Here is a 72,089-nt window from a genome sequence, read left to right as displayed (position 1 = left end):
ATATTTTATATGTATTATATTTAGTTATCATGATGATCTTTTAAAAAGATATCTTGTTTTCTACATGGGGAAACTTAAGTTTGAAAGAGCTGAAATCATCTTTTCCAAAGTCACACATTTAGTAAACGGTGTGGCTCTGAACACAAGTAATCTTATTCTAGAGCCCATTCTCTTGCCTACTAGTGAAGGACTTTAAGCTTGTGATGAACATGGAAATGTGCTACTTTGTTTCCTCTTTAAAGCATCTCCTTAAAGGAAAGTCTTCTACCCCAGTTGCTGAGTGTGCTGTACGTAAGCCACCTTCAACATCAGGCTTTCAGAAATTACCTTAGCTAAAGTGAGCAGCTTCACCCAAGGATGTGCCCTCTTTGGGTAAATCTACTCTACGACAGATGGAAGCAGGGTTATGAAGACCTAGCTATTTCTTCCCCAAAGAGGAAAACTGATGAGCTCTTTTATCTCTAAAGTATGATGCAGGGCCTGCATTACAGCTCAAACTGCCACTCTGCCCAATCAATCCTGCTTCCCCCACCTCACTTCCTGCCACAGGGGCTGATTCTCCTCAATAAACACCCTACATGCTAAGTACCAGCTATGATTCTGCTTCCTGAAGAACCCAATCTTCTGTAAGGCAATATGCTTAATCTCTCTGAAAAAGTAGCTCAGGATTGGCAATAAAGAAATTATTTTTCTACAGTAATAATCAGTGGCTGTTTTCTATGGTTCTCAAGTCAAACTATATAATTATCTGGGAGCTTCTGAACAATATAATTATTTGCAAGCTTTTAAGATATTGATGGCAGGGCCCCATTTCAGATTATTTGAATCATACTCTCTGGTGGAATCACTGAATTCCTTGAAACGTCTACATGCACTTATGCAATATTCAAAAGTACTGTAGCCCATAGTAGAGACAGCTAACTGTGCATTAAAAATTCATGTTTTCAGGACCGGGCGCGGTGGCTCACGCCTGTAATCCCGGCACTTTGGGAGGCCGAGGCAGGCGGATCACGATGTCAGGTGATCGAGACCATCCTGGCTAACACAGTGAAACCCCGTCTCTACTAAAAATACAAAAAACATTAGCCGGGCGTGGTAGCAGGCCCCTGTAGTCCCAGCTACCTGGGAGGCTGAGGCAGAATGGCGTGAACCCAGGAGGTGGAGCTTGCAGTGAGCCGAAATCGCGTCACAGCACTCCAGCCTGGGCGACAGAGTGAGACTCCCTCTCAAAAAAAAAAAAAAAAAAAAAAAAAATCATGTGCTCCTGTCATGCAAAATAACTGCCCAGCCAGTAACTACATTTCTCAGATTTGGTTGTATCTAAATAGGCCATGAGACGAATGATCATCAATGGAATGGGAGCAGAAGTGATGTATGTGTCTTCTGGTTGAAGGTGATTAAGGTGTCAATGTGCCTTTTCCATTCATTCTTCCTTCAGGATGGTTAGATGAAGAAGCACCTAAACCTCTAAAGCAGCGATCACTAACCCCAGATCACAAACCGCTACCAGTCCATGGCCTGTTAGGAACTGGCCTGCACAGCAGGAGGTGAGCTGTGGGTGCATGAGAGAAGCTTCATCTGTATTTACAGCCTGTTTCTATCACTCTCATTACCACCTGAGCTCCACCTCCTGTCAGATCAGTGACGGGCATTATATTCTCATAGGAATGCAAACTGTATTGTGAACTGTATGTGAGGGATTTAGGTTGTGTGCTTCTTACGAGAATCTAATGCCTGATGATCTGTCACTGTGTCCCATCACCCCCAGATGGGACCATTTAGTTGCAGGAAAACAAGCGAAGGGCTCCCACTGATTCTACACTCCCACTGATTCTACATTATGGTGAGTTGTATAATTATTTCATTATATATTACAATGTAATAATAATAGAAATAAAGTGCACAATAAATGTAATGTGCTTGAATCATCCCGAAACCATCCCTTGCCCCTGGTCCATGGAAAAATTGTCTTCCACGAAACCAGTCCCTGGTGCCAAAAAGCTCAGGGACTGCTGCTCTAGAGGATGGAAAAGGGATAAGATAGAGCTCCAATTCCTGAAGCACTGCATGAGGGAAAGTGAATTCCCATCCAAAATACTTTCACTGGACAGATATATGGGGGAGAAATCACTTCTATTATGTTAAGCCACTTTACTTCAGGGAATTAGGTTATAGGAACTAGCATTACTCTAACACATGAAGCACCAAGTTTTGATCCCAGTATTAAGTTGCCTCTTGGCACCTAGGCTACTACAAGTATATACTGTCAGTCTTGAAAATGATATGGAATCTCAAGTATGTTCTATGTAACATTATTTCTGCAAATGTTTTGAGAAAAAAGGGAATTCTATATACAAATAAATTTGGGCAACGTTGTATAACCACAGTAGTATATTAACCTGTCTGAGAAACTGCAGTTTAATTTTGTTTAATATGGAATTCCCATAGAACAGATCTACTTTATAAAATTCCAAATTAGACTTTCAAACTTTTAGACTTTCAAGCCAGATTTTTTTCCAGTGATGGCCACATAACGGTTTCCTGCAAAATCTGCCAAGATTTGCTTTTCCATCAGAATAATATAGGAAATCAAATTTTTATTCTATGTTGACTAATTTCCAATTACTTTTAACTTTATATATTTAAAATATTGTTTACTATAAAGAATACCAAATAGATAAAATACTGAAGTGTACAATATAATAAGCTCTAGTTTCTACAATTGCAACTCTTGGGCAATCTCATTTTATGTATTTCTCTACCTATTTTATCCAAACCATCAGGTTATCCTGAAGAAAATATCAAATATTATTTTACTTGTAAAAGTTTTAGCAAGAATCTCTAAAATTCTTATAAATCTGTAAGACTGTTTTAGTCAGATTTATTGATGTATAATTCACATGCTGTAAAATTTGCCCTTTTGATGTTCAGTTCCATCTTTTGAGCCATGTATACATCATGTAAACATCATTCAAATTAGGACATACAACATTTCCATCATCCCCAAAAAATTCCCTTATGCCCCTTAGTACTCAATCTTCCTCCTGCTCCAGGACAACTCATCTGTTTTCTCTTCCAGTAGTTTGGCCTTTCTAGAATGCCACGTGAATAGAATCATACAGTAGTCTTTTGAATCTGGCTTCTTTCACCTAGCACAATGCTTTTGAGCTTCATTCATGCTGTTGCATCTATCAATAGCTTATCCGTTTTAATTGTTGTGTGGGAATACAGTTTTATGGATGTGTCACAGTTTGGATATTTATCAGTTGAAGAACTGGATTGTTTTTAGTTTTTGGTAATTACAAAAAAGACCCATTATAAACATTTGTATTTGATGTTTTGTATGAACATAATTTTCAATGATCTTGGGTAAATACCAAAGAGCGGGATTGACAGGTCTTACGATAAGTGTGTGTTTAACTTTCTAAGGAACTAACTAACTCTTTTCTGAAGTGGACGGATCGTTTTTTTGCCTTCAACTAGTAATGTAAGAGAGCTCCAGGACAGTTTTTAAAGACAAGACCACAAAGTCATTATTACATATAAAATTAATTTATGATATTTAATTATTTGTTTATTCGTGCTCATGTTTTTCTGTTTTCCTTTGCTTTTTTTTTTTTTTTTTTGACATTTTCTCTGCTTTCTTTGAGCTTAATCTTTTATCTATCTGATTTGGATGTTTAATTCATGTATTGGCATTTCTCATCTTTGTAAGTATTTAAGGGTTTGAGTTTTCTGTAACCACTTCTTTTATCATGTATAATAACCTTATAGGGGTGCTGGGTCATTTTGTTATTGGTGTCTTTGTTTATGTTGGATTTTCCTAGACCAGCAGTAATGTCAGAGATTGGCTATTATACTTAATGTCTTGGTTTAAGAGTGCCTTCTTCTATGGCTGCAGTGATGCTCAGTTTCTTTAAGAATTTGTCTGTGTGTGTGTGTGTTTTTCTGAATCACTGTTTTGTTTTGTTTTTTCATAGGATATCGTGGCTCTTATCTTCAGCAGCTTTCTTTCCCTTTACTTCCAAGCCACACAGAGACATTTCCATGTTCCATGATACATTCTTTTCCCCCAGAAATGATGCCTTCCCATGAGAGCCACCACAGTTGCTGCTCACTTTCTAAACCTCTTTCCTCAGACTCACCAGTTGCCAGGGCTCTTATCTGCCAGGTTACTGAAACTCCACATCATATTTACCTACTCAGGGAGGGACTCAGTCCTTTTGGGGATGAACTTCGATTGATAAAATCAGTGTCACACTGACACTAAGACTCCACTGCCCTCTCTTCAGTTCCACCCAATTTCCTGATTCTAAGCTCTTCTTAAATTCTTGAGCAGAATCCATCTACATGTAAATTAAGTTTTTGGTAAGTTTTCTCCTACTAAAGTTGAAATTATGAGCTATGAGAAATTTTATTCCTTTTTTGTATCCTATATTCATTTTAGAAAGACAGGTGCAAATTTAGGCAGTCTATATTACCCTCTACAAAGCCTAGAAGTCTCTTTCCAGCTTGTGTTTAACCCCATGAACCCCATGCAAGGACTGTGCTTGCTTTATTCACTAAAATATGCTCTGTGCCTAGCACCATGCTTAGCTTATGGTCGTTGTAGTAGAAATAATGCAACATAGATAAGAAAAATTGAGAAGATCAAATTGATTTAGCCCAATACACACAGTTGCTAAATAACTGAAATTCAAATGCAGGCACAATTCCTCCCCTAGGCTGGCAATATTATTTGTTGAATTAATGAATGAATGAGTGATACCTTTTAAACTGAGAAGACATTTCTTGTAATACTATCTGGTAGTAAAGTTATTCAGTGTGTGTCCTGGTGCATTTGAAATCCTAGAAGCCAAAATCTTTAAGACATGCTCTCCTAAACATCAAAATAGGCCAGGATTGAAGAAGGGCAATAGTCCAAAAAGAATCCTCAACGTGTGAAAGCCACATATGACCTTGGAGATATTTGCTTAACATTGTGACATTTGGAAACCTAGCTACACCAACAGTAGGTAGAAAAATACCTATACTGAAACCACTCATAGGAGCTCAACTAACTGCTTGGACCACAGTCTCTACCAATTTCTTCTCGGCTTCACACCAGGATAGGTAATCATGAAAAGCAGCACCTCCATGGGAGAATTCTGAGAAAACATTCCTAGGTCTTAGAACAGTAATCTGTGAAAAAATATTGGAAAATGACTGAAGTAGAAACGATGTAAATTGTGGTTCTAAACACAAATTTCTATGAAGTGCCAATTATTTCTTAGATTTCACTTTACACAGAAATTCAGCCACAGTTCAGTACCTCTCTGACAGTTCCAAAGTTGTTTTGGATGAAACATTTTACATGCAGACAGAAGGACTTAAAAATAAAATTCTGAAACTATGTCATTTTTTAAGAAACAACCAACAGATTACTAAGTATATTTGCTAAAAGTTGAAAAGTCTGTACCTATGCCTCACCTCATGAAGAGTTGGCTACTACTAAGCTTGAGAGTCCATCCAAAAGGGAGATTTTAATTATAGTCAGTGGACAATTCAGTTATAAGAAAATATGAGAGGGTAAAAAGATAGCCACATATTCAGCTGAAGATGAGTTAAGGAGAACTGGGCAGCCACCTACTATTTCTCCTGATAATAAATAATAAGATATGTTAAGAAGATTATATATCTAGTATTGTTAAGATAAAAAATATTCATGGAAATCAATAAGACAAATATTAAATTGGCAACTGACATAAGGAGATAATTCAAAAATCATGCACTATCATGAGTAATCTCAGATTTTTAGGCAAATTTCCATATCACGAATAAACGCAAAATCAAATAAAGTGATGAATGTATATATTTACTAATAAATATGTAGTTAGATATTCTATATTAACAGAGAATATTTTAAAGGTTTTTTAAATTAGCAATATACAAAGATAAATCCCATAATAGGCCATGTGGAACCATCATTTTCAGGTATTGCTGGGGATAGCAATTTGGCAATGTAGTATACTATTTCTTATAAACATCTTTTCTATTTGTCCTAGTAATTCCAATTCTGTGGATTTGTCCCAACAAAATAAATCAAAGGATGTAAAAATATGTAACAGAGAAGTTAACAGGGTCATTATTTACAACAGCAAAAAAGCTAATGTCATGAAAGAAATAAATAAGTAAACTATGGTACATTCACATAATTAAATAATTTACAGTCCTTGAAAATAATATTTATGAAGTAATTTAAATATAACATTAGAAAATCCAATTATGTTAAATAAACAAATAAAACATATATAGAAAAAAAGAGTGAATATAAATACAGAAAAATTATTAGTTGTTTGTTGGATTAGAACAATGTATGTTTTTCTTTCTGTCCAAATTTCTGTACTTCTAACTTTCTATAAAAAACTCTACTACTATTATGATTGGGAAAAAGCAAAATTAATTTTTAATGCTGCATCTATTATCGCTCTAAAATTGCTTAAAGAGAAATACAAACGCAACATAAAGGCAAAATCGTATACATTGTTTTTCCAAATCCTGAACTCTTGCTTGTCTTTTTTGCTTGTCTCCAGCGGCAGAATCACTGCTGATACTCAGATAATTGGCCATCATCTGATCACTGCCTTTGTGGTTGGAGACCACTCTATTAGTAGCTGGGCTGTGACTGGTTAGTTCCATCAATCTGATCAAAACCACAGTTGGATCTCCACATAAGCTTATCTATTTGGTTCTTTTCCCTAATGACCAGTTCTGCAGCTCTAATGAGGGATCAGGCAGAAGATTATCAGCTACCATTACTGCCACCACTACCCCATACATTACCTTGTGGATCGGATGCCATTTCATAAAGAAATTAAAGTGTAAAGATATTAAATAATCTTCTTAACATACATAGTAGCATATCTGAGACATGAACTATATCCATTGATTCTGAAGACCTTATTCTTAATCTCTAGATGAATGTAATCAATCTTAAACTGTAATCGTTGTCATATATTGAGTCCATATTATGGAAGACAGTGCTCTGTGCTTTATCTAAATTATCTCAATTAATCTTTGCAACAACCCTGGAGATATTCTGTATCCTCTTCCTTAGATGAATGTTGGCCAGTAATGAAGAAACAAACAAATCCTAAAATTTCAAGGCCTTAACACAAACCAGGTTTGTTATCTCACAGTCTAGTGTCGGTCCCAATTGGGTCAAGTGACTCTCCTGTGCCACTCTTCTACAGAGGGTGATTCAGGGATCTCTACTTCTGCCATCTAGCACCCCCAGTTCTGCAGGAGAGAAGACAATGAGCTGAAGATCTCAGGGCAGATTTTAGGAGCCATTAAGTGTTCATATCCCATTAGTCAGAACTTCTCACACAGCCTCTCCCTAATCGTAAGTGGGGTGAGTGAATATGGAGATGCATGTAAATGTTTCTTGGATATTTGGTGAGCAGAAAACAAATGCTGCCACAAAAACTGAGATTCAGAGAAATGATGTGACTCACTAGGTCGCAAAGCTAATAAACAGTAGAGCCCATATCTCTAGCCATCACCATCTGAGATCTAGGTGATCTGAGGTCCTTAGCCTCCAGCCACACAGCCTGAATAGATACTGGGCTAGATATAAATTTCAGAATGTTAGCCCACAAAGGCCGTTGTTTTCAAACTAACTCCAGATCCCTGCCAAGTATCTCAGTTTGACTGTGTCCTCTCTCTTTCTCCATTCAAATACTATGGTACCTTGTTTCCAAATATCCATCCCCTTCCACATAAGAAGTATATAACACTAACCCCCCTGAACATGAGTTGCAGAGCTTCTGTGTTAGTGGCTAAAATTTTCTCAGACTAGTAGAAGACTTGGTCATGTTAAAAGAGCAACTTTGGCCAAATTAAATTTAAGAGTTTAATTGTGCAAAGAATGATTCACCAATTGGGCAGCCTCCCAAGCCAGAGTAGGCTCAGAGGCTCCAGGGCAACCACATGGTGGAACAAGATTTATGGACAGAAAGATGAAAGTGATATATAGAAAATAGAAGTGAGGTACAGAAAACAGAAGTGAGGTACAGAAATAGCCAGATTGGTTACAGCTTGGTATTTGCCTTATTTGAACATGGTTTGAACGGTTGGCCCCTTTGGTGAAAACTCAATGATTGGCACAAGAGTAGGCTACAATCTGTTTACACTTCCATTTGGGCTATAGTTCACGATGTACAGAGGAACCTTTAGGCTGAATTTGAAAATATGTAAGGAGGCAGCTTTGCATTAAACTTGATTTAACAGTCATATGACTTGCTTTGGTCAATGGAATGTAAGCAGTTGTGACATATGCCATACCTGAGGAGAATATTTAAAGATGGTTTTGCGTTTACATACTGCCTCTTGTATATCCTTTCCCACAAGAATGCTTTGTTCCAAATAGGGGCTTCTTAGGCTTGGATCTTGAAGTACAGACCTGTTGAAGCAGAGCTGTAGTTCACTGGCAGCTCACATGAAATGTGCAGGAGAAATAATTTTTATGGTTGGAAACCACTGAGATTTGGAGGTCATTAGTTACCACGGCAAATTACTTCTCATTTTTCCACAGCTGATAGCTCTTTCTCAGGCATCTCAACCAGCATTTGAGCCTCGGGCTATACTCTTGAGAATTTGAAATACCAATTATTTGCCAATTCTTTAGGAGGATGATTTATTGGATGATGATGACGTCAGCCAGATTTGATTATTCCTTAACAAACCTGAAATCCTGTTGATTACATCTTAATTAAATACTTTCCCTGTATATAATTGCTTGATTAAATTCTCAGAGTTGTATCATGGCTTACTATATTTATCTTGCAATTTCTCAAGATTTGATCATCTATTGAAGTATCATCCCCCATTCCTTGTTCATATACTCTGCCATTCTCATATTAGAAATTTTGATTCCAAGAATATCTTCCACAATGCATCCTCACTTGTAGTTCAAGGCATGCAAGTAAGCAAAATCTTATGTTCATTTTATAAAGGGAAGCCAGGTAATTTTAGCCCAGCCAGCTCTGCATTTGCACAATCTGCATTTTACTTTTATGAAAAGAAAATAAGTGAGCAGGAAACATGTTAATAGTGGGTATTAATTTTATAAAGCATCTTCTAGGGCACAAACTCAGGTAACTAAAGAATCAATGTAAATAGTTTATCTACTATCTTTTTTATAGTGCCTAGGGAAAGCTGTTATTTAAACTGATTAGGTTCTATGCATTTTGATGTCAATAAAAATAGTACATTCATTTGTTTATTAAAAAATGTTTAGAATGACTTCTATATCACTGTGCTAGACATTAGGGCTATAACAGAGAGGAAGACTTACACACCACCATGAAGGCCCTTACAGATTTTGGAATATAGATTGGGAAACAGAAAATTCAAGGCCAAAATGTACGTGCTGGGATAAGTAGCGTATAGGCTGCTATAGGATCACGAAGGAGATGTATCAGTTGAGTTGGAGCTCAGAGAGGTGTGAGAAAGGAAGGAAGTGTTCCTGGACGACCCCATCGTGGTACTGCAACCTGAAGCATGATCATGAATTAGTTGTGTAGATAGAAAGTGTAGAACAGAAAAACAATGACCCCATAAGGGGCAGCAAGTGCAGAGGCTTGGAGGCAAGGAAGTACATAGATTCTTCTGGGATCTGAAAGTCATTATTCTAATTAGAGAGCAGACTGAAGGTGAAAAGACGGGTATGTGGATGATGGGGTGGAAACATAGAGGGGACAAATTATATATGACACTGAAAATTAAGAATGGTCCAGACCATACTTAATGAATTTTGAACTTTATCCTGCAAGAAATAGAAAAGCATTGGTATGTTTTAAGCAGAGAAATAAATATATGAGATGAGATTTTATTTTCAATAATCACTCAGATTTCAGAAGGAAGAATGAATTAGAGACAATCCTGGTGACTGGGTAGAAAAATGATGCATTAAGCTAGTCAAGAGACAAGAGTGACTGAAACCACAGTAATGACATCAGGGATGGAGAGAAGCAGGGCTGATTCCACATATATTCCAAAGATAAATTTTTACAGGCCTTGGTACCCAAATAATCAATAAGGTACTAGATGGAGTTTGAGCTATGTGAAGATTCTGAATTTCATTGTGCCTGTAAAAGAAAAGGTTAAATTATGTTTATTTTATTTTATTTTATTTTAAGTTCTGGGATACATTTGCAGGACATGCAGGTTTGTTACATAGGTAAATGTGGTGGTATGCTGAACCTATCAATCCGTCACCTAGGTATTAAGTCCTACATATATTAGCTATTCATCCTGATGGTCTCCCTGCCTGTCCCCCACCACACACAGGCCCCATTGTGTGTTGTTCCCCTCTCTATGTCTATGTGTTCTCATTGTTCAGCTCCTACTTATAAGTGAGAACATGCAGTGTTTGGTTTCCTGTTCCTGTGTTAGTTTGCTGAGGATAATGGCTTCCAGCTCCATCCATGTCCCTGCAAAGGACATGATCCCATTCCTTCCTATGGCTGCATAGTATTCCATGGTGTATATTTACCACATTTTCTTTATCCAGTCTATCACTGATGGGCATTTGTGTTGATTCCATGTCTTTGCTATAGTGAATAGTTTTCTATATAGTGTTTTATATAGTGCTTGTGATTTTACTTAATTTCTGGAAGTGGATAATGTAATTTTCAGTTAACTAGATGGTCAAATAACCAGTAGTGTTAATTCCTTCACTACTGTGACTCAATGAGAGTTCACTGTATATGTGTGAGCTGAACAGTAATATTTGCAATAAATGGAAATTCATGAGGTAAAATTGTTCTGGAAGATCATTTGCAAATAAATTAACTTAAAAGATCTATTTACATTCTAATACCACTGATTAACAAGAAATATTTATCATAGGAGAAAGAGGAGAGAAGAAAAATTTCTGCTAATTAAGCCAACTGAACATTTATTCCCAATAATTAATGGAATAGAATCCATGGACTAAGTTCACAAACACAAACCTGAAAATATGCAAAGCGCATTGTAAGTGCTCAATAGATGTGACATTAAAATAAGCCTGGTTAATATTCTACATGGATTTGTATGTTTCTAAAGCTGTGCAAATACAACCAGCCTAAATCAGCACTTTTCAAACTTTAATGATCACACTTTGAGTAGCAAGGACCTAAAGAACATGTTAGTAAATGAATCTCCCTTAAACACATCCGTAGGTAGAAAAATTGATATTAATAATATCTTTTTCTGTTCACCTTACATTACTGGACTGTAAGTTAGCAGCAAGGCTGAAAGAGTCTACTTTGTTTTATGCTTGAAGTTCACTGCACAAATCCGGCCTCATTTAACAGATTGGGAAAATGATTTTAGAAATTAAAGGCGATTTTCATGCTATTCATTTTTAGCTTTTTCCGCATGTATGCAGTTACGCCTATGCAGGAGTAATCACTGTTCACTCAATTGTATTTTGAAGATGGTAATAAGCAAAATTCATTGCCAGGATAAGAATAAAATATCAATTGCTTTCTTTGTTCATTCTCTAACAGCGTCATCTGGTAGACAGAATTACAGGCCTAATACAACACTCAGAAACTGAAGAAGATGAAATTCATGCATCCTTGAATTGATCTTGATCATTTCTGCACAATTCATCAATCAAGGAAAGGACAAAAAGATGGCTGGCTTTGTGGGCCTGCAATTTGCTAGTTGTTTAGGATGCCTGATTTTCACATTCAAATTGCTGCTATATTTTCAATCTTAAAAAAAAAAGGCTTTTTTTAAATAAATAATGCCTCTGGCCTGCATTGTATGGTAGAGGGTTTTTTTTTTTTTTTTTTTTTTTTTTTTTTTTTGCACTGTTTAGGATAACAAAATTATACTGAGGCTTATAAGTGTATTCAAGGAAGTAAATAGTTTTTGTTCCTTGAATGTTAGTCATGCACGGAGTTACTCTTTACATCCCCTTTAGAGGTAAATCAAAAATTCTAAACAGTAGTTTTGGCCATCTAGTAGATTATTTCTTTAAGATTCAAATATTTTAAGTCATAGGCGTGACGATTAACATATAGGACACTGTCAGTCTTTGAGTTGTGTGTCAGAAAATTCATCAAAATTAAGGACACCTCCCTTACCACGCACCTGCTTTGATTCCTATAATGACTAAGTGAAAAGTTTTCCTAACTCTATATTTCCTAGTCAAGACATTGCAATGAAGCATTGAAATGCTCACGCTTCTTCCAAGACTCAATAATTGCTTGATTTTTATTTTTCTAAGGTCTGTCCAGTCCTGGATTCTTGACTACAATGTTTCACTTAGCATTAGGAACAAACTGAGGGATTTGCCCATTCCTCAAAGCCAAACTTCATTAAGCAAGACTGGCTAACTCTTTCTAACAGGGAAGGTGCTCTGTCTCCTTTGATTAACCCCAAATTGGGCAGAATTTGTGTTTCAAACCCAGAAACTTCTGAAAATAAGAGGGATGGGGGAAGAAGCTACTAACAATTACACCAGAACAACAGGCAGGAACCAGGCTCTCTTGGGGCAAACTGGAACATTTAAACACCTCCATCTGAATCAACAACCAGTCATCAACTCTTGTATCATTTGTGACACCAAAGGATAAGTTCTCCTCACTATTCTCTAACTAAATGGAGGATACAACGAGTGTTAAAATACATGATATTCCTATATAAATGTAAGGGCAAATTTATTGTGATTGCTTCTTATAATTTCCTTCATTTCAAGCACAGTGAAGAAAAAATAGGCTATCGATCACAAAGGCAATCTTCTATTAATTTTGTGTAATTGGGCTTTGGGTAAAAACTCAGGCATTAGATAATTAGAAAAATGTTCAAAGTACAGGTATTCTGTGTTGTCAATTCTGGACTGTTTCTTTCTCTTTAAAAATCAGTTGGCGATAAAAAGAAAGAGGTTGATGTCTTCTAAAAATTAAGGTGCTCAACCAAAGCTTCTGTTTGTGTGTAGGCCAGTCCACCTTCATAGGTTGGTAGGAGTTATTCACACAGAATTATTATTTAGTTCAGTAAAGAGTTTTAAGTTAGCACCAACAGAAAATAAATGACTATTCAAGGCTCACAGTTCCAAAGCCAGAGTATGTTCACAATGATGATTACAGCCCATGCAATTTTAAAATAAGAATCACCAATCTCCCTTAGATTCATTATAGAAAAAGCTTATTGATGAACACACAAGACTATGTAATTTAGAGAGATATGGCTTTCCAGTAAATACTCTGAAATAATTGCATTGTAAAATATACTAAATGGCCCAGGCCTAGAGAGTTGGTAGCATAACTCAATGACATCTGCAAGGATATCTGACAGAAATAGTGATTTCAGATTTGAGTAATTGACCTCAGGCAATTCTTTCTGTTGGCCTTCTTTAGGGAATAGGGTAGAATTATTTGTTTAATTTCTGACAATAAAAATATATTATTAATATAAAGGAAACCAAATGTTTCTCTTCATATTATGGGATTATCAATTTTCATTATCCCCAAGTGGCTTCAAATTATTAAGAAATAGTTAAAATGAAGAGAGGCCTGAAAAATACCTATCTCCCTTTTCTCAAAATTATTAGCTGATCTGTCGGGGGATAGTTTCTGATTGTTTTTCTTAAGACCACATTAAGATTCACCCAAAACAAATGACCTCATCTAGATCAGCTGTCAGCTCTGCATTTACTTGCATTATCTCCAGAACACAAGCTGTTACTTGGTGTATTCACTCAAACAATGAATTATTTCAGGAAGGAAAGAAAATCAGTCAATCTGGTTAAGGAAAATGAATAATTGTTTGAAATGACCAGGAAACAGAGTGGTAACAAATAATCCAGAAGTTCCACGTGCAAAGGTCTTCTGTATTTAATAGCTCCATGAATAAAAGTGCCTCATTGCTATAAATACCAGGAAACAATGATTTAATATAGCTGCAATTCTGTTTGTAAATAGCCAGAAACTTGTTTTTGTAACATAAATATTTCACTTGAGTTTGAGAGGCCATACTTTTTTTTTACTTTTAAGGAATGTTTACCATTATACATTCTCATACCTCCACATCATATAAAACTGTGATGTTAGTGTGTGTATGTGGTTAGGAGAATGAGAGTAACATAGAACTTGGTGGAACCATCCCTAGAGGGTAGCATTCAGAAACTAGGCAAAATATGGGCCATAGTAAAAAAAAAAAAAAAACTGTCGGTTGTTACTCAATAAGAGGTGTAAAATCAATTTATAGAGTAAATATAACCATTTAAAAAAATTGAATACAGTAGAAAATATCCATTTCACATGTAGTAAGAACAGTAAAGGTAAGTGATTTTTTTTTCAGCTTATGTAAATGAATAGGTTATGGACACTGGTTATAACATCAAATATTATTCTTTCTGTGGGACACATTAATAAATGTTTGAGCTCCCTGATTTAGAGAAGCATATGTTCATATGATATGATAGATATAGAGATGAAGAGTGTGATAAAGTCTTTCCCCCTAAATCTTTTGTTATATGTGTGGTTCAGATAACCGTTAAAGTGACTTTTGCCAATAAAATCTCAAGTGCAAATAAAGAGTAAAATTCTAATAAGATATGATGTAATAGAAAGTGGGGGGTGTCACATTAGAGAAATAAGAAGTCTGGATGTGTGACACTATAGATGGATGAATGCTGATAGTAAATTGATTATGAATTGGTTCATTCTTCTCATTTATCAAAGATGTGATGCAGCTACTTACTGGAACTTACATGCTATATTAGTTTTCTAGGGCTGGAACTTACATGCTATATTAGTTTCCTAAGATTCCCAGTTTGTACCATAAACTGGGAGGCTTGAAGCAATGTAAAATAATTGCCCCACAGTTCTGGAGGCAAGAAGTCCAAAATCAAGTTGTGGGCAGGGAGGAGCTCCCTGTGAAACCTGCAGTGGAGAATCTCTTCTCTTGCAGCATCTGGGGTTTAGTGGCAATCCTTTGAGTTTCTTGGCTTGTAAATGCATTATTACAATCTCTGCCTTCATCTTCACCAGCCACTTTCCCTCTGCATGACTCTGTCTTCACATGGCATTCTCCTCTCTTATGAGCACATGAGTCATATTAGAGTCTATGCTACTCATATATGACCTCATCTTAGCTAATTATATCAGCAATGACCCTATTTCCAAATAGGTAAAATTCTGTGGTACTGAGGGACAGGGCTTCAACATATCTTTTAAGAGGACACAATTCAACCCATAATACATGTCAATACTAAAGATGTTGGGTCACTAGCAATTATCTGTTCCTCTTCCCTTCCTTTTTTCCTAGGAAACCCCAAATACTAGAACACAAGATAGCTGCTCTGATTTGCTCTCCCCCAAAATAAACTATTTTTAAATTAAATGGTCTGTTACTCTTAGATATAAATGGTTGTTGCTGATATTGACTATCAGGTTACCATTCATCCAGATGATCATTCTAACCACACTTCATCTGCTTACAAATGTTAACCTGGGAAGAGAAGCTGGGACTTACTCTGTGGCAGTATTCCTCAAGTATGGTCTGTGGGCCAGTGGTGGGACTGGTTCCCCTGGCCGCAAATTCTACTGATAGAAAATTAATTCCCCTGGTAGAATGTTAGATGATTTGTTTCTTCACAAGCTCCATGTTCTCTCTCCACTAGGTAATAGGAATGCGTGGAGACGTTATTCCACAGGAGCTCTTCTTTTACCTAAATGTGTTGCGGTGTTGTCGGTTCGATGTAAGAGGTAAAAGTTTCTTGGTTAGGCTTGAGTCTAAGCCATGTTTTCTAATCCAGTTTAACCAGATATTTACATTGGGATTTCAGGCATTTCCCCATATTAATAAGGCCCAGTTATCCAATGTTGATGTACATATCTTTTTTAGTAAGGGCAATAGAAGGGATTTTTATGTTAAACAGACAAAACATACTAGTATGTAGAATGCCCTGTAGCTCTTCTGTTCAGGACAGAAAATGTATTGGAGTCCGTTTTGCCATGGTCTTGCCTGACCAGGCTCATAGCCATTTGTGGGGACACAGCACCAGTTGATAGCACCTTCCAGAGAAGAAAATAGATGAGCAAATGCTGTTTCAGCACTAGGCTGAGTCAACTAGGCATATTCAACATGCACTATCTGCTATGAGCCTGTCTTCTTGCTTGGTCTATAACTATAAACTCTGTCTCTTACTTGGAAACCCTGCTGACCAGGCCTCTACCACTTCTTACTACAGCTTCTGCCCTTGTTCCCCAAGCACAGGCTGCATCTTCATCAATAGCTCATAGGTCTTCCCAGGACATGCCCTAGTGGCTTACAGGAAAGCATTATGTCATTTAGTAAGAAACTTTTAAAAATCAATTGATGTCTTTTAGTTAATTATATGACATGGGTGAATGGAGGAATAGTGGATACCACTATGAACCACCTCAGAATAAGCGCACAGAAAGATAAATACACACACACATATGTACATAAATATATATATATATATACACACACACACACACACACACACACACACGTATTGTATTAGGGTTCTCTAGAGGGACAGAACTAATGGAATATATATATATATATATATATATATATATTTATTAAGTATTAACTCACATGATCAAAAGGTCTCACAATAAACTGTCTCCAGGCTGTGGAGCAAGGAGAGGCAGTCTGAGTTCCAGAACTGAAGAACTTGGAGTCCAATGTTCGAGGGCAGGAAGCATCCATCACAGGAGAAAGATGTAGGCTGGGAAGCTAGGCCAGTCTCTCTTTTCACATTTTTTTGCCTGCTCATATTCTAGCTGTGCTGGCAGCTAATTAGATTGTGCCCACCCAGATTAAGGGTGGGTCTGCCTTTCTCAGCCCACTAACTCAAATGTTAATATCTTTTGGCAACACCCTCACAAACACACATAGGATCAATAGTTTGTATCCTTCAATCAATCAAGTTAACACTCAGTATTAACCATTTTATATATATATATATATAATTAGCATTCACCTCTTGGGCTCAAGTGATCTTCCCGCCTCAGCCTCCCAAGTAGCTGAGGACTACAGGTGCATGCCACTGCATGCAGCTAATTTTTTTTTTCTTTTTTTGTAGAGATAAGGTCTTTTTTTGTTCCAGATGCTGGTCTTAAACTCCTGGCTTCAAGCAATTCTCCCACTTGGCCTCCCAAAGTGCTAAAATTACAGGCATTAACCACCACGCCCAGCCCAGATTTTAATTTTTTTTTTGTTTGTCCTTTATTTGGGCATTAGCCAGTAGAAATCATTACAAATGAAAATATATAAAAAGTGATGACTGTGCCATGGTGACGCCTGAGACCTGCAGTGAGTTTATTTGTTAAAGCTCTTGTTGCATTATTGTTCACCCACCCAGTCAGAACAAAGCGTGGGGCTCTAATTAATAAGGTAACTTGTCACCATCAATGTTCATCTGTGGTGCTGAGATAAAGTGGCATTTAACCCTGCCTGTGTTCACTAGTGGCATTGCCAAGACTCTCCAGGATGTGGCCCAGAAATTTTTAACTGACAAAGTATTTTGAAATTTTATTTTGAAAGAAATAAAACTGACAGTATGCCAAAATAAATATAGCTGCTGTATAAATTGCAGGCATTCTGTGAAATGTATTCTAGGAAAAAGGGAAAACAAATAATGTTGTGTGTTAGAAATATTAAGTCAAGAATCAAATAAAAGGCAAGGGGAAAGTTTCAGAAAATGAAATGACCTCTCTCTATCTCTTCTCCACCCCATAAATATATGTAATGTCCTGCTATGAGTGTGTGTGTGTGTGTAACACAAAACTGGCTTTTTGCCCCCAATATCACAATACTCTCAGCCCTGCCTCATCCCCCAACTATTTCTGGTTTTATGTTACACAGGTAGTACCAAACAATTCTATTCCTACTGACATCATTGCTCATTATCCAGAATCATTTTAACCCTAAAAAGGAAAAGATATCCTTTATTGAATGCTGCTAAAGAATAATTTTTTAAAAATATAAATTATGACTCATGTAAATATAAAAAGAACATGTCAGAAATTGACACGTTAATGAGAAAACAAATAATCTCTAATATTTATATAGAGATTTATACTCTCTACTGAAAAGGAATCATTTGCATAGCAAAGAAGAGAAAATATCCCTATTACCATCAATTTTCTACAAGTTAATGTCTTTCTCTACAGAGTTGGATCATAGTCTAGCAAAGGCAAAAGTGCACATCTCTATAGGACAGATAAGTCCCAAGACTCTACTTCAGAGCATTCCAGTGAAAGAATGCCCAGTAGTCTCTTTTGCCTATTCCAAAGTCTTAAATATTTCCTACATATAATAATACACATAGATAGATTAGATACACAGATAGATGATAGATAGATAGATAGATAGATAGATAGATAGATAGATAGATTTTTTTGGGGGGGGGTGTTAGAGACTCTCTAACTTTAAAAAAGAGACGGTTGATGGAATTCCATCTTCAACTATTTATTAGAACAAACAGTTCTAATATTGGTGAAGTCAGGTCTCAAATAGCTGTGCAAACTCCAAGGACTCTATATACATCTCGTTCATGAATAAGGCTCAGAGCTCCCTTAAAGCGCCCTTCTCTGCCAACTTGAAAGGCAGTCAAAATCAGAGCTGCTTCTCATGGATTACTTTCCAATATTTTTACATCAGAAAAAGGGGTGACTTTTTAATTGCCTTGCTGACACCTAAGTCTCACTGGAGGAATTTAGGTATATATTTTTTAACAGGTTGCTCTGTTTTGCTTATAAATAGGTTGAATAATGAAAAATCCTAAATATTTTTGTAGGTTAGGCCTCAATGTTCACTACAAGATACATCCAATTCACCTGCTGTAACAATACATTTTAAACCAAAGCATGATATATGCTTTTTCTTCTTCTTTTTCCAAGGAAAAACCAAAGGCATTTTCATATCCCTTAGAAAGTTTGCCATTTTCTCATTCCTCTCACACATCTTAAATACTTGAGATAAGTGTGCCTTCAGTGAGCTGAGACAGTAGACAGTTTTGTTTTGGTTCAGTTGTATCCAAAATTATAGAATGTAACACTAGTTGTATATTTGGGAAGATAATAATTAGTCTAGGCAAAAGAAAGGATGAAGTTTAGAAACCCTAGTTGGTCCTGGAAATGAAACATATGGTAATGATCAGAAATTCATCTTAACCTTGAGCAACACTGAAAAGCACAAAGATATGGATCAACCACAGAAAGATCTAGTTCTGCCTGGCACTAGTTCATTTCTGATTATGCCTACATTCCAGATGGATGACAGTGACCACTAGACCTCTGTATCACTTTTAATAAACATCCACTCCATATTATCTTCAGGAGAAAAAATTGTTTGGATTCTCTCTTTTGCATGGGCTGCCTCCTAAATTCAAGTCAAGTCATTTTAGATGCTACATTAAAACAGCACAGTGGTACGATGTTTTACTGTCATGATTCCTTCTTATAAAATTACCTCTGTGTTACAAATTATCTCTGTGCTAAGGAACTCTACTTCTACAGTTTATTTAATTCAGCATTCTTCAAAAGCCATGAAATGAATTTTGACCCAAAGCAACAAAATACCCTGGAGATATGCTTATGAAATTTGTCCACATTCCAAGAAATGAGAAGTGATGTCTACAGAAGAGTGGTAAAGAGTATTTCATATGACAGTAAGAGTTCAGTTTTCCATCCAGTTGAAGGTAGAAAGAATTATACGGAATTTCAGCATCTTTTAAAAAAGGGGTTTATGAAACATTTCTTTTCATTGTCAGATTCTGGCTGCTTCTATAATGGAAGTAATCAGTATTATTTGTTAGAAAATTGCATTTGTGATGATAAATGTCTTTTCAGTTGCCTAAAATTTCTCTGCTTCTCTCTAATTACAAATCCATCTCAATTTATTGCTTCATGTGATTTAAAAAATATAATTAAGTGTGATGTTAATGTATCCTAGTTTGACTATCTTGTATTTGATCTATGGAATGTCATTTACTTTTCTGGAACTGGTTATAAATTAGGCATAAGCACATTTTTTCTGGAGTCACAGAAACTTTGAAACCCTCATATTTGATTAGTAGTAAGTGACAAGTCATATTTCACTAACTGTACTGACTATTAAAAGAAAAAGTCAATGAGTCTATTTCACGCTTTTATATGAACAGAGATTCTGTGAACTGGTCCAGAAATGTGATTATAATTTCCAGGCTACATTTCCATGTGAAGCAATAATGCAGATAGATGTGCACAGTCATACTCTTAACCTGGGCCCTCCCTATGTACAGAACACCTCTGTGAAACCCACATCGAGTGTCAATGAAAGTATTTGCAAGGGGTTCAGGTGCTAGTAAACCTAGAATTTGTTCTATCCCTTACAAAAATGCAGGAATTCTAGACCCCGTAGCACACACATACCACACATTGATAATATCACTCAGATAGCAGAAGTCAGAGAATGTGCAGAGCAGGAGAGGGAGGCTATTGCTCTTGTAACTGGTGGTTATGGCTTTCTTACTATACAGCATGTGTTGAAAGAGGACCAATATTCCTCATGTTCTTATATCAAAGAATGCTATAAAAGTTGAATTTAGGAAAGCCAGTTAAGCCCTCTACTGAAAGCATGTACTTTGAACAACGATAGAAGGTGAGAATTTTCTATAGAATAAACCTAATCAAAATGAAATATCCCTCTTGACACAAAGAAACATGAGAAATAGAATGTCTTGGGACAGGGACCAATGAATAATGAAGGCCATAAATAACATGGAAAGATGAGGACACATGAGAGAAGGTCAGAGGCATTTCTGCCAATCCTTGGGGAAGAGGGATGGAAAGTTGACATTAGAACCACATTATACAATGCATGTAATTTGCTGGATTAACTGTATGAAATATTGCATATAGCTCATACCATCAGAGGCATGAACTCTGCAAACCCTATTATTCTGGTTTTCAGTGGAAGATCCACAAGTGACTGCAGTCAAGGTTATAATTCCCAAGGCAAAGAGGGGATTTAGAGTATGTATACTCCCATGAGTAATTGGTAAAGTGATGGTCAACACAGAAGAATATTGGCACAGCTCATTCAAATAAATGTCATTATTTTGACTAATTATTTGACCATACCCAGTGGAAATAAAGATATGAAGAGAAGTTGTTATTATTTGGCTCTGTGTCCCCAGCCAAATCTCATCTGGAATTTTAATCCCCACATATCAAGACAGGCACCTGCTGGGAGGTGATTGGTTCATGGGGGCAGTTTTCCCCATGCTGTCCTTGTGATAGTGAGGGAGTTCTCACAAGAGCTGATGGTTTTAAGTGTGGCATTTCCTCACTATTTCACTCACTCTTTCACTCACTCTCTCCCGCCGCCATATAGGACATACCTTGCTTCTCCTTCACCTTCTGCCATGATTGTAAGTTTCCTGAGGTCTCCTGAGGTATGGAACTGTGAGTCAATTTTTTTGTTGTTGTTTATAAATTACGCAGTCTCAGGTAGTATCTTTATAGCAGTGTGAGAAAACAAAGATAGGAGGAACATTTTTTAAAATTTAGCAGGATGTGAGTACTAGTAATTCATTTTTATTAATAAGTGGTGAATTGATCCAGCTTGACTTATTACATCAACAACTTGTTCTTGGTACATCCAAGTGCAGGCTTTCACAAAAAATGTGAAATTAGGAGAGGGAAACAAACAAAATAAACAAGAATGTTTTCCTTTTCCCTCTATTCTTGGGAAAGCTCAAGGGAAAGCATTTCATGTTACACAAATGCTATGAAGTTATAGATCTTATACAGATGGTTCTTTCTGTTGAAACTAAAGAAATTGCATGCAGTCTTCAAAGATGCCTTCTGAAATACCTGTCTCTTTCTTGTACTTGTCTTGCATTGGGTACCTTTTTTATCTTGCAATTTTGTCTCCATTATTTGGGGAAATTTTTCATTCTAAAGTTATAACAAATGGGCCCACAAGGCGTAGTAGCAAGTGAGAGTCTTAGAGTTTATCTTTAGTGGACACTGATGATGCCCTTAACCAGCTCTGTGCATCTGTCTTCTACTTGCTTTGCTGCTATATGCTCCTGTGTCAGAGGATTACTCCGGAGAGAGGAAAGTGACTGGGCCAGTCACAGACTGACTTATGATGGAGCACAAAATGTTAGCTTCTTTGCCCCAAAGCAAAATCTAAATCTGAGGCTTCATTGCAAAATGTGCCCTTGCCTGCTTTCCTGCCTGTCCCTAGCCTGCTTCCCTACTCCTTTACTGGTTTTGCCTGAGAGCATTTCCATCTTAATCACTTGCACTCAGGTCCTTGGACCAGGATCTACTTCTGGGAGAACACTACCTAGGGCAGAGTTAGAAAACTCCAATTTGAAACCCAGTTAGACTTGCCAGCTGTGAAACCTTGAAGTCTTTCATTTAACTTCTAGACATATCAGTTTTTTTCTCTGTAAAAACTTCATCTCTTTTCTTTGTTTGCAGGACCATTGTGAAGAAGAAAGGAGCTGATGTATGTGAAATACTTAGCATAGGCCCTGTTGTGCAGCAGGCACTCAATAAACGTTAGTTGAATGTGAATATTTACTGGCATGTCTTGGCTTGTACTATTTAAAATCGACAGTATTATTTTTAGGGTTTTTTTCTTCACTTCTCACCAGCTGGCGTGCTAGATTCATATTTATTTCTCAGAATTTGTATGTCTTTTTCATGAGTTACTCAGTTCTTGTTCCCTTGTTTTCTCGTTGTGTTTAGCAGATTTGAATAGAAGGCAAGATTCTATAGTCGCAGTCCAGCAGCTTTGACCTCCACGTGGGGCTGGATTGTATAAATGGTTCTTATATAAATGGTTCTTATCACTCAACTCATGTAGAACTATAAGTTAAGAAATAAACTAAAGAAATCCAAAAGTTTATTTTGCCCCAACAAGATGATGGCTATCTGCCTATGTAAAGTATAAGGAAAATTTGAACAATTTGATCTCAGAAAGTGAGGACTCAGAAAAATGAAAGTGCTGAATTTCTCTTTAATTTTCTCTAATTCATCACCTTTATAGACCTGGTCTTTAAAAATTATTTGTACAATGCAGTCACCAATACCCTGAAACTATCTCTCATCTTTGTTCTGAAGAATGGAAAAAAAAAAAAAAACGCTCTCCCCTAATTCTGGGCTTAGCTTGTGTTATAAATCTGGAGCTCTGAGAGCTAAAATATACTCTGAACTTTTCTTCAGGGAACTTAAAGATCAATTTTCCACTTTTTAAGGAGATGCATCTAACAGAAAATATGGGTGTTTGGACAACCCTCAGTGATTTATGATCCTCTAGCCAGTTGCCCAGACTCATCTGCATAATTATCTTTCTCATTTTTCCTGGAATAGTTGGGGAGAAAAATCAAAAGAAATAATTATTTAATATTCTCAGATCATATCATTTGGAAGGGCTTAAGATACCCTAACAGCTTTCAAATGTCACAGTCCTTGAAATAATAATGTATTATGAGTATGGGTTTTCAGAATACGTAGAGCTTGATGGCATTGATTTTTCAATTTTGTTATAAACACTCTTCCCTTTATGAATGTTATTAGCATGCATTATTTAAATGTTATTTTTATTTACCTTCAGTTGTTGACAACATAAAAAGCAAAGGCTTATGAGCATAAGATTGCATTGAAATTGTTATACAAGCAGTAAGAAATAATGTTCCCCGTTGAAAAGGTAAAAAGCATGCATCTCAAAAACGATTATCCCAAGGCCAACTTACAATGGCTAAGTGGTCTTGCCTTCAGTGATGAGACACAGAACAAATTATATAAAACAAGCATTTGAGGATTGGCCATTATTTTCCTGACTTACCTCAATGTTGCACACAGCACACAATTGATGGAGAGTCAGATTTGATCATTTTTCTCTACTCTTCAGGCAAATTCCCAAATATCTTTATGGGCATAAGGTAGTCTTGCATGACTAAGATCTTCCTATCCAGTCCTCATCACCTTGGTCTTTAGCCATCTTAATCTTTTCCAAATCTCTTAAGGAGGCAGGAGAGCTGAGCAATGACATAAGGGGCTTGTGACATCGTCCAGAGTCAGGATGGACAGTGTGGAAGTAGAACGGCCTCATTTGGAGAAAACTACAGTTTCAAATCTTCAGGAAGCACTACAGAAATCTGTGGCCTCTTAGAAGAGCAATTGCATTTGCCATTTTGATGGGAATTGAGGTGACAGAATGCCACAGACTGGGTAATTTATAAACAATAGAAGTGAGACAGCCAGGTGAGAAGGGCTCCCTGGCAGAGCCTCTTACCAACCTGCTCACTGGGAAGAATTCACACTGGGGTGGAGCCACGGAAGTTCGCACCCTTTGCAGTGGGGAGGAGCCTGGCCCCTCCCCTTCTTCAGTGGAACCTGGGATTCAAACTGCGAGGCAGAAAGCACACTAGCAGGGAGTCTGGCTTTGCAGAGGGTCCCCGTTTCCCCTTTTTTCCCTTTTCACCCAATAAAACCCTGCTCTATTCACCCTTCAAATTGTCTGTAAGCCTAAATTTTCATGGCTTTGTGGCAAGGGCCCCCATCTTTAGCTGAACTAAGGAAAAGTCCTGGAACAGAGGTTTATTTGGTTCACTGTTCTAGAGGCTAGGAAGTCCAAGAGTTAGGGTCCACATCTGGTGAGGGCCTTCTGGTTGTGTCATAACATGGCGGAAGACATCACATGGTGAGAAAGCCCGCAAGAGAGAGGGATGGTAAGGGAGCCATACTAATTTTTTTATTGGGAACCCACTCCCTCAAAACTAACCTACTTCTGCGACAATAACATTAATTTATTCATGAGGGCAGAGCCCTCATCACCTAATCACCTCTTAAAAGGTCTCACCTCTTGGCCTTGTGGAGTGGCTCACGCCTGTAATCCCAACACTTTGGGAGGCCGAGGTAGGCGGATCATGAGGTCAAGATTTCGATACCAGCTCTGGCCAAAATGGCGAAACTGGGTCTCTACTAAAAATACAAAAATTAGCCTGGTGTGGTGGTGCATGTCTGTAATCCCAGCTACTTGGGAGGCTGAGGCAGGAGAATCGCTTGAACCTGGGAGGCAGAGGTTGCAGTGAGCTGAGATCGTGCCATTGCACTCCAGCCTGGGCAACAAGAAAAAGACTCCATCTCAAAAAGGAAAAAAAAAAAAGGTCTCACTTCTCAACATTTCCATTGGGGATGAAGTTTTCAACACATAATCTTTAGGGGACATTCAAGCTTTAGAAGGGCAGAAATCAAGTTGAGGTTGAGGAAGAAAAGGTGAAGAAAGAAGAGGGACTAAGTGGGAATAAAAGATGGGGGTAATTGGAAGGAAAGGAAGGAGAAGAGGAAAATAAAGGGGGTAGGAGAAGGAGGGGAAGAAAGAAAGGGAAGAAAAAGAAAAACAAGAAGAATAAGAGGACGAAAAGTGAAGAAAATGAGAGAAGAAAAGAGGAGTGGGGAAAGATAGAGGAATTGAAAGAAAAAGCAGGTAAAGAAGGGGAAGAAATAAAGTCAGGAGAATGCGTCTGCACTCAAGGTCCTGGCGTTTGGGGAATCTGAAATGGAATTCCAGGGAACCATAGGAAGCTCCTATCTGGACCTCCAGTGGCTAGCCCTACCTTGAAGGTGAACTCACGTTTCCTAGCCAGCCCTGAGAGGCAAATCACCCAACACACAACAGGTGCTAAATGAATGCTCATTGAATGCAATAAAATATATGTGTAAGAGAAATAAATTATACAAATTCACTGTAGACTAACATTCAACAAATATTCATGATAATTTCTTGTATGCCAGATACTGTTCTAGGGGTTGTTACACACTCTACCTCATTTAAACAGAGGTTTCTACTCACTTCACCCCACATACTTTGGGAGAAATGGTCAGAAGGAAGGATTCCCCACTGTCTTCCCCTCATTCTCTGGCTGGTGGCTATCCCCCAAATTGATTGACACAGGGACCTACTTTAATCTAGAAACTTTTACAACTCGTGGATTCTAAATTCTATGCACATCCTTTGTTATTTAAGGTAACTTAAGTTGCTGTAACAGATGACACAGTATAAGTCTATTATTTCTTCTTCATGCAACAGTCCAGGGCTAGCACTGGGTGGGCACCTTCCATTCGTGTGATTCATGAGCATTGGCTCATATCATTTTACAGCTCTACCATCTTCAGCACAATGTTTCAAGCACATTACGGAAGGGGAAAGGGAAGGTGGAAAAGGCACACCTGCGTCTTAGCAACAATGGTCTAGAAACTTGTGGATATCTTTGCAAATATCTTTCCTGCTCATATTTCACTGGCAAAAACAAGTTGCATGTCCATATGTAAAGCTGGTAGAAGGGTTAGATGTGAGACTTATTGGTGAGAAATGGCTATCAGTCCCATCCTAATAATTACTCTGCTCTGTCTGGGCATGAATCTTGGCAGAGAGCTGGCCACCTCTTCCACACACCCTCTTCAGTAAGGAAAGGCAGTGATTCTTAATCTGGGGTTCAGGCGCTACCAAAACATAAACATGGAAAGCTAATTTTACTTGAGGTATTATTTTCTATGAAAAGAAAGATATATTCTATAGTATAGTGTATAATTTGCATACATTTTTAAACTGAAACATGAGATTCCAAGAAAATAACATGTTTCAATTATCACTCAAACACACACAAACAAACACACACAGGCACACAAATATTCACACAGAGCATCAATCATCCTATGCTATAAGTGGAGAGTTTTGAGGAATTCTTAAATAATTGTTAAAAAACATAGGTCTTAAACCTTAGCAGTCTTTCCTTTTCTCCTTTTAAGTATTTGTTTACTTCATTTAATAATATAATTTTGCTGTGTTGCTGGATTCGGTTTGCCAGTATTTTATTGAGGATTTTTGCATCGATGTTCATCAGGGATCTTGGTCTAAAATTCTCTTTTTTTGTTGTGTCTCTGCCAGGCTTTGGTATCAGGATGATGCTGGCCTCATAAAATGAGTTAGGGAGGATTCCCTCTTTTTCTATTGATTGGAATAGTTTCGGAAGGAATGGTACCAGTTCCTCCTTGTACCTCTGGTAGAATTCGGCTGTGAATCCAACTGGTCCTGGACTTTTTTTGGTTGGTAAGCTATTAATTATTGCCTCAATTTCAGAGCCTGTTATTTGTCTATTCAGAGATTCAACTTCTTCCTGGTTTAGTCTTGGGAGGGTGTATGTGTCGAGGAATTTATCCATTTCTTCTAGATTTTCTAGTTTATTTGCGTAGAGGTGTTTATAGTATTCTCTGATGGTCGTTTGTATTTCTGTGGGATCGGTGGTGATATCCCCTTTGTCATTTTTTATTGCGTCTATTTGATTCTTCTCTCTTTTCTTCTTTATTAGTCTTGCTAGCGGTCTATCTATTTTGTTGATCTTTTCAAAAAACCAGCTCCTGGATTCATTGATTTTTTGAAGGGTTTTTTGTGTCTCTATTTCCTTCAGTTCTGCTCTGATCTTAGTTATTTCTTGCCTTCTGCTAGCTTTTGAATGTGTTTGCTGTTGCTTCTCTAGTTCTTTTAATTGTGATGTTAGGGTGTCAATTTTGGATCTTTCCTGCTTTCTCTTGTGGGCATTTAGTGCTATAAATTTCCCTCTACACACTGCTTTGAATGTGTCCCAGAGATTCTGGTATGTTGTGTCTTTGTTCTCATTGGTTTCAAAGAACATCTTTATTTCTGCCTTCATTTTGTTATGTCCCCAGTAGTCATTCAGGAGCAGATTGTTCAGTTTCCATGTAGTTGAGCAGTTTTGAGTGAGTTTCTTAATCCTGAGTTCTAGTTTGATTGCACTGTGGTCTGAAAGACAGTTTGTTATAATTTCTGTTCTTTTACATTTGCCGAGGAGTGCTTTACTTCCAAGTATGTGGTCAATTTTGGAATAGGTGTGGTGTGGTGCTGAAAAGAATGTATATTCTGTTGATTTGGGGTGGAGAGTTCTGTAGATGTCTATTAGGTCCGCTTGGTGCAGAGCTGAGTTCAATTCCTGGATATCCTTGTTAACTTTCTGTCTTGTTGATCTGTCTAATGTTGACAGTGGGGTGTTAAAGTCTCCCATTATTATTGTGTGGGAGTCTAACTCTCTTTGTAGGTCACTAAGGACAGCTTATCCACCATGATCAAGTGGGCTTCATCACTGGGATGCAAGGCTGGTTCAACATACAAAAATCAATAAATGTAATCCAGCATATAAACAGAACCAAAGACAAAAACCACATGATTACCTCAATAGATGCAGAAAAGGCCTTTGACAAAATTCAACAACCCTTCATGCTAAAAACTCTCAATAAATTCGGTATTCATGGGATGTATCTCAAAATAATAAGAGCTATCTATGACAAACCCACAGCCAATATCATACTGAATGGACAAAAACTGGAAGCATTACCTTTGAAAACTGGCACAAGACAGGGATGCCCTCTCTCACCACTCCTATTCAACATAGTGTTGGAAGTTCTGGCCAGGGCAATCAGGCAGGAGAAGGAAATAAAGGGTATTCAATTAGGGAAAGAGGAAGTCAAATTGTCCCTGTTTGCAGATGACATGATTGTATATCTAGAAAACCCCACTGTCTCAGCCCAAAATCTCCTTAAGCTGATAAGCAACTTCAGCAAAGTCTCAGGATATAAAATCAGTGTGCAAAAATCACAAGCATTCTTATACACAAATAACAGACAAACAGAGAGCCAAATCATGAGTGAACTCCCATTCACAATTGCTTCAAGGAGAATAAAATACCTAGGAATCCACCTTACAAGGGATGTGAAGGACCTCTTCAAGGAGAACTACAAACCACTGCTCAACGAAATAAAAGAGGATACAAACAAATGGAAGAACATTCCATGCTCATGGATAGGAAGAATCAATATCGTGAAAATGGCCATACTGCCCAAGGTAATTTATAGATTCAATGCCATCCCCATCAAGCTACCAATGACTTTCTTCGCAGAATTGGAAAAAACTACTTTAAAGTTCATATGGAACCAAAAAAGAGCCCGCATTCCCAAGTCAATCCTAAGCCAAAAGAACAAAGCTGGAGGCATCACACTACCTGACTTCAAACTATACTACAAGGCTACAGTAACCAAAACAGCATTGTACTGGTACCAAAACAAAGATATAGACCAATGGGACAGAACAGAGCCCTCAGAAATAATGCTGCATATCTACAACCATCTGATCTTTGACAAACCTGACAAAAACAAGAAATGGGGAAAGGATTCCCTATTTAATAAATGGTGCTGGGAAAACTGGCTAGCCATAGGTAGAAAGCTGAAACTGGATCTCTTTCTTACACCTTATACAAAAATTAATTCAAGATGGATTAAAGACTTGCATGTTAGACCTAGAACCATAAAAACCCTAGAAGAAAACCTAGGCAATATCATTCAGGGCATAGGCATGGGCAAGGACTTCATGTCTAAAACACCAAAAGCAATGGCAACAAAAGACAAAATTGACAAATGGGACCTAATCAAATTAAATAGCTTCTGCACAGCAAAAGAAACTACCATCAGGGTGAACAGGCAAACTACAGAATGGGAGAAAATTTTTGCAACCTACTCATCTGACAAAGGACTAATATCCAGAATCTACAATGAACTCAAACAAATTTACAAGAACAATACAAACAATCCCATCAAAAAGTGGGCAAAGGATATGAACAGACACTTCTCAAAAGAAGACATTTATGCAGCCAAAAACCACATGAAAAAATGCTCACGATCACTGGCCATCAGAGAAATGCAAATCAAAACCACAATGAGATACCATCTCACACCAGTTAGAATGGCAATCATTCAAAAGTCAGGAAACAACAGGTGCTGGAGAGGATGTGGAGAAATGGGAACACTTTTACACAGTTGGTGGGACTGTAAACTAGTTCAACCATTGTGGAAGTCAGTGTGGCGATTCCTCAGGGATCTAGAACTAGAAATACCATTTGACCCAGCCATCCCATTACTGGGTATATACCCAAAGGATTATAAAACATGCTGCTATAAAGACACATGCACACGTATGTTTATTGTGGCACTACGCACAATAGCAAAGACTTGGAACCAACCCAAATGTCCAACAATGATAGACTGGATTAAGAAAATGTGGCACATATACACCATGGAATACTATGCAGCCATAAAAAATGATGAGTTCATGTCCTTTGTAGGGATTTGGATGAAACTGGAAACCATCATTCTCAGCAAACTATTGCAAGGACAAAAAACCAAGCACTGCATGTTCTCACTCATAGATGGGAATTGAACAATGAGAACACATGGACACAGGAAGGGGAACATCACACACCGGGGACTGTTGTGGGGTGGGGGGAGGGGGGAGGGAGAGCATTAGGAGATATACCTAATATAAATGTCAAGTTAATGGGTGCAGCACACCAACATGGCACATGTATACATACGTAACCTGCACGTTGTGCACATGTACCCTAAAACTTACAGTATAATAATAAAATTAAAAAAATAATAAGAATAATATAATTTTGCCATGGATTTTAGAACTGAAAGATTCCCTGACCCCTTTTCTCTTCCCCTATCAAAGAGATAGTTCAAACTTTAGAGACCACAGTAGAAGTTCAATGCTTTATTTGCCCCAACTTAGGTGAATTACTGAAATAAGACACAGGAACAAGCTTCACCAAACTTCCTTCTCCATTGCCAGAGGTTCCTTTTTATATGGAAGGTGATTTTCTTCTCCTCTCTAAAAGTGCACAAATGTCATAGAGAGAGGAATAAATTAGCAACACAAAATCTCATGGTGTTGCATGAAATTAATTTTTAATCCAGATTAATGTCCAATGCAGAGGTAGAAGAGGAAACGAAAGTTGATGGGGGCAGATAAAGTATAAAAGAATAAGACTTTGGAGGTGACAAGGATGAAGCTTGGGGTGGCCCCCATGTGGAGGATAGGCAACTTCTCTGGCAGAGGTCACACAGACAGGTGGGGACCGAGGACCCCACTGAGCCTCCTTTTTCTTCTCCCCAGCTGCATACAAGTGTGGTATTGCAGCCTCTAGCCTCAAGAGAGTATGTTGAATTCCTCCCTCACAAGTGAATTTACTCACCTGTAAAACTTAGATTGGGCAACACCAGCCCTGAAAACATAATTTTCTCAAGATAGATAGAAAAATATTTTTCAAAGCTGGCCTAATTCATCTTTCCATATCACAAGAGAAGGCGTTCATAATAATCTGTAGTATAAAGCAGCAATACAGTGTGAAAATGCTCCCACCTTACAGAAAACATATAAAAAGCTTTCTGGTTTTATAGCCTGGGAAGCCTGCTCACAAATGGCACATTAATCTTGAATTGGTTGTTGGCTTGGATTATATGTTTACTTTTGTGAAATGTCATTTTCCCCAGGCACCAGATAAGTTATCAGTTCCAAAACTGCAACTGTGCCCATACTGATAGCGCATGGCAGGAGAATTTTGAGTTACCACATCCGTAAAATTGCCACAATTCTTTCATATTACTCAGGGGGTAATTTTACTCAAGTAGATTATCTGTCATTAATCTTCCTGCTCTAGGAGTGTACTGTATTGTGATTCAAATGTTATAATGAGCCTTTTCTAAGGAGAAAACTGCTTCTCTTTACATATTTCAACCTTATCATCTCATCTGAAGGGTAATTTAGTTTCCTGCCTGTCTAAAGTGATCCATCAGATTATGAACTGTTGACATTCTGTGCTGTCAAGTTATTCAAACCAAGCTAAGAATGAGGTCAGCTTACCAATGTGGAAGCATCAATTGACTGCTTGACAATTCTCCTCAATAAGCCCCCAAATGATCAATGTACTTTCCCACTGAGAAAATCTATAAAAATATCTTGTCGGTTGTATGGATCTGTTGTGGCCATACGGGCATGCGGGTGGGATGGAGAGCGTTAATTTTGCACTTGAAATTCCTCACAGTCTACTGCACAGATTGTAGGCAACCATCCAGGATCCTACAAGCAACTGTGCGCCTAAATTCCCATAAGATCTATAAGCCTACCAAAGATGGTTTTTCCAAAGTTGTCTCTCATACTTTTCTATTGCCACTTTGTCCTTGTGTCCCTCAACATTCTTGACTAAGAAAATAAGTATTTATGGCTGAAGCAATAAGGACATGTAGCCTCATAACAACACAGAAAAGAAGTCAGAGACAGATAAGAGAATATTTTAGGTCTGCTCAATAAGAATGTCCTATGCAAATTCTCTTACCTTCAAATTTCAGGATGAAGAGGGACTTCAAGAGTCATATGATCTGCCTGAAAAACAATACCCAAATCTTCTCAGTAATTCCAGCCTACTAGGTGTGCCTGGCCTTGAATCACTCAAGGGCTCACTTTCACCAAAGACATTCCACTCTTGAGTCTTTTCTTGCTGTTAGGAGACAATTTTTCCTGGAACCCAGGTGTTCTAGGCATCACCAGCCTCCTGAGAGTGCAACAGCCATCATATCAATTTAAAAAACTGTTCCGAGGACTCTCCATTGCTCTTTAGTTAGAAATACTCCAACCCAGAGAGGAAGGGTGACCTTCCCAAATATTTCTGAGAATCCTCCAAAGTACTTGCACCTATAATCCACATGTTTCTTAGGTCCCAGGAACTATGGATCCTAGATAAGGCCACTTTCCATTTAGACATCCTCAGGTCAGTGGGTTGAAGAGCCAATGATGTCACGCTTATGCACCAAACTACTACAGAACCATCCTTCACATCACTACACTCTCATTCTCTGTGTCTGGTAAGGAGAAGCATGACTTTGTGTCTCATGAGTACCTCTTTCAGAGGAAGTTCCCCTTGCAAAACCATTGAGATCTTAGTGACACAGTTCTTTATTTTATCCCACAGCTCTTTCCTGTCCATGACCTGCAAGTACCCCAAGGACTGGAGGGCTGGATGTGGTTTTGAAGAACATCAGGCACTGTTTAAAAAACCAACAAGAATTTGTTTCTAGCATAACTACAAGGGGCATCCATGCAGACTGTGGAAGGGCTGTTGATGGACGCCAGGGAATGGAATGCCTGTGTAGCACATGTTACATCGCCCTGCTACTTATCCAGGATGTGTCAGGAAAATGTTTGCACAAAGTTGCATAGTGTGAAAGCTGAAGCTGCTGATTGGCAAAGAAGCTGAGTCACCGAAGGAGGATAATCCCAGGCAGTACAGAATGAGCTCAGCTGAGGTTGTGCAATGGGTTGTGAATGACGATGAAGTTGTGGATCACCTCTGGTTCTGAGACACTCTGTTCTTGGTGTTCAGTTGGACAAAACCCAAACTCTTTTCCTCCAGGTAGCTCACATCACAAAGGGACAGTGTGGGCCTGGAGAAGCTAACTCTGAGAGGCTCCCTTCCATGAGGAAGACAACTCATGGTGGTAGTGGGTCCCTCAAAGAGATCACAAGAGACTTCCCCAGTAACTTTCTTCCTAAGCATATTTGAAAATACTTGCATTTGGAAGAGCAAATGCAAGTACACAGATTTTTGTTGTTCCGTGTGTAGTAAGTACATTTCACCCTGTACCTGTAACCAGAGCACTTTCAGATTCTAGGCCCTGAAGCTCATTTTGCCCACACTGATGGGTGCCTCTGTGTGTGTGGGTGTGCATGTGTGTGTGTGTGCCCCTGTGTGTGTTTTCTGCTCAGTTTTCCTTCTAGTAAAGAATTTCAAGACCCTTCCACATTCTGACCTCTCTGCAAACCTTTCTCTGTTTTAGCCAATTTCTCATTCTGACTTTTTAAGAATCTCTGTGTGACTATTTAAGAGAATATGAATTAGGCAAGCGAAGTTTTCTTCTTGCTTTTAAGATTCTCTTATTTTAATACCTAATCAATCAATAAGTGTTTGTCTGGCACTGACTTGCTTGTGATAAACTTTATAGGCAACACGAAGAAATATAGATGTGGTTCCTGTGCTTAAGAAACCTACATGCTACTTACAATAAATGTTTAGAACCAATATAACGAAATACATGACAAGGTGTCTAGGACTTCTTAGAAATGATGCCTCAGAAAAGATTGGGCACTTTCAGGGTGGTATGCTGCAGACAAAAAAGATACTTGCACACGTATGTTTATAGTAGAACAATTTGCAATTGCAAAAATACAGAACCAGCCCAAATGCCCATCAATCAACAAGTGGATTAAAAAACTGTGAGAGAGAGATATATATATATGCATATATATATACACATATACATATATATTCAAATACATATATATACGTGTATATACACACACATATACATATATATACACACACATATACATATATATATATACACACACACACACACACATATATATATATATATATATATATATATATATATATATATATATGCCATGGAATACTACTCAACCATAAAAAGGAATGAAATAACGGCATTTGCAGCAACCTGGATGGGGTTGGACACTATTATGCTAAGTGAAGTAACTCAGGAATGGAAAACCAAACATCATATGTTCTCACTCATAAGTGGGAACTAAGCTATGAGGATGTAAAGACATAAGAAGGATACAATGAACTTTGAGAACTCGGGGGTTGTGCAAGGAAGGATGGAAGGGGAGTGGGGGAAAAAATACTACAAACTGGGTACAATGTACACTGCTCAGGTGATGGATGCACCAAAATATCAGAAATTACCACAAAAGAACTTATTTGTGTAACCAAACACCACCTGCTCACCAAAAACCTATGGGAAAAAAAAAGAAATGATGCCTCAAAGAGGGTTTCAAAAAAGGTGGAGTTTACCATGGTCTTTTGGAGCAATCAAAAACATTTCAAAAAAGAAGTAAGACTTGAGTTCAAACAGAAAAGTTGGCTGTGAGTTTGACCAATCATGTAGAGGAATACAACTTGAAGAACCAATTAATTTTGGAAATTGGGGAACTTAAGATGTTATCCAAGTCAATCATGTGTAAGGCAATGAGTACCTGATCCAGCATGGTAGCAAAAGGCAGAGTGGATGAACAGATCCTGGGTCTGTTCCCCTCAGACTTACACCTTGCCCTTCCTCCATCCTGCTCTCTCACTTTGTTTCACAGGCCCTTGTGTCATTGGCTTCGGTAACCCCAACTCCTTCCTCTGTCCCCAGCCCAACCTTGAGTATGGTTGGTAGAAGCTTCTTATTGTTGCTAATCTCTAAGTGGTCTCACTGATCCCTATGTAACTTCATAGCTTAATCACTGGTGATATCAATTCACTCTGTTAAATTTTAAACATTTACATTATTTTCTTTTCTGGTTGGATCCAATCTTACGTAGATCATCCAAGATTATTCTCAATAGATGGATAGAAAACTTCATGAGGAAGAGTTAATAGAACTTGCTATTTGATTTTACATAGCAGTTGGAGACAATAACTAATAATATATGACTCCTTATCTTTGTAATCAGTTTTTCTGTGCCAGAAAACTAATTCAGAAGATAGAGCAGTAAGTGAGAAATGAATACTTTTGTACACTTTTCACCAAGAAGGTGGTGTGGTATTGGGCAAGTCACTATCATAGGCCATCCAACCAAATCTTCAAGCAGATTGATTTTCTGGAATATCATAGTTGATGAGACTATAAATGATTTAAGTAATGTAAGAAAAATATCGGGGTTTCAAAGATTAAGACTAACAAAACCAAAAGAATGAGAATGAAGAGATAGGGAATAAGAAACAAAGGAGAAAAAGAAGAAACTTGGAAGTGCTGAAAATGGTTATATCTAGACCAGAGTTTGCCCAACCATGGCCAGCAGGCCAAATGTGACGGATATTTGATTCTGTTAATAAAGTTTAATTGGAACAAAGCCACGTTCATTTGTGTATGCATTGTCTATGCCTGTTTTTGAGCTATGGTAACCAGATCTCATAAGAACTCACTCACTGTCACAAGAACAGTACCAAGGGGATGGTACTAAATCATTCCTGAGAAGTCTGCTCCCATGATCCAATCGGCTCCCACCAGTCCCCACCTCCATCATTGGGGATTACATTTCAACCTGAAATTTGGACAGGGACACATATCCAAATTATGTCACTTATCATGGTCTTTTTTTTCTTTTCATTTTTATTTTTTGAAACTGAGTCTCATTCACTCTGCCTTCCAGAGTGCTTGGATTATAGACGTGAGCCAGTGCTCCTGGTGACTTATCGCAGTCTTGAAGCCCTTGACTACGTCTTTCAGATCCTCATAGCGGCCATGTGCTGATATTCAGATCTCAGCACAGATGTCTTCTACTCAAAGAAACCATCCCTAATAATCCCAGCTAAAGTACCATCCTCCCTACTCATTCTGCATTAATCCTCCCTACTCATTCTGCATTAATTCACCCTGTTTTATTTTCTTCATTGCTCTCTTGGCTATCTAAAATTATCTTGTTTATTTGTGTACTTCCTCTCACCAAAACAGAGACCTTGTCTCTCAAGTTTATGGTTGCAATCTCAATGTCTAAAACAATTCCTAGCCCTCAAGTTCTCTACATGAGTTTGTTAAATAAATGAATTAGTGATTGAATGACTAATTTATTTGAATATTGCTTCAGTCAGATTCATACTCTTGGAGGCCAAAGATCATACAATTATTATATCCTTAGCACATTATATCATAAAAGATGGTGTTTCATTCTAGAAATATGCAAACTATAATTGAATTAGCTTAAACACTAAGGCATTCTTATGAGATGACAGATATTGATAATACTGATCTTTACAGGTTTTGAACATTTCAGGTGATGGTTACGGTTCCAACTTGCCGAAATGGATAATTATTTTTGCCTTCAGACTACAATAAACATTTGCAAATATCCAGTTTATTTATACTACTATACATTCATCCATAGGTAAAACCTACAAATTCACTCAATTGGTAAGAAAAAAGATTGCAAACCTAGCATCTTCAAAAGTGGTGCATTTCAGAACTAGTCATGGAGTTAGATGTCTGACACTATTGCAATGAAGCAAAATAAAAGGGTCTATTTATATTTTAGTTCTTTCTTTGATGACATTAATCATATGTGCTTTTGTTAGTTCAAGCTTGGTTCAAGATGAATAGGGAATAGAGTAGACCTCTGAATGTCATAGTCTTTTACTTTTAAGGTAATTTACCTACCAAAGAAAGAGAAAAATCAGTATTTGCAGGTGCAAATTCATTCAAAGTCAAGTCAGCTACCCAAAATCTAAGTTGTTATAAGTAGAGATGCTATGCTTGAAGTTCAGACCCTAGCTATTGAAATAAATTACTAGTGAAGGAAGAAATTGATTCTAATTCTGTAAGAGAAGGGACCTTAGAAAAAACCTGTCTTACATCCCACACGTACATTTGTCCAGATCTGAGGCAGTTATGTGCCAGCACTTGCAGTTCGAGAGCGGGTGAATGTGTCATCTGGGGAGGCAGCTGGCAGGCGTGGTAGGGCACAGTCATTTTGCAGGTCATGGCATTCCAGCATCTGCTCCCTAGCTTTGCAGATCCAGAAAATACAAAGTGTCAGTGTACTTGTAGTTGATTAATCCCTGGGAATTTACAAGAGACCAATGTACAAAGCAGAGTGCCAATTTTGCAATTCACTCTAAGAAATGTAATTGCCAAGTGGTCCAGAATGTTTATGTCAGCAGGAGAACACAGCCTTGCAATGACATGAGAGGGTAGGTCATAATCAGGAGTTTGCCGAGTGAGCCCAGACTGGGAGCAGGAGGAGGAAGCTGGATGACCTTAATCACCAGTGCCATTAGGCCTGACACATCCATTTTCAAATTGAGATTTACTTGCCAAGAAAGCAGGACACTTGGATTCGCCGGCCGGTGCTGGAAACACACTGACAATTCTTGCTCACTGGCCTTACTTTTTGCATATTCCTTGCCAGACACCCATGCATCCTCTCTTCACCTACATTAATACCATTGAATACAATATGTGTTTCTTTTACAGTCAATGAGGCCTCATTATTAAGAGTAATGAGCTAATATTTATTGAGTGGAAATAAGAGCTATATGCATGCTAACCACTCATGGGCAATTTTGTTATAATACTTGTTTTGAAAACAGAAACTTGTTCCAGAATGAAATGATATATTAGGGAACAACTTGAACATAATGTGAATTTTGTTTGCTTATGCACAACTTTTTTCCTCAAGAAACACCAATCGAATACAGAAAATGGCACTCAGATGAAGCAAACTGCTTAGGAATACACAAAATATATGCAGGAACACACTTTGAACATCTACCAGCTGCCTCAGTTCACCACATATGTGATGAGTCACATTGTCCACACCCAGTGTTAAAACTTTTTGGCCAATTTCGGATAGTGCTGCATCTATCATGCCACAATAACTCACAAGCTGAACCCTATTGACACCCAGTTGCACAAGCAAACTTTGGATCTTTTTTAAAGTAAAGGGCCGTATTTATTGTACTATGTATGTATTTCCTAACCATTTAACACACATAAAACAGCACCACCATTTCATTAAAGTCCTATCATCTCTTTGCATGTGTCACTGATGTTTTAGTGTTGTGCCTCTAATCCCACTTTTCTCATGAGCCTGTGGTTTCTTGTGTGATTTTGCATAGCATGGTGATTTTTAGGAAGGCATATGCTGTGTTCTAGCAGAAATGACTGTACCTTATTGTCTAGTATAATTCTTACCAAAACTATCATTTTTCATGTGAGGAAAATGAGATTCAAAGAGTTTGAGTAATTTACCCAAGAATAACATCTGGTAAGTGGTTAAGCAGAGATTCAAGCTATCTGCTGTGACATATTATGAAAACCTTGGGTCTCTCATTTGATATAGGAGCCAGCTTATGTTTTGAGGTGGATTTCACCAAGACCTAACAATAGCTCTCATGTACTCAGAGGCAATGTAGTGAGGTGGTTAAGAGTATGCCTTCTGGAGCCCTGGTACCTGGGTTCAGATCCTGGCTCTGCTGTCTGTGACCTGCGTGACAATGGGCAAGTTACCTAACGTGGCCTATTGTTGCAAAATGGCCCCAAGAATCTCCTTCATTATAACCCTGCCTTTTGCAATGTGATTTGCTATTGAGAGACAGATTTTATTTCCTCATGCCATGAATCTGGGCTGGCTTTTTGACCTGGTGTGATGAACAAACTATGGCAGAACCAAAAGTGATCCACCCCCAAGGTTAGGCCTCAGGAGCCCTGAAATGCTTCACTTGTTCTCCTGGAATGCTGCCACCACCATGAGGACAAGGCCAGATTAATCTGCAAGGGAATTAAAGATCACATGGCCCACTCACCCCCTCCCAGATGAGGAGTCAATGACCAGGAATGTGAATGAGGCCGTTGCAGACTCCCCAGGCCCCAGTAAGCCAATTGCTAATTGCAGACACATAAGTGGCACCAACCAAGATCAGCCAAACCAGGCCCAGATTAACAGAATTATTATTTTACATTGCTAGATCTGGGAGTTATTTGTTGCATGGAGAAAAGGCCAGGTGATACATTTAACTTCTCTGTACATCAACTATCCAAACTGTGCAATGGAAAAAGTAACAGAGTTGTGAGGAGCAAATGAGTTAAATATATGAAATACTTAAAATAATACCTTAGGTGTTAAGCTCTGTTCTGATTGTCTGGTCCTCTACGAACAAAAATGGTGGATAAAATAATAATAAATTATTATTATTATTTCTCAAGATTCTGAGGGTTGACAGGGCTCAGTTAGGTAGTTCATGCTTGGGATCTCTTACACAGTTGCAGGCAGACAATGGCTAGGGCTGGAATCTTCTTCAGGGTTTCTTTACTCAAATGGTACCTGGAAAAGAAGACTCAAAATTTGGAGGCTGGCAGCTGGACCAACTGGAACTCAGACATCTCTCTCTCTCTCTCTCTTTCTTTCTCTCTCTCTCTCTCTCTCCCTCTCTCTCTCTCCCCCCACTCCATCTCTATAAAAGGTAATTTGAGTTACTGTATTGCTTACTTGCCAGCTGAAGATTCTCAAAGTGTGTTTCCACGAGAAATAAGCATAAGCTGGGTGGGCTTTTAGATCCTAGACTCAAAAGCCATGCAGTGTCACTTTGACACATTCTGTTCACCCAGGCAGTCAAAAGGTCAGGGCAAATTGTGAAGGGAAGGGATGTCCACTCCATGTCTTCATGGGAACTGTGTTAGAGAATTTGTAGATGTGTTTTAATACCACCATGATATCTCTATACGTGCATCCATAATTACATCATTCTCACAGCAACCCAACAAGGTTAGTTACAATAGTATGTCCATTATCAAAATGAGGAAACCTTGCCTGGGAGAGAATAAATAATTTGCCAATGATCACAAAACTGATAATTCTCGGAGCCTTCACTCCAACCAGGATGTTCTGAGTCAAAAGTCTGTAATTCCAATCTGTATGGGATACTACTAATCTTACTCATTTTGTGTAGGTGTCACAACCAACACACCTAGAGAGCAAAATAATCTCTGAATTGGGAGATACTCAATTATCACTCCCACATGTGACACGGGATGCGCCCACATACACACAAATAACTGATTAACCCTGTTGTTCTGAACCCTTGTTGCAAGCCCTGAACTCCACTGTTATAAAAATTATTAGTTTATTGGAAAGAAGAAGAAGAATGTGGTGAGGAATAAAAATTGAGAGTTCTCTCTCCCACAGAGGCTCACGTAGCTCTTGACTACATGGTCTAATCCTTTTCAGACTCCCTCAACTTATTCTTATTATACCTTCTGAGTGTGGTAAAGTGTGGAGAAAGATCTGCAAAACTACTGGTTCAGTCCAGATGGAGAGATGAAGAATTTAAAGGCAAAGAAAATGTAAAAGGCAGGGCAAAGGTAAAAAGAGGCAGCCTGGTGTAGGTAAAATTATCATAATTTTTTGCATCTATATAATACATAATGGCTTAAAAATCAGGTGTACATGCATTATTTTGCCTAATCTGAACAGCAAAAAAAAAAAGAGGGGGGGTATTTTATTCAACATCTGTGAATGGAAGAGAGAAAAATCTGTTTCCCATAGGCACACAAATAGGAACCATAGAACTGGGTCTGCAACTTGGTCATTGAGTCCAAGCCCTGAGCCTGTCCACCACTTGCAGGATGGGGTGGGGTATCTCAATCTAGTTTTGTTGGATATATACTGTTTGACTTGTTTATGGCTGAGTTTCCACATACTCTGAGGGGGTTGTTTTAAACGACTTTTAAGGTCCTTTCTCTGTCTGATGTTACATAATATGTGTATTAGTCTGTTTTCAAGCTGCTGATAAAGACATATCTGAGAGTGGGCAATTTACAAAAGAAAGAGGTTTATTGGACTTACAGTTCCACATGGCTGGGGAGGCCTCACAATCATGGTGGAAGGTGAAAGGTATGTCTCACATGGCAGCAGACAAGAGAAGAGAGCTTGTGCAGGGAAATTCCCTTTATATAATCGTCAGCTCTCATGAGACTTATTCACTATCACAAGAACAGCACAGGAAAGACCTGCCCCCCATGATTCAATTACCTCCAACTGGGTCCCTCCCACAACACGTGGGAATTCAAGATGAGATTTGCATGAGACACAGCCAAACCATATCAATGTGTCATGGTAAAAGTGTCACAGCTTGCATGAAGATGAGGCTCTGATGGCAGCAAAAGATCAAAATTACCCTTAAAGTTCTCTAAGAAAGATATCATACTGGAAACTGATATACATCACTCCTTAAGAACAGTTTTCCTCTTTGTGTTTTTCTCTGTTGGTAAGTTCCTTTAGTTGAGTCTCAGATGAAGTCAATGACTTTGGTTAAGGATCTCCCTGAATCACATTCAGCAGAAAGACATGCTCAGCCTGGGAACTGAGACCAGCAAAAGGGGCAATTGATTCATTCTTCCATGTAACTAACAGTCACAACCTCAACAGAATGGCTGACAGATAAAAACTACAGTGTAAATTGCTATTTAGCATTGGGTTATTGAATGTTTGTTGGTTTGCTGTTTTTGGTTTTTGTTTGTTTTCTTTTTTCTCTTTTATTTTCCTGGGTGGGAGGAAGGCTGGGCTCATAGGGATCACTCTACTAAGCATGATTCAATGCAATTGTTCAGCAAAAAAGATAGCAAGTTAAGAGCCACAGTTGAATACAGGAAGAAAAATCACAAAACTATATACATGACAGACATATGAACTGAGTCAGAAAGACCTGGATTGAAAACCAGACTCTTCTCATTTGTTGGTAATCTTGGAATCGGAATCTGTAAAATAGAAACAATAAGCTTGGAGCTGTAAGGAGAAGTAAATGAAATAATATGCAAAAAGTACTTAACACAGAATCTGGCATACAGTAAGCACTAAGAGAACCTCACTTACAATAATGACTTTTGTATTATCCCCAAAGGGAAAGAATTTGAAAGAAAGACATGACATAGCCACAAGTAAAAAATAATATATAAGCTATAAATGAAGCCAAGGAATACACAAAAATGTGTTCTTCCATCAAAAGAAATTCCATGCCTTAACCTTCAGATGAGGAAAGCAAAGGTTTTGTGAGTGGGTATTTTGAGTAGATAACACCTGAACATGTGCAGCTGATGTCTTATCCTACCTAAGTCCCATTTTGCATTATCCCCAAAGCAAAACAGCTAGAATGAGCACCCTGGAATAGCCTGAAGAGTACATACAATAACACCCCTGCCACAAGCTAAAGGCAAGAACAGAACTTGGTTTACCACTGCATTAGTTAGGAGCCGCAGTCTGATGAGTGAAGCAGCCTAGGGCAAGCATTCAAAGGTTGAAGTTCTTTGAGACACATCTTCCCTGAAAAGTTTTTCTGGGGGAGGGGCCTTGTGTTAGAGAGATAGCAGGTTTCTTGACCCCTTGGGAACTCCAGTGGGTAGGGGAAGCTACACATTTGAGGCAAATTTTACCCTAAACCATATTTCTTATTCTTATCCAAAACTTGATTCAGGAAAAGAATAGGATGCAGAAGACAGTAAAAGGAGAGGAAATCTGTGCTCTCTCATTCAGATGGGCAACCTACTAGGATCTAGTCTGTTGAATATTGTATGTGCCTTGGTCATGAAGATCAGATGACATATGGAGCAGGTGCAGGGGGATATTATATTTATCTTAAAAGAAATGGGTAATGGCAGTGTTAATAAGGTTGGGATAAAAATGAACTATTGTTATTCTGGGGGGGAAAAAAGGAAGAGAAGCTTTAAATTCTGGAAAACAAAAGATGCTGCCCCCTGATTCTGAGGGGTGGAGGGGTGTGGAAAGGTGTAGAAGGGCCGGGCACAGTGGCTCACATCTGTAATCTGGCACTTTGGGAGGCCGAGGTGGGTGGATCAGTTGAGGTCAGGAGTTCAAGACCAACCTGGCCAACATGGTGAAACCCTATTTCTACTAAAATTACAAAAATTAGCCAGGCATGGTGGCACATGCCTGTAGTCCCAGCTACTTGGGAGACTGAGGCAGGAGAATCACTTGAACCCGGAAGACGGAGGTTGGAGTGAGCCAAGATTGCACCACTGCACTCCAGCCTGGGTGACAAAGTGAGACTCTGTCCCCCCACCCCAAAAAAGAGGGGTGTGGAAATAGCTCATTAGAAGTAGAAATAATCTTCTAACACATGAGATCCTTTTCAAAGTTAAGGCTCCTAAGTTTGGGCTTGGGGTCCGTGACTGCTAAAAGTAACTACTTAATATATTAAAACAGTCACTCTCAGTTCTGCACTTGTGCTATTCATAAACATTCATTAAGTTTCAGGAAATGGCCTTTGCAACATGTGATAAGCAATGGAGTTGTTCACAAATATAACTACTCCGCAACCAGGTGTGAGGATTGCCCTTCCCTGTCCTCTTAGATGTGGCCCTGTGACTTGCTTTACTTAATGAACAGAAGTAATAAGTGTCACTTTCTGGCAGGAACTTTGAGTTGGTTTGTGACTTACTACATCTTCTTTCCTTGCTTTGGTAATTATAGAAAAAAGTATCAGGGTGGATCCTCCACCATCCCGAGTCCCTAAATAGTTACAATAATCAGGACACACCTGCTGACTTGAGACGGATATGCAATGTGAACAACAATACTTTCATTATGTTGAGCCATTAACCTTTGGATGATTTTTAAAATTATATCATGTTTTTAGCTTAAACCTGCCTAATCTGACTAACCCAGAAGTTGGTACTGTGAGTGAGGTAGTCCCTAATGAAGTCCTAAAACATGGAAGCTCGTGTCAAAATAAATTCTCCATAAGCCTATTTTCTGAGTGGCCAAGATGAACAGAACATGTAGCATGAGAAGGAATAAATGTTTCCAGATTACTCTGCTAAGATTTTTGGGTTATTTATTAACATAGCATGGATTTACCCTATGTTGATTAATATATTATGCTTTGAAATACTAAAGAAGAAAACCGTGCTCGTTCTTAGGTTAAATAAACGCGGAGAGAAAGACATGTATTCACTGTCTATTGGTGCATAATAAAGCACTCTTAATATTAATAGAAAGGGCTATATAGGAGCCCTTATGAGTACTGGAAATATCCTACAACTGATCAGGGAAGTAGTTACATATATGTACATACAGTCATGGGTCTGAGTCATGTGGGGACACATTCTGAGAAATGCATCATCTATTTTGACGTTTTATGAACGCTGAGTACATATGGACACAAAGAAGGGAATAACAGACACCGGAGCCTATTGAGCATGGAGGGAGGGAGAAGGGTAAGGATCAAAAAACTACCTATTGGGTGCTATGCTAATCACTTGGCTTATGAAACAATCTTTACACCAAACCCTCAAGACATGCAATTTATCTGTATAACAAATCTGCACATGTACCCTTTTAACCTAAAAGTTAAAAAAAAGAAAGAAAAAAAGAGAAAGTATCAATACATTCAAAGTTGGTGGTCATATGGTCCATATTTCCTGACAATAATGTAATAAACATAATCAATAAGAAAATGGATTGTGAAAAAAACCCACCTAATATGAGTGCATGTGTTAGATATTTAAGAATCCCTGACATTAAACAGCTTTACTATTTATCAAAATTCCATTTCATAGATGAGTACATTTGCTTCTGTTCATTGTCTCCTAAAGTAAGCAGACTCTGTATTCTCCCTCTTTCACAGTCGTGAGATTGCACCTAGGATCCACAGCTTATGCAAGACTAGTGTGACTCATAAACAGAAAAGAAAACTCAAGTTCACTAAATTTTACTTTCTCCTGCAAAGGTCTTCAGATGGGTCAGAATTGCCAAACCCCTTGAGTTTCTGATGACCATGTTTCAAAACCATTATTTTCAGTGAACAAGTCTAAATTTAGCTGGTGATTTTTTTATATTATCATTTAAAAAAAGAATCTCATAATATTACTGAATAACTGAATTACTGGATACTTAAGCACAACTACCTAAATCTTACCTTTAGCCACAGACTCTTCAAAACCATGACCTCTTTTATGCCTTTAAGTGACAATTTGGTTCACACAGAGGCCCAGGTAACATCTAAGCAATAATATTATTCTCAGTGCTTGTCATCTTTTCATTTACCTCACTATCAAGTTCTATTCTAGTGTCAATGCCAGTTTTCTCTTTCTCTGTTTCTTCCACATTCCTCCTTGGAAACCTTTTAATCAAAGGTGTTCTCCAAAGTGTGGAGAGGAAGCAGGATGACTTGAAGCCCTTTAAACCACTTGAGGAATTCCCCTCCACACTTCTTGCTTTCAGAAAGGAGTCCTCAAATCTAAAAGGATAGCTTTAAAGCTTTACACATAGCTGGCAACCATGACCCTTTTCATTTAGTTTGCCTCAATTTTTAAGTGCACTTTTCTCTATTTTTAGACCAAAAGCAACACACTGTCTCTAAGGCTTTCATTTCTTACTTTTATTTTATTTTCTACCTCTCTTATTTTTTATTTTCACTAAGCCTTTTTGTTAAGCACACTTCTCTGTTCTACATTCATATCCTCAAGAAGTAAAGAAGTAACTGGGGAAAAGAAGGATGAGGAGAAAAAGGAAAAAAAAAGAATGGGGAAAAGTAAGTATTGTGATAAATTATTTAGAGTAAACAGGAACTGTGAGAAGAGTGAATAATAACGTTTTGAATGGATTTTAGTGTATGTAATGGGAAGAGAACATAAAGAAAGAAAAAAGAATCACAGCGAGAGTAAATAGAGCAGAATAAAATAGTAAAATGGAGTTAGGATTCACTTGGTGGTGTGATCATCAACTAAGTTTATAAATTGTTACTATTGGGCAAACCGCTGGGCTTGGGAAACATTGCCAAGAGAAAATGCTTATTCTGAAAACAAATTCAAAAGTAATCCCATTTACAATAGCCACACATAAAATTAAATTCCTAGGAATTAAGTTAACCAAAGAAATGAAAGCTCTCTCTAATGAAAACAATTAAACACTGATGAAAGAAATGGAAGAGAACACCAAAAAAAATCATATTCCATGTTCATGGATTGGAAGAAGTAATATTACTAAAATGTCCATGCTACCCAAAAGCAATCTACAGATTCAATGCAATCCCTATGAAAATACTAATGACATTCTTCACAGAATAAATGATCATAAAATTTATATGAAATCACAAAAGGCCCAGAATAGCCAAAGGTATCCTAAGCAAAAGGAACAAAACTGGAGGAATCACATTACCTGACTTCAAATTATACTACAGAGCTATAGTAACCAAAACAGCATGGTACTAGCATAAAAACAGACACATAGACCAACAGAACAGAATAGAGAACCCAGAAATGAATCCACACACCTACAGTGAACTCATTTTTGAGAAAAGTGCCAAGAACATACACTGGGGAAAAGACAGTCTCATCAATAACTGGTGCTGAGAAAACTTGATATCCATATGCAGAACAATACAACTAGACCCCTATCTCTTGCCTCAAAAATCAAATCAAAAGTAATTAAAGAATTAAATCTAAGATCTCAAACTATGAAACTACCACCAGAAAATATTGGGGAAAATCTCCAGGACATTGGTCTGGGCAAAATTTCTTCAGTAGTATAATACCTCACAAGCACAGGCAACCAAAGCAAAAATGAGCAGATAGGATCAATCAAGTTAAAAAGCTTCTGCACAGCAAAGGATACAATCAACAAAGTGAAGACACAGCTCACAGAATGGGAGAAAAGATTTGAAAACTACGCATCTGACAAGGGATTAATACCCAGAATATACAAGGAGCTCAAACAATCTACAGAAAAAAAAAATTTAATAATCCAATCAAAAAATGGGCTAAAGATTTGAATAGACATTTATCAAAAGAAGACATAGAAATAGCAAACAAGCATATGAAAAGGGGCTCTACATCACTGATCATCAGAGAAATGCAAATCAAAACTACGAGATATTATCTCACCCCAGTTAAAATGGCCTATATCCAAAAGACAGGCAATAACAAATGCTGGTGAAGATGTAGAGAAAAGAAAACCCTCATAAACTGTTCCTGGGAATGTAAATTAGTACAACCACTGTGGAGAACAGTTTGGAGTTCCTCAAAAAACTAAAAATTGAGCTACCATATCATTCATCAATCTCACTGCTGGGTATATGCCCAAAAGAAAGGAAATCCATACACTGAAGATATATCTGCAGCTCTGTGTTTGTTGCAGTACTGTTCATAATAGTTAAGATGTGGAAGCAACGTAAGTGCCCATCAACAGATGAATGGAACAACAAAAGTGGTACATACATTATTCAGTACTATTCAGCCAAAATAAATGAAATCCAGTCATTTGTAACAACATGGATGGAACTGGAGACCATTATGTTAAGTGAAATAAGCCAAGAACAGAAAGACAAACATTGCATATTCTCACTTATTTGTGGTATCTAAAAATCAAAACAATTAAACTTATGAACATAGAGAGTAGAAAGATGGTTACCAGAAGCCAAGAAGGGTAGTAGGGGGCCAAGTGGGGTAAATATGGGAATGGTTAATGGGTACAAAAAGTAGTTAGAAAGAACAAATAAGACCTAGTATGTAATAGGACAACAGGGTGACTATAGGCAATAATAACTTAATTGTACATTTTAAAATAACTTTAATAATGTAATTGAATGGTTTGTAAGGTTCAATTGAATGGTTTGTAATTGAATGGTTTATCGAAGGATAAATGCTCCAGGGGATGGATACCTCATTCTCTCTGATGTGCTTATTTCACATTGCATGCCTGTGTTACAACATCTCATGTTTGATATATTTACCATATATATATACACACACACACACAAACACACCGATACACCGACTATGTACCCACAAAAATTAAAAATTAAAAAAACTTAAAAAGAAAATGCTTACCCTTATGACACATAACAACTTGCAACTTCTCATTGCATTTTTTAGTGAAAATGAAACGTCTGATTCTACTTACTTCAATAAAAATAGCTTTGATACAAGTGAGCAGTGCAACTGATAGGGACAGCAACCAAAACAATGACTCAGTTTCTTCTCACCTGAAAACTCTGTGACTTAACTTACAAAACCATACTGTTTTATAATTACTTTTGTATCTAATGTAATGTACATTTGGAACAAGATCCCTCTTTGACTCATATCAACACAATTATTTCAGGCAGGAAAATGCCTGACTACTCAAATTCTTCTTCCCTTTGTTTCTGGTGTGTATTAAGTGGTTAATATATACATTCCTTTATACTACATGCTAAAAATGGCTTTAAAATAAACAGCCTTATTTCTTGTACCTCTGCTTCAATTTTAGTTTCAGAGAAAACAAACAAATAACAATGTAATCTGATATACAATTGCAGTGGACCTACATTGTTATCTGTTTTTTACCCTTCCTTCTATTTTCTAGTAACAGCATTCCTCTCTGCCTTGGAAGAACTGGCTCTCTCATTCTGGTGAATCCCTACCTGGTTGTGGCAGGGCCTCCAGAACAGTTATCCTCTTCCTGTAAGCCCATTCTGTGTGAAGGGGAACCACCGACACAAACATCACCAATTTGGTCCACTCTTCAGCAGACACACACTTGAAGTATAGCAAGGGAAATGACCGATGTCACTGTGTGTGATTCAAAAGTCCATGTTTAGGATGGGAAGATGATCTGGCTGCGACATCTGTTACCCCATTGATTCGGCTGATCTGGCTGGGTTGATTGGGCTGATCCAGCTGGCTAGGCGAGTGACCCCTTCCTCTGTCACCGTGCCATGTGTGTCCCTCCCGAAGCTGTGGACTCAGTGAAAGAAATCGATCATCCCCGATAGAAGAGGACCGGTTTTCCGTCAAAGGAATACGAGTAGCTGCACTATTCTGCTAGAACCTCCAAACAAGCTCTCAAAAATCCATGTTTAACTTGATTTTTCTACCGTAAACCTCATCTATTTTTTAAATTCAACAATTCAACAATGCTTAGCCCTCACACTTTTTTTTTTCTTTTTGGAGACAGTCTCACTCTGTTGTGAAGTGACTGAAGTGCAGTGGCGCAATCTTGGTTCACCGCAACCTCCGCCTCCTGGGTTCAAGCGATTCTCCTGCCTCAGCCTACTGAGTAGCTGGGATTACAGGCATGCACCATCACTCCTGGCTAATTTTTGTATTTTTAGTAGAGAAGAGGTTTTGTCATGTGGCCAGGCTGGTCTCAAATTCCTGACCTCAGGTGATCCGCCTGCCTCAGCCTCCCAAAGTGCTGAGATTACAGGTGGAGACACCATGCCTAGCCAGCCCTCACGCTTTTTAAACAACCATGTGAAAAGTCACAACAGAACGTTAATCTACGTTTTTTCTATTCTTACACATGCTCTACAGGTTGAAGAAACCTGCTCCCACCAAGAGAAGACAATTCTGCACTAGTAACAGCACAGTCCTGCCCGGGTTTGCCTGGAGTGAAAGATATTTATGAATTAATGGCCAAAAGCAACAGAGGTATTACAGATAAGAATGAGAAAAACATAAATAGTTAACTAGCTTAAGTCAATCGTTTAATAATGTACACATATATGTGAACATTACTTTGCACACCGTGTGTACAATTTTTATTTATCAATTAAGGAAAAAATAAGAAATAACAGATTAAATCTTGTATGCACTGTTATACCAGAATAGAAGAATGGTTACAGTTCAAATGAGCAGCTCAAGGTATGGTTTTCAAAACAATCATTCACAGTTCATAAAAACACTTAGGAATCCTTTCCCAAAAAATTATTTTTATATACATACAATTCACAATCTTGATGAAGTAGAATTATTTAACTATTCACCCACAAAATTGCCTAACAGTCTTATGACTGGATGTATCCAAATAAGTCATTGAATCCTGAAACTTGCAAACCTGACTATGCACCACAGTCATCTGTGGAATTTTTTTAAACTTCAATTTCCAATTCCATCTGCCCTTTATTATTTTTTTTAACAAATTCCATATGTAATTAGGATGTACATGCAGGCTTGAGAATTACTGGTGCAGTCCATTTCTTACCAAATTGTTAATCTTCCATCTTGAGAAATTGAAACTCCAGAAGTGCAGATGTTTGCAGTAAGAGTCGCCTTCTTACTTATCATTTAAGCATTTCATTTTAAGAACACGGAGGCTCTCCCTGATGGTTATAAGCTGCTGAGACCATTTTGTGGGTATGAAGTACATTACTAGAGCAGTTATATGTTGGCTGTGGGGCTTTATTTTGTATGATAGTAAAACTATGAATCAGAAGCACCAAATCTTTCAACTACTCCTTAAATGTAAAATACTGGGTAAATTTCACTTTTTAAAAAATGGTATTAATTTTTTCAGATGAGTTGGGGACCATCTGATAAAATTTAGCATGTATGGTGAGAGTCAAAAATGAAATTTTTTTTTCCCCCAGAACAAGTTGAATTTAACTTTTTGAGAGTAGTGAGTTATTAAAACTCTGGCCTTGGCAGAGAGAGAGAAAGTGGAGATTCTTCCCCACTAAGGAGAGGAGAAACATAGCAGGAAATGCACAGGCAGGAGGAGAGCAATTCACGTACATCTCAGACAGAACCTGTCGATCCCCCGACCCTTCTTTGTTTCCTACTTCCTACATTAAAGTCATTGCCCAATCACACCACTCTTTCCCACTGCAATGCCTTTGAAGATTCTTTACCTGTTCCTTGAGGAACTACTTGACTTTTAAGACCCAGGTAGAATGTTTTGTCTTCTGTGGGGGTTTATTCTGTTCTCCTGGTCTTTCTTTTTCCCCTCAAGGTCTCTATTGAGCTCATAAAACATTTGCGGTGTAACTATTTGGTTCCATCTCAGCCTTCCCAATGATTATCAATTACATGAGAATATCTCTGTATTTCCAATTCCTAGCACAGTGCCTGGCATCCAGAAAATGCTGAGTAAATTACTCATTGAATAATTAAGAAATTTTTTAAAAATTAAATTTCCATTTCACTAGACCTAATTTGCTCTAATTGCCTTGAAAAGTGGCAGCCAGAGAGGGAGAGCTAGGTGTCCCCTTGGGGTCCACGATACCACAATAAGTCTGCTGACTTTTTGAAACAAGAGACCTAAGTCTCGGTCTGGCATCTGCATTCAGCAACTTGCCGACAGAATTTTGTGACTGAGTTGCTGTGGTTTGGATCCAAGAAGAGACAGAGAGGAAGCCTGTAATGAAAAACCCAGGAGTGTGTTACCAGGTGAGCCAAATGACAAGTCTCAAAACCTAAGCGTGTCAGCTGTAGTCTGAGAGTAGACATTGGTCCTGCCTCAAGATCAAGAGGAAGGCTGGGGTCAAAGGTCAGGGACATAGCCATTGATCTCAGGAGAGAAACTATATAGGGTACAGAATACTGGAAAAAATGGTCTAGTATTCCTAGGGCCAAGAGACTGAAATAGCCAGAACTATTTTGTTAGAAGTGCTAAAATCCCATAACAAATGTAACTACAAAAGAAGACGTGGAGGAATACTGTTTTTTCCTTTGGAACCCAAAGTCCCCAATGAGTGTCTTTATAATTTACCATACTGTCTCTTTTCCCCACTAGACTGTGAGTCCTTCAATAAACCCACTTCAGCTAATTCCTCATTCCATCTCCAAGATAGAGAATGGATGCATAAGTAACCCAGCACATTGTTTGACACTTAGTTTATAACAACTTTATTTCTGCTGCCACACTGACCTCTAAGAATGAGGAAGCCTCTAGCTTATATCCTCTAAGTCCTAGAGCTAAAGACTAGATTTTAACCCAATGTGTTTTACCAACTTCAGGTTATTTCTAGGAGTTCCTTCATTCTGTTGTTTTATTTTTTTTATTTTTTTTTGAATTTGCAAAACAGTTTATTGCGGGGTTCACAAGGCACTTCAGTTCAGGAAACCTGAAGGGGTATGGAGACTGATGAGGACAGATGCTGATACCCAGGGTACATTTTAAGACATTTTTCTCCTTAATCTGTCTGCTGACTAGAATGTCATAGATTGTAGAAATGAATAGATATGGAGAGAATAGGGAAAAAAAACACAGAAAGACTACTTTTTTCTGGGTGATGATATATTCAAGCAATATTTTATCTAGTGTCTGAGCAAGTAAAAGCTTATTCAATTACACTACAATTTTGAAAGGAAATCTGCTGCTGTACAGACTTCTCATTTCTCCAGACAAGCTTCAATGTGCTGGCTGGTGTTTGCTACAGCACCTCTGATACAGTGCAAGATTTCTAAGTGGCAGAATGATATCACCGTTTTGCAGAAGTTAGCTGCACTTTTATTGAAAAAAAAAAAAGCTATCTGGTGAGATTGAGCAGTAACTGCATATGCATGAAATGCCCTAGTAGTCAAAGAACTGGAAAGTCTCTACTTTATGAAATTGACTTACACAGTAAAGAATGAAAATTCCTTCTTTTCTCCTAACATTAAATATCATTAAATGGGCACTATAAAATATCATTACTTTCCTTTCTTGCTTTTTATTGCTACTAGTCAAGACATAAGGTTATTCTTGACAGTAAATGAACATCTCCTCCTGTAGCATTTCTTCAAAAGGAGAATATCGAATTCTTAGTTATCTCCTCATTCATTCCATGTGTTTAATCCATTGATTGGTATTTTATGGCAGATATTGGATATGGAAAGATGAATAAGTCAGAGTACTGAACTTCAGGGAGCTCAAAGTCTACTAAGAGAAAATAGACCAAATAAATAGCCAGCATATACTATCACGAGTGCAACAATAAAGATTTTACAATGTAATGTGGTATCACAAAAGAAGAAATCTCTACCTTTTCCTGGGTGGGGAGATGGGATTTGGGAGGGCTAGTCTTGTCCAGAAATTATCATGGGAAATTCACCTGCAATGCATTGGGAATTTTGGAGGCACTCACTCTCTGGGGCCTCCTAAGGTGAATATATTTCTATTCAAATAGTAAATTAATAAAATGGTTGTGTAATACAAACTATACATGATTCTGATAAAATGAAGATCTTGAATTTATTCATTTGGCATGAACTATACCAACAGTCTGGACAAACTAGGCCCAACAAATAAATTACTAATTTAATTCACACAAAAGCAAGGTGCCTTAACCCAATCACTATAGAAATTGTTTCTCCAGGAGGGGAGGAGCCAAGATGGCCGAATAGGAACAGCTCTGGTCTACAGCTCCCAGCGTGAGCAACGCAGAAGACGGGTGATTTCTGCATTTCCATCTGAGGTACCGGGATCATCTCACTAGGGAGTGCCAGACAGTGGGCGCAGGTCAGTGGCTGCACGCACCATGCGCGAGCAAAGCAGGGTGAGGCACTGCCTCACTCGGGAAGCGCAAGGGGTCAGGGAGTTCCCTTTCCTAGTCAAAGAAAGGGGTGACGGATGGCACCTGGAAAATCGGGTCACTCCCACCCGAATACTGCGCTTTTCCGACGGGCTTAAAAAACGGCGCACCACGAGATTATATCCTGCACCTGTCTCAGAGGGTCCTATGGCCGCGGAGTCTCGCTGATTGCTAGCACAGCAGTCTGAGATCAAACTGCAAGGCGGCAGTGAGGCTCGGGGAGGGGCGCCCACCATTGCCCAGGCTTGCTTAGGTAAACAAAGCAGCCTGGAAGCTCGAACTGGGTGGAGCCCACCACAGCTCAAGGAGGCCTGCCTGCCTCTGTAGGCTCCACCTCTGGGGGCAGGGCACAGACAAACAAAAAGACAGCAGTAACCTCTGCAGACTTAAATGTCCCTGTCTGACAGCTTTGAAGAGAGCAGTGGTTCTCCCAGTACGCAGCTGGAGATCTGAGAACGGGCAGACTGCCTCCTCAAGTGGGTCCCTGACCCCTGACCCCCGAGCAGCCTAACTGGGAGGCACCCCCAAGCAGGGGCACACTGACACCTCACACTGCAGGGTACTCCAACAGACCTGCAGCTGATGGTCCTGTCTGTTAGAAGGAAAACTAACAAACAGAAAGGACATCCACACCAAAAACCCATCTGTACATCACCATCATCAAAGACCAAAAGTAGATAAAACCACAAAGATGGGGAAAAAACAGAACAGAAAAACTGGAAACTCTAAAAAGCAGAGCACCTCTCCTCCTCCAAAGGAACGCAGTTCCTCACCAGCAACGGAACAAAGCTGGACGGAGAATGACTTTGACGAGCTGAGAGAAGAAGGCTTCAGAAGATCAAATTACACCGAGCTACGGGAGGACATTCAAACCAAAGGCAAAGAAGTTGAAAACTTTGAAAAAAATTTAGAAGAATGTATAACTAGAATAACCAATACAGAGAAGTGCTTAAAGGAGCTGATGGAGCTGAAAACCAAGGCTCGAGAACTACGTGAAGAATGCAGAAGCCTCAGGAGCTGATGCGATCAACTGGAAGAAAGGGTATCAGCAATGGAAGATGAAATGAATGAAATGAAGCGAGAAGGGAAGTTTAGAGAAAGAAGAATAAAAAGAAATGAGCAAAGCCTCCAAGAAATATGGGACTATGTGAAAAGACCAAATCTACGTCTGATTGGTGTACCTGAAAGTGAGGGGGAGAATTGAACCAAGTTGGAAAACACTCTGCAGGATATTATCCAGGAGAACTTCCCCAATCTAGCAAGGCAGGCCAACGTTCAGATTCAGGAAATACAGAGAACGCCACAAAGATACTCCTCGAGAAGAGCAACTACAAGACACATAATTGTCAGATTCACCAAAGTTGAAATGAAGGAAAAAATGTTAAGGACAGCCAGAGAGAAAGGTCGGGTTACCCTCAAAGGGAAGCCCATCAGACTAACAGTGGATCTCTCGGCAGAAATGCTACAAGCCAGAAGAGAGTGGGGGCCAATATTCAACATTTTTAAAGAAAAGAATTTTCAATCCAGAATTTCATATCCAGCCAAACTAAGCTTCATAAGTGAAGGAGAAATAAAATACTTTACAGACAAGCAAATGCTGAGAGATTTTGTCACCACCAGGCCTGCCCTAAAAGAACTCCTGAAGGAAGCACTAAACATGGAAAGGAACAACTGGTACCAGCCGCTGCAAAATCATGCCAAAATGTAAAGACCATTGAGACTAGGAAGAAACTGCATCAACTAACGAGCAAAATAACCAGCTAACATCATCAGGACAGGATCAAATTCGCACATAACACATTAACTTTAAATGTCAATGGACTAAATGCTCCAATTAAAAGACACAGACTGGCAAATTGGATAAAGAGTCAAGACCCATCAGTGTGCTGTATTCAGGAAACCCATCTCACGTGCGGAGACACACAGAGGCTCACAATAAAAGGATGGAGGAAGATCTACCAAGCAAATGGAAAACAAAAAAAGGCAGGGGTTGCAATCCTAGTCTCTGATAAAACAGACTTTAAACCAACAAAGATCGAAAGAGACAAAGAAGGCCATTACTTCATGGTAAAGGGATCAATTCAACAAGAAGAGCTAACTATCCTAAATATATATGCACCCAATACAGGAGCACCCAGATTCATAAAGCAAGTCCTGAGTGACCTACACAGAGACTTAGACTCCCACACATTAATAATGGGAGACTTTAACACCCCACTGTCAACATTAGACAGATCAATGAGACAGAAAGTCAACAAGGATACCCAGGAATTGAACTCAGCTCTGCACCAAGCAGACCTAATAGACATCTACAGAACTCTCCACCCCAAATCAATAGAATATACATTTTTTTCAGCACCACACCACAACTATTCCAAAATTGACCACATACTTGGAAGTAAAGCTCTCCTCAGCAAATGTAAAAGAACAGAAATTAAAACAAACTATCTCTCAGACCACAGTGCAATCAAACTAGAACTCAGGATTAAGAATCTCACTCAAAACCGCTCAACTACATGGAAACTGAACAACCTGCTCCTGAATGCCTACTGGGGACATAACGAAATGAAGGCAGAAATAAAGTTGTTCTTTGAAACCAACGAGAACAAAGACACAACATACCAGAATCTCTGGGACGCTTTCAAAGCAGTGTGTAGAGGGAAATTTATAGCACTAAATGCCCACAAGAGAAAGCAGGAAAGATCCAAAATTGACACCCTAACATCACAATTAAAAGAACTAGAGAATCAAGAGCAAACACATTCAAAAGCTAGCAGAAGGCAAGAAATAACTAAAATCATAGCAGAACTGAAGGAAATAGAGACACAAAAAAACCCTTCAAAAAAATCAATGAATCCAGGAGCTGGTTTTTTGAAAGGATCAACAAAATAGATAGACCGCTAGCAAGACTAATGAAGAAAAAAAGAGACAATAATCAAATAGACGCAATAGAAAATGATAAAGGGGATATCAGCACCGATCCCACAGAAATATAAACTACCATCAGAGAATACTACAAACACCTCTACACAAATAAACTAGAAAATCTAGAAGAAATGGATAAATTCCTCGACACATACACCCTCCCAAGACTAAACCAGGAAGAAGTTGAATCTCTGAATAGACCAATAACAGGCTCTGAAATTGTGTCAATAATCAATAGCTTACCAACCAAAAAGAGTCCAGGACCAGATGGATTCACAGCCGAATTCTACCAGAGGTACAAGGAGGAACTGGTACCATTCCTTCTGAAACTATTCCAATCAATAGAAAAAGAGGGAATCCTCCCTAACTCATTTTATGAGGCCAGCATCATTCTGATACCAAAGCCAGGCAGAGACACAACCAAAAAAGAGAATTTTAGACCAATATCCTTGATGAACATTGATGCAAAAATCCTCAATAAAATACTGGCAAAACGAATCCAGCAGCACATCAAAAAGCTTATCCACCTTGATCAAGTGGGCTTCATCCCTGGGATGCAAGGCTGGTTCAATATACACAAATCAATAAATGTAATCCAGCATATAAACAGAGCCAAAGACAAAAACCACATGATTATCTCAATAGATGCAGAAAAGGCCTTTGACAAAATTCAACAACGCTTCATGCTAAAAACTCTCAATAAATTAGGTATTCATGGGACGTATTTCAAAATAATAAGAGCTATCTATGACAAACCCACAGCCAATATCATACTGAATGGGCAAAAACTGGAAGTATTCCCTTTGAAAACTGGCACAAGACAGGGATGCCCTCTCTCACCACTCCTATTCAACATAGTGTTGGAAGTTCTGGCCAGGGCAATTAGGCAGGAGAGGGAAATAAAGGGTACTCAATTAGGAAAAGAGGAAGTCAAATTGTCCCTGTTTGCAGATGACATGATTGTATATCTAGAAAACCCCATTGTCTCAGCCCAAAATCTCCTTAAGCTGATAAGCAACTTCAGCAAAGTCTCAGGATTCAAAATCAATGTACAAAAATCACAAGCATTCTTATACACCAACAACAGACAGAGAGCCAAATCATGAGTGAACTCCCATTCACAATTGCTTCAAAGAGAATAAAATACCTAGGAATCCAACTTACAAGGGATGTGAAAGACCTCTTCAAGGAGAACTACAAACCACTGTTCAATGAAATAAAAGAGAATACAAACAAATGGAAGAACATTCCATGATCATGGGTAGGAAGAATCAATATCATGAAAATGGCCATACTGCCCAAGGTAATTTACAGATTCAATGCCATCCCCATCAAGCTACCAATGCCTTTCTTCACAGAATTGGAAAAAACTACTTTAAAGTTCATATGGAACCAAAAAAGAGCCCACATCGCCAAGTCAATCCTAAGCCAAAAGAACAAAGCTGGAGGCATCACACTACCTGACTTCAAACTATACTACAAGGCTACAGTCACCAAAACAGCATGGTACTGGTACCAAAACAGAGATATAGATCAATGGAACAGAACAGAGCCCTCAGAAATAACACTGCATATCTACAACTATCTGATCTTTGACAAACCTGAGAAAAACAAGCAATGGGGAAAGGATTCCCTATTTAATAAATGGTGCTGGGAAAACTGGCTAGCCATATGTAGAAAGCTGAAACTGGATCCCTTCCTTACACCTTATACAAAAATCAATTCAAGATGGATTAAAGACTTAAACGTTAGACCTAAAACCATAAAAACCCTAGAAGAAAACCTGGGCATTACCATTCAGGACATAGGCATGGGCAAGGACTTCATGTCTAAAACACCAAAAGCAATGGCAACAAAAGCCAAAATTGACAAATGGGATCTAATTAAACTAAAGAGCTTCTGCACAGCAAAAGAAACTACCATTAGAGTGAACAGGCAACCTACAAAATGGGAGAAAATTTTCACAACCTACTCATCTGACAAAGGGCTAATATCCAGAATCTACAATGAACTCAAACAAATTTACAAGAAAAAAGCAAACAAGCCCATCAAAAAGTGGGTGAACGACATGAACAGACACTTCTCAAAAGAAGACATTTATGCAGCCAAAAAACACATGTAAAAATGCTCATCATCACTGGCCATCAGAGAAATGCAAATCAAAACCACAATGAGATACCATCTCACACCAGTTAGAATGGCAATCATTAAAAAGTCAGGAAACAACAGGTGCTAGAGAGGATGTGGAGAAATAGGAACACTTTTACACTGTTGGTGGGACTGTAAACTAGTTCAACCATTGTGGAAGTCAGTGTGGTGATTCCTCAGGGATCTAGAACTAGAAATACCATTTGACCCAGGCTTCCCATTACTGGGTATATACCCAAAGGACTATAAATCATGCTGCTATAAAGACACATGCACACGTATGTTTATTGTGGCATTATTCACAATAGCAAAGACTTGGAACCAACCCAAATGTCCAACAATGATAGACTGGATTAAGTAAATGTGGCATATATACACCACGGAATACTATGCAGCCATAAAAAATGATGAGTTCATGTCCTTTGTAGGGACATGTATGAAACTGGAAATCATCATTCTCAGTAAACTATCACAAGAACAAAAAACCAAACACCACATGTTCTCACTCACAGGTGGGAATTGAACAATGAGATCACATGGACACAGGAAGGGGAACATCACACTCTGGGGACTGTTGTGGGGTGGTGGGAGTGGGGAGGGATAGCATTGGGAGATATACCTAATGCTAAATGACGAGTTAGTGGGTGCAGCACACCAGCATGGCACATGTATACATATGTAACTAACCTGCACAATGTGCACATGTACCCTAAAACTTAAAGTATAATAATAATAAAAAAAAAGAAATTGTTTCTCCAGACTTTAATCACCTTAATTCCAGGTTTGCTCCCCTCTGAGCAAAATGGCAAAGAAGGTTTAGTAACAAGGGGGTAAGCCCTGATGTAGTTAAGTTGGTAAGCATTAGGGCACAATGACAGTAGGAAACTTGGACACGAAAATCAGGACATCAGGCATACAAATGGGTGAGAATTTCTTTTGGAAAATTTCTTTGGAAAATTGTAAAATTGGTACACCTGAAAGTTGGATGATACGACTTGTTTTCCATTATAGCCGGAAGCATATGGCTGTTTAATCTTTGATCCAGATCATTATGATTGGATTGCATGCATAATGGAAGCAGGGAGAGTCCACTGGCCTCATTCACAGAAATTAAGGATGTTTTGGAGTTCTTTAGGATGCTAGTACAGGGATGAAGAAGATGGGAGAGCTATTTTCTTACTGGAGTTCCCTAGATTTTCTTTTCTGACTCTGACTTGCTCCTCAGTTCCAACCTACTGAAAAGAATTTTAACAGTCACTACCCAGTGTCCATACCAAAGTGATTCATATCTATGAAGTAGATCATAAAACAATATTTCAGAAGAAATAATTCTAAGTTGTGGATTTCCCCCATTATCTAAGTAGCTATCACAAAAGATACTCAAATACATTTTTAATTTTAAAAAAGTTTAATTAAAAAATTAACACATACCATATAGCACTTTGAGGAAGTATGTGTTTTTAAGACGTAAGATGTTATAAAATCAGAAAGTGTTAAGATATTGAAAACTACAAAATCTTTATATTCTGAAGAAAACTAATTCCTACTAAAACAAAGATTCTGGTGATGCCCAGGAAGGCTGGGAGGCTCTGAGCTATCCCAACATGATAATATGTGGACAAATGGGCAATTTTATTATATAAGCACATGTTCATTGTAGAAAAAGTAGAGAATATCAAGAAGAAAGCAATAAAAAGGGAGCACCTATAATCCCAAAACCAATTAGATAACCATTAGTAACCTTTTAAAGTGTACTGTCTAGATGTTTTCATATGCATTAATTGTAAAAATAAGGGAGAAGGAATTCTACTCTATATAATTTTATAACCTGTTTTCATTAACTTGACAGCAATTTCAAGCCTAATGACATAGCACCATAGACATTATTTATGATTTATTTAACCTTATTGTTGGATTTCTGGATTTCTTTCCACTTTATCTCAATAATAAACACTTCCACAATGAACATGCTTGTAGGTTAATCTTTGTACACATCCTAAATTTTATTATGATAGATTTTTAGAATGTAATTGAGGAGACAAGGAATAGGAACTTTTTTAAGTTTGTCAAAACAGTTCCAAATTTCCCTACAGAAATTTGGTATCTGCAAAGTGTGAGACTGCTCGTACCCATAGTGTGGTTATTTGTACTGATGGAAACATTTTTCTCTTAATTTATGTCACTCATATTGCCACACATTCCAATAACCACTGAAGGATTCTTGGATGGTCCAAGAATATGGTTGAGAATAACGTTCATTTCCCTAGAAACCTTTCTTTTCCCTGACTAGTTACATATGGCTATCATACAATCCTTTTCAGATTTCCCCCAATCAGTTTTCAATGATTTAACACAGTTTAGAATATTTCAATTATGGGCCGGGTATGGTGGCTCACACCTGTAATCCCAGCACTTTGGGAGGCTGAGGCAGGCGGATCACTTGAGGCCAGGAGTTTGAAACCAGTCTGGCCAACATGGTGAAATCCCGTCTCTACCAAAAATACAAAAATTAGGCGGGCATGGTGGTACATGCCTGTAATCCCAGCTACTTGGGAGGCTGAGGTAGGAGAATCACTTGAAACCGGGAGGTGAAGGTTGATGTGTGCAGAGATTGTGCCACTGCACTCCAGCCTGCATGACACAACAAGACTCTGTCTCAAAAAACACCAAAACAAAACAAAAAAAAAAATCACTTCCGATTGTCCTCGCAATAGGCTACAAGTTACGCTAAATCTTTGGAATATTTCTTGATTAGAAAAAATTATACTGAGAACCAAATCTGAATGATTTAGCATTTAAATATCAACATTCACACACTGCACCATTCAAATTACATAAGAATTTGGTTTAAGGAAGAGATGCTTCAAAATGCTTTTGTTTCTCTTTAAAGCTAGTACTTGAGCATGTTTAAATGGTCATTTCATTAAAATCAATTAAATTGTTAATTTCCCTAGCCACAGAAGAAAACGTTAAGAGGAAAAGTCGATTTTCCATCAGTGGAGAAAATGACTGCAGTGCCATTTTTAACAACCAATTACAGCAGTTGTCCTCTGTAATACCTGGGCTGCAGTCTCCAACTGGATTCCTTCTGCTTCTTTTTCTTCCTTTCTTTTGATTTTTTTTTTTTGAGAGTAAAAAAGAAGACATTATAAGAGGCAATTCTGTCTAAGAAAAGGAAAGGATTTAAAAAGAGAGGGCTTCATTTCGAAGCATCCACAGGACACCATGGAAAGCTCCCAAGCACTTGAAAAGAAAATCTCACTCCACAGACAAAAATAAGGATAAAAATTTTCTTTGGATACAGCTAAGACAGGGGGTGGGGGATGAGAAAATCACAGTGCATTTTTAAAGCATGGGCTTTGCAAGCTGCATGCCCTCAAAGAAGTAACTTTAAAGAATTGAGGTGAATCCAGCAGGTGATCTTGTCACCTACTTTTTATTGTTTCATGATCTTTTAATTATGGTTAAGACATGGTGTCTGACCTCAAAGTACGCAAGTTCTACCATTTTGGCTGTTTGATGAGACATTTGTTCATCAAAGCACATTCCATGCCAAAGGCTAAGGATGCAGCTAACCTGACCCCGGAGTGAACTGAAAGAAGGAGACAGCACAGCCGTGGGTATCACAGACAATTTAACTTAGACTTGGATCTCTGAGTACCCAGACGCAGTTTTTGAATCATTCTGTAAACAACTTTACAAATCACAAATGTATTTTGAGTGTTTTCTCTTTACCCAAATGGATTCTCCACTCTCAAAATTTCACAGGCCCCAATTTGAACTTAAAGTCATACTTTAAATTATAGCCTATCAAATTATTAATTTATAAATCTTCCAGAGGAAAAAAGTATCTAAGACCTATCAGAGAGGTAACACAATTCAGGGTCTTTATAAAAATACCTTCTAAAATTTAGTATAAGAATAAAATAAAATAAGCCCTTTTCATTTACAAACTGTCCATTAAAGTAAATCATAAAAATAAATAACAAATGCAAACCATTTTTTTTCTTCAATGAATCAGCAATTTTTCATCTGCAAAATTGTCTTTACTTCTTTGGTAGCAAAACCAAGGTGATATCAAAAAAAAAAGAACAAAAAAGAGAACAAACAAAAAACTTGTTTTGTTTCTCACAACTACAAACAAAAACTACTTTTGATTTGTTTGCCAATTTGGCTGCAATTTGGTAAAGATATTCAATACCACTTAAAAGAGAAAGTGGTTTGTCACAGAGATAACAGTAATAGTCATCATACCTTATGTATATTCACATTGTATAAAGCTTTTTATTAGCAATTTAAGCTAGTAACAGTTCTGTAAAGGACTATTTTTTCCCATTTTATGAGTAAACAAACTCAAAGGTGTTCAATTATTTTCTAGAATGTGGCAGGGTCAGATATGAACTCAGATATGGCTCTAAAATATGTGATGGCTGATGTGTCACAAAACTGATGCCGCCAAGCTGTCTGTCATTTCATAATTTCTGCATAGTTGCTTTCATATTCATCCAAAAATGAAGATGCAGTTTACAAACTACTCAATCCTTCCTTTTTAACCATTTGTCTATTTGTACATCATTTATTCATAAATACTTAATATATGATTCCTGCATTTGGCACTGAGAATCAAGATAACTAATTACATCTTCATGACATCCAAGATCTCAGTTGAGAAAAATATAAAGATTTTTTAAAAGTTATTAAAAGAGCCTGATAAATGTATGTGATGTCAAAAGGTACACTGTGCTTTAGAAGCCCAGAAGAAAGGATAAACAAAGAGATAGAAGAATCTTCCCTAGGGAGACCCCAATTTTGCTGGGTTTGGAGGATGAATAAGAGTTCACCAGTATTTTCATCTTCCATTTCTTTCCTTTTAATAATTCAGTAGGCAAATAGACAAGTAAAAAATATATTTCACAAGTTATTTCTTCTTTATATAAAATTATAAATAGTTTTAATTGAATTTCCTTTGGTTATTCAAGGAATAGAAGAAAGACAACTTGTTCCAGAGAAAACTCTTTAGCATTTATCAGTATCAGTGGATAGTCAGGAAAAGAAGAGGGCACTTTATTCCTTTAGAGAAGGCTGGGGCCCCTGAGTCTAAGTCAGAGTTTTGGGGTTTTATTGTTTTTGATTTCTTTGTGGTTCCTTATAAGCACAGTTTGGTTTCCTCAATATTAGAGTTAGGACTAAGGAATGCATTATATCAAGAAGAGATAAGAAATGTATAGTTTACTTAACATAGTTGTATTTCGCTCTTTATGTTTCTTTTGCTCTGCTAACCATTTGCATAATGTTTCTTGTTATAAAAAGAAAAAGCCTTTTATGGATCTGCTAAATGCGAACTGCAAAAGATAAAGAGATGGTGTCTTTTTCAAGTCTTCCATGCTTTGTGGTGGGCTTTGCACTGTAGGTACATCATCATTGTAGGTTGATTCAACAGGAGATCCCAATCCAAGTGCCCTTCTTTCAGATTTCATTTTCATTCTCAGACAAGCTTACTCACTCTGCCACCTATTGGCAGAAGAAACATCCTCTGGTTGAGCTAATTCTAAGCACTCCAACCTCAACTTGGATGAAAATTTTTCACCAAAAAACTGATAGCACGATACATTATCTTCTCTACTACATGCATTATAAGTTAGGAGAAGAAAATGCTTGTGACTAGCTAATTCTGACAAAGCTTATTTGGTAAAGAAGGTTAAAATCATGGCAAAGGTGAGTTTTGCGTTTAAGGAATTAACATAGATTCCTTTGTGCATCGTACTGATAGTACTGTACTGAGCATCCGGACCTTGATTTATCCTTCAGAACATGATTCAGCCTCTGAGTCTTCATTTTCTTCTAGTTCAAAAAGGAACAAGAATATCTTCATTGCCCAACTCACAATGAGTTTAGGAGACAAATAAGATATGGATATGTGACCACAGAATGATTCATCCAGATGGATTTTCTCCCTTAATCTTCCTCACCTTTCTCCATCTGCCCTCTTGAAAAAAAAATCCTTTGAAATAGCTATTCAATTAATTTCTCTCATTTTTTATAGGAGACAACAGAGTCCCAGAAACGTAGTGATGATCCATGAGATGTGGATGAACTTGAGGAGACAAATCACAGATTTGGCCCTAATGCCTAGAACTAAGAAGTAGCTTAAAGAAACACAGCAGAACAACTGCAGCCCCTCACGTTTTTTTTTTATCTTTTTGTGGCTCTCAACACATTCTGAGCAATGATATGTGTGGTGTGTGTGTAACTGTGTCTCATATTCTACACAATGCATAATACAGAGTAGGCTCTTTATAATATTAAATGGGTGAGGTGGTGAATAAAATAACCTTACAGTGCAATACATCTACTATACAGATGGGTGGATTGAGGCCACAGAAGTCTCAGTGATTCATCTAGCATAAGAAGTAAATCAGAACTTGGGCTACAAGACACTTTGATGTTCTGATTATAGGCCTCTTTCACTTATCTCCTTTGCTCTCCTGTTCCACTGGGAACTCCAGATTGCCAAAGTCCTAAAGCAGATTGGCCTCTTCTGGTACCCTAAATTCTAAAGACTGTGATTCCTTTTCCTCCATAACTCAAGTGAGTCATGGGTGTTTCTGCTGGAATGAGAAGGGGCAGCAAGAGGGGGAAGTGGTAGGTATCACCCTCTATAATAGAAATTGGGAAGACATTAAGCACAGATACTGGCCAAACCTGCAAACAGCTGAGTGAGTTTGGTGTATTTGGGACCAAACACAGCAAACATGATGACATATGCAGGGCAGTGACCATGACTATCTTTGGTCTGGATAAATTGCGGCTCTGGAAAGGCAACACACTTGAATAGGAATTATTTGAAACAGTGCAGGTGTTTTACTGCAACATATTCTACCACAGGAAAGAAGTTTCAGGAGTATCTCTTTTTAATCATGGCCATATCACTCGTGTAAAATAAATGACTTTACCATATGTATAATGCTGGTGAGTGCTGAGGAGCCTTTGGTTAGCTTTATTTCTGAAAGCAGTCTATCCTAATGTACATGCATAAAAACCCAAACCTAATGCATTTTATTATTGGCAGTGGAGCCAATCCACCATTAACAAAGATTATAAGGACCACTTTGGTCATTGCTTATACATCTCGTTGAACACAAATTATAATACTAATTATAGCAATAAATAGCATTGTACTAAATAGTCTATGCTTCATTTAATCATCGCAAAAACCCTATGTAATTAATTTGTATTGCAAATGAAGAACCGAGGTTCAGAGAGATCAAAGGACTTGCCTGGGGTTGTACAGGTAGTCAGTGGGAGAGACAAGCACAGAATTCAAGCACAGCCACTAAGCCCTCACTCACCCTTACCAATAGTCTATTAAATACAGCCTTAAGTTTCTGTTATATGTCCACTTGGTTTATTCCTTCTAGGAGACTGCAAGCTCTTAGAAACCAAGAATCAAGTCTTACACTGTTCCCTAAAAATATCTGTCACAATACTCTTCAGGAATATATCCTAAAATAGCAGGATGGCCAAAACCTGAGGTTTAGCAAATTGAGAGAGGTAGAACAGACAGACAGGCAGACAGGCAGACACACAGATGGAAACATACAACTATTTGAAGATGGGACAATCAGAGGAGGGTGAGAATCAATGGACTATCAGGGAAAAGAAAAATGGAGCATCTCAAATTTAATACTTGAGCTCTGATTTGTTTCAGCCAACTCTAGTAATAAGATATGTCCTTGCAGAGAAATGGCTAACATCTCTCCTGATTTACACATAAAAGGATTTATTGTTCTTCTCACCTCTGTAAAGCAATGTTAAGATCAACAGGATTAGTGGCATTATATGGTGCTCTCCACAGAGTTTAATGCCATTTCAGGCTGTTAAAAATTTATAGAAACAAATAAGAGAGTCCAATATCAGCTGAAGCTCTAATCCCCTTGAAGTGAAGAATAGCTTTCAGGCTGACATTTCTTTTGGAAATATAAACCCAGGTGCTTGCAGTTTGCAGATGACACTAACCTTCCTCTTGAGCCATAACTGTAGAAATGCTGGCCAGACAAATGTGGAAGAGTGTCTGAAGATACTGGGATGCACAGATCAGTTCCATTTCTTCATTAAGTCTTTAAGCACACAGGGCAAAGAGTACAAGGGTGACAGTGAGATGATCCTTCCTCCCCAAGGGTGAAAGAGGCTCGGAGATAAAAAAGGTAAACCTGCCCTATAAATATTAAGGGACAAAATCATCCCACAAGAGTGGATAGGCAAAGGCCCTTGAAAAAGGCACAGTGGTTTCTAGGCCATCAATAGTTATTCATTCACCTATCCATCTATGCATTCATAAATTTAAAAGACAAAATGTCTGTCATAAAAGAGATTAATTAGCAATGGAAGCCTAGAAAACCATGTTTTTCTCAGATACATATTCACAATATTCCACCTAGGGAGCAGAAACTCAATCCCAAAGACCCCAACCTGTCTGGTCCCCGTGGCAATTCCACACGATCATGGAAAGAGATGCATCAGGCCCTCTCCACCATGTGATTCTTCTGATTCTCTTTCCTTATCATAAATCATAGAATCTAAGACTCAAAGAATCCATTCAAAAATGCACATTATTTTATATACAACTAAAGAAGAAAAAACAAGCTGCAATTATACTATACTATATATTTCTTATAAGATAAACTTTTAAAATATTACAGTAAAGTGCTTATTTAGGCTTTGTTTTATATAACTTCCTTTCACCTGTCCCTGCAAAATCTACTCCCCATCTTTTTCCATATGGCTTTCTGTCCCAGAAGGCTGCCTTAGAAGAGCTACCTCTGTAGTTAAACTGTGGCCCTCAGACCCTCGAGCCTCCACCAGACTTTTCCAGGAGGTACACAAGGTCAAAACTATCTTTATAATAATATGAATACATTATTCATCTTTTCTGCTGTGATGGCATTTGCATTGATGGTATAAAAGCAAAATTGAATAACGCCTGTCTACTGTTGCCTTAGGCATCAAGGCAGGGGAACTAAACTGTGCTAGCAGTCATTATGTTTTTCACTCACCAAGCACTCTCAATTATTTAAAAAATCAATTTTCATTTAAGGATGTCTGTGATAAAGCAGCAAACACAATATTAATTTTATTCCATTTAAACCTTGGAGTTCCTCTTTTTAATATTCCATCTTACAAAATGGAGATATGAGCCAGGCACAGTAGCATGCACCTGTAGTCCCAGCTCCTCAGAAGGCTGAGGCAGGAGGATCACTTGATCTCAGGAGTTTGGGAGGCTGTAAGTGCACTATTATGGGTTGTGAATAGTCACTGCTCTTCAACCTGGGCAATACAGCAAGACCCCATCTCTAAACAGAAGTAATGATTTATCAAAAGGGGAGCATGCATAAAGCACTTCTGCTGCATACCAAAGCATGAGTGTTGCCTCCCAGAAAAGCACATACAGGAATGTTTGAGCTGCAAGTTAAACTACCTACTTTTCTCATTTGGAAAGAAGACTAGCAGACAAACAGTGGTATTCAAAATTAGGTATTTGACAGACATCTTCTCAAAAATAATGCAAGTGAGCCTGTCACTTCAAGAAAAAAAAGTGATGGTATTAATATTTGTTGCCAATGATAAAATTTGAGCTTTCAAGTAGACATCAGATTTTTAAAAAACTTTTATCTGCTACAATGAAGTTACAACTTCCCAGAGCTTAAAGATTCTTCAGATGAGATCAGTAGTGATAGAAACAAATGTGGTTATTTTTAATATTGTCATATATGTCAATATGTGGTAAATGTGCATAATTCACTAAACCTATATTTGTTAAATAACCAAAGCATGAAGCTAGAAAATCATGCACAAGTAAAAGGTACATTCAACATACAAGATAGACCAGTGGATTTTAATGTAACCAAGTACAAAAAAAACGCAGTGATGTAATTTCAGATTCCACACTGCCCCAACCTTTAAGAAACAACTTGTTAAGTTGTGGTGTATTATTAAAAAAGAACATTCATACTTATGTAAAAAGGTACTTCAAATACCCCTTACTTCTCCAACCACAAGCCTGTATGTGGACAGATGTTCTTCATACACTTCAACCAAAACAATATATCACAGTATTTGGAATGCAGAAGAAAATGTGAGAATCCAGTTGTTTTTAATTAAGCTGAACATTAAGATGATTTTCAAAAATATGAAACAATGCTACTTTACTCACTATTTTTGAAATATGTAGCTATTTTTGTTGAGATATGTCATTTTTATTAATATGATATGGGTTTTCTATTATTTTTCATTGAATTAATTATTTTCATTTCTTAGGTTTCATTTCCAGTGTGGTAAATATCAGTAGATATTAGTGAAGAAAACGAAAGTCATTTGGGATTCTCAATAATTTTTAAGAGTGTAAAAGAGTCCTATGACCAAAAAGTTTGAGAGCTAATGGATTATATACTCTAACTTCCGGCTTCCAGCTGAGTTTGACCAATGGAGAGCCTCAGTAAGAGATTAGAGACTGAGAGAGAGAGAAAAGGAGATGGGGCTATTTATTCCCCCAGCTCCCTGCCCAAGGGGCCACATGCACCAGTTCTAGCCCTCCTCCTCTTATACTTACCACCCTAGGCCTTGTCTCACAACTCTCTCCCTCTGGCTGCTAGTAGCATCTTCCCTCTCCCACCTAGCAGTGGCAAAGGCTTTGCTGTTACCAGTCCCAGGTCACAGCACTTCCTCTATGTTTCTCTCCTACATGCGTAGTTTCCTCTTGGCTCCCAAATGATAGAGACTGATTTAAGCATTTTTATCATGTATACATACAAACTGAAAAATATAAGTGAAATTCAAAATATTTCTAAGTTTCTTCACAATACAAACCCGATTCTTCCTAACCACTTTTTGCCTGAGAGTCACTAACGTTCTTTTCCACCTCCTGAGCCATCATAATCATAGTAAGTTCACATTTCCTTATAAAAATAGTTTTATTGAGATATAATTCACATGTCATATAATACACCCATTTAAAGTGTACAGCCCAGTGGTTTTTAGTTCTTTTATAGAGTTGTGCAACCAATACATCAATTTTAGAACATTTCATCACCCAAAAAAGAAGCTCCTTAATCATTAGTAGTCATTCCAAATTTCTCTCTTTCCCCCACCCTCACCTCCCCTATCCCCCAACCCTCACCCTTTGGTTCCAAGAAATCACTTATCTGCTCTCTGTCTATATATATTTGCCTATTCTGGACTTTTCTTATCTTTTTCTCACATGTCTTAAAAGAGTGATCCACATTTGTCTCTGAGATTTTCTCCCAAGTCGCTGACCCATTTTCCAAGTTTTGATGCTGAGGTTATTGACTTAATGCATATGCAGACTTTAACGAGCTACATTTCAATTGCTGCCTGATCAACAGCAACAGTAAGAAACCATTGTCTAATACATATCATAATTCTGAAGATGTTAAAATGTGAGAATACATATGTCTTAGAGTTAGTGAAATACGGTAGTTTAATTCCATGCTCGGCAAGCAACCTTCTAATTATTGGGCTTTCCATAAAGCTTCATCTAGTCTCATATCCTTCCATTAATGCAACATCAGTTCATTCATCATGGGTGTTTTAAAAATCAAGAACAACAATGCAAATTATAAGAAATTGTGAAATTCCTGGCTCCAGAAAAAGGTGGGAATCACCACGCATAGCTCAGTCACCAACTTGTACTTGGCATGTTTTAACAGATTAGTTAGGGGTTTTCTCATTCCCAGAGAACAGAGGATTCTCTGCCCTCAGCTTGGAGGATGTCTGGCCCCTTCTGCTAAGACCCAATGTGAATCCCCTGACCCAGGTACAGCCCAAGGTTTCCAAGTAGGTTGTTCAACCCTCAGCCATCCACACATAAGAATTCCCTGGTGTCCCTCTACCTCACCAACCCTAGTGGGAGAGATTCCACAAGCAGATTCTGTCTTTGAATTTTTGTCAGTTTTTGCTTAATCTCTACCTCTGACTCTCTCTCTTTTTCTCAAAAAAACAAATATGTCATTCTGGACAGCTAGAACAACGGCTCCTCTTAATTAAATTTACTCTGTTAACCTCAGGCCCTCTCTTCATAATTAGTTTGCAGTTACTGCTTTCCAACATCAGTCACTGTCTCTCCATATCCTTCTAAATCTAAGATGCAGAATTTGTGTTTCCCAATTTTTGTCAGTGCATTCCTGGTCCACCATAAAGCCATCACTCACAAAGCCATCTTTGGCATTTTGGCATCAACATGCATAAACTCATTTTTCACACAGTGAAAACAGGAATGCAGTCACAGTGCACATATAACTCAACACAAAGCAACATTGTTTTTAACCTTTATTCAGTGCTTAATAGGCACAAGATATTATTATGCTGAGAATCATACATGATTTTCTCATACAATCCTTTAAAAGAACTTAACTAATGATAAACTCCGAGCCATAGGTTGATAATTCATTCAAAGTTGCACAGCTAACATATTCAGCAGCCAAGGCTGAGCCTGTGTTTCTGGCTGCCCTAGGCTTTCCTACCTTATTTACTGAACATTTACTACCATCTATTTTGAGCAATGCACTGTTCTAGGCTAGGAGAGAGGTAGAAAATCAGGAAAGACGTAGTTTCTCCTCTCAACATCCTTATGTTCCAGCAGGGGAAATCAGACCCTATATAATAATACTAGCATCTGGTAGAATGCAATCTGCACTCAATGAATGCCAACCAAACACTGATAGAGCACAGAGGAGAACTCCAGCTGAGGAGAAAGTAGGGCTTCCAGGAGGAACTGGCATTTGAACTGCACTTGAGTGATGGTTAGAATATAATGAGAAAATTGTAAAAGTAACATAAAGTAGGCTGAATGCCTAGGGGCCTAGGGGAGGGAAGAAAGGGAAGCCAAGAAAGTGTTATTTATTACCACCTGCCACTATTTGTGATTCTGCTGCTTAGATCTATGGCCAGCCCAAAGTCAGAATCAGAAAGGGCAACCTGCTCCTCACAGCACCCACCAGGCCAGTCTGTTAGCTGCGTTGTTCCCCAGCTATGTGCAGCTATGCCCTGGTGCCAGTGCCAGAGGCTGTCCATGAATTCTTAAAAGGTTTCTCCCATCTCTGGGCTGGTGATCCCCTTGCTCGAGCTCCCGCTCTGGCTGTCATTTCATTTCATTCTTCACACTTGTCTGGGCTGAAAGAGGCGGCCTGCATGGAACAATGGAGTTATCACCACAGACTGTCAGAACAGC

The 72,089-nt window shown here is 38.1% G+C and overlaps 1 long non-coding RNA gene and 1 pseudogene across 1 annotated transcript, besides 2 other annotated features; one reads left to right on the top strand and one right to left on the bottom strand.

Moving 5' to 3' along the window:
* Positions 20,965-21,526: an enhancer, noted in NCBI's record as "NANOG hESC enhancer chr10:91951269-91951830 (GRCh37/hg19 assembly coordinates)". NCBI's record gives its function as "activates a minimal SCP1, AML or CMV promoter by ChIP-STARR-seq in primed H9 embryonic stem cells {active_cell/tissue: H9 hESC(primed)}" and the evidence as "EXISTENCE:reporter gene assay evidence [ECO:0000049][PMID:30033119]".
* LOC105378426 (uncharacterized) lies at positions 36,813-41,230 on the bottom strand. The gene is made up of 4 exons (XR_946198.3): positions 39,973-41,230; positions 39,743-39,807; positions 39,598-39,633; positions 36,813-37,490 (listed from the first exon to the last, which is right to left on the bottom strand). It is a non-coding gene; the product is annotated as an uncharacterized LOC105378426 (long non-coding RNA).
* On the top strand, positions 49,078-49,339 carry RN7SKP143 (RN7SK pseudogene 143; annotated as a pseudogene).
* Positions 53,393-53,892: an enhancer, noted in NCBI's record as "H3K4me1 hESC enhancer chr10:91918903-91919402 (GRCh37/hg19 assembly coordinates)". NCBI's record gives its function as "activates a minimal SCP1, AML or CMV promoter by ChIP-STARR-seq in naive H9 embryonic stem cells {active_cell/tissue: H9 hESC(naive)}" and the evidence as "EXISTENCE:reporter gene assay evidence [ECO:0000049][PMID:30033119]".

This window comes from Homo sapiens, chromosome 10, assembly GCF_000001405.40.
Source record: "Homo sapiens chromosome 10, GRCh38.p14 Primary Assembly".
NCBI lineage: Eukaryota > Metazoa > Chordata > Mammalia > Primates > Hominidae > Homo > Homo sapiens.
Note: the sequence above shows the minus strand (reverse complement) of the source record. Positions and strands in the feature narration are given on the sequence as shown.